Here is a 72,089-nt window from a genome sequence, read left to right on the forward strand (position 1 = left end):
GCATTTTGTGTATTAAAGGGACTAAGACTTTAAAATGTTTCAGTTCAGTTCAGTTCAGTCGCTCAGTCGTGACCGACTCTTTGAGACCCCATGAATCACAGCATGTCAGGCCTCCCTGTCCATCACCAACTCCCGGAGTTCACTCAAACTCATGTCTATCGAGTCGGTGATGCCATCCAGCCATCTCATTCTCTGTTGTCCCCTTCTCCTTCCCCCCAGCAATCCCTCCCAGCATCAGAGTCTCTTCCAGTGAGTCAACTCGTTGCATGAGGTGGCCAAAGTACTGGAGTTTCAGCTTTAGCATCAGTCCTTCCAATGAACACCCAGGATTGATCTCCTTTAGGATGGACTGGTTGGATCTCCTTGCAGTCCAAGGGACTCTCAAGAGTCTTCTCCAGCATCACAGTTCAGAAGCACCAATTCTTCGGCCCGATAACTTGCTTTCAGACCCAAGAGCAGGCCCTGGGCTAAGTTGTTCTTTCCATTCCATTTCCCTCTTCCCTTGATTTTTAATGCCACATGCTTGTCATTCAAGACAACGTACTCTTTTTAAAGCCGTCATAGACGACTAGGCAAGCTGAGGAACTATGAGAGAAGGCAAGGGAATTAATTTCAGTTTATGGATCAGCCAAACTGCCCCACAATTTTTGTGACTTGGTGCCATGGCAAAGTTAGGAATGTGAAGTCACAAGGCCATGATTCCCATATCAATTTGAGTAATCTTTAGCAAGTCATTCACCTTCGTAGTACCTCAGCTTCCTCATCTCTAAAATGAAAGTGAGAGTAGCACCCATCCCAGCTGTATGTTGAGACAGTTAATATTGAAAGCGTTTGCTCTTGGAGCACAGTAAGTGCTCAATAAACTGTAGCCGATGTGAAGTCTACATGGTGATTACATATAGACCCATTTAGGGAGAGAAACTGTGGGTTCAGCTGTCAACACTATCACTTCCCATCTGTCAGCACAGTGGAGTGGGAACCATCTTCCATATTAATGTAGGCACCTGGATATCTAAAGACAAAGCCAGAAACTTCCCCAGAAAATAGTATCAGAACACAATAATATATGAAAGAAAAAAAAAAGGTGCTATTAGTTCAGTTCAGTCGCTCAGTCGTGTCCGACTCTTTGCGACCCCATGGACTGTAATCCACCAGGCTCCTTCGTCCATGGGATTCTCCAGGCAAGAATACTGGAGTGGGTTGCCATTTCCGTCTCCAGGGGATCTCCCCAACCCAGGGATCGAATCCATGTCTCCCGCAATGCAGGCAGACGCTTTAACCTCTGAGCCACCAGGGAAGACCCTCCAACTTACAAGATGGCCAAAATTATTTTGAGCTACAAAATTATTAAACAGTGGTTTGAGTAACAGAGAATTCAAATGAAACTGCCATAATAAATTAATTTTAAAACTTCCAGATTAACTATCCTCAAGTAAGGTCTTTTCTACAATCTCTCTACACACTCCCTCTACAAGTCTAATCTAAGTTTTCCTTTTATATCTTTCAGCATCAATATATTTATGATGCTTATGCTGTTTACACTGATGATTTGGTGATACTCTTATTTTTATTTCTTCTTTCCTGTGTTAAATAAGCCATGAGGGCAAGAATATTTATTCTGCTCACCACTATTTTCCTCATTCCTATTACCAAAGGCAGTTTTGAAAAAAATATCTTCAGTTTCACTAGTTATTTTACACTCAATGTACAATCTTTTATTAAGCCCATCCATTTAAAATTTCATGTTAAATGTTGCAGTTTTCTTTTCCAGATTTCCAATTTTTTTAAATGTATATTCCACTTTTCCTATTATTTGGATCATATTTTTCTGTAAATCCTTGAGCATATGTGTAAAAAACATTTTAGAGCTCTCATTTTCACTGTCATCTCCAGACCTATTTCTACCGATTCATTAGTTCTACAGGTTATGATTCTTATTTCTCTTCTTCCCATTCTTAATTGCAAATTTTTCTTCTTGGAAATTTTTTTGTTGGGTGGTAGATAGCATTAATAAAGTGATATTGATGTTCTGAATATGCTTTGTTTGTTTTCCTTTAGAGTGTAGAGTTTTATTTTCCTGACAGACAAGTGCTTTTCAGCAGAAAGGAGCAATTATAGGGTTCATCTGATGTGTTCCTGTGTTGTCAGGAATCACAGTCCTGTGCTGCCCATTGTCCAATATCTACAAACAGATTTTTTCCTATATTTTCTCTGTTTCTCTAATAAATTATGGTGAGAGGGCAAATCCTGTACCAGTTACTCCACCATGATTGGAAGCAAAATTCCTAAATACATGATTGAGTTATGATCTGGCTAAATAAAACCAATCCAGTAGTCTTGAAAATATTATTTCAAAACTATTTTTCATCTGTGTAGCCATAAGAAGTAAAAATTCCGTTGGTTCTTTCTTGTGAGTTTTTATCCAGCTCTTTGGCAACTGGGACATAATGGTTACGGACATCTCTTTGAAGTCAGAGTACTTTGGAGAACACACTGCAAAGTTATGTGACAAAGGGCATGGACATGGCAAGTGTGAAGAATAAAACCATTATGGCCATCAGTCCACCATAGCAGAGCTCGGCTCATTGAAGGAAGAAGAGGGCACATTGTGAACTGGTAAAAATCGAATAAAATTCTGCCAGTGAGAAAAAAGAAATACAAGTGAGACATTTAGTTGTTACAGAAAAATAAACAAAATTAATTTCTTGGACATTTTGATATGAATATTATGAAAGATATACCTGTTCCTATTGGATGGGTATAACTATGTCTATAAAGTCAGTAAAGAGCATGGGCTGTAAGATCAGACTGCCTGGTTTCAAATTCAAGATCAGCAACTTACTGCTTGTGTAGCATGGAGAACTTAGAATATTTAATCTTTTAAACTACAGTCTTATTACCTACAAGGGATAATAAGGTCGTTATCTGAATGGACAATGGTGAGAAGTAACTTCAAGAAAGTTTATAAAATGTTGATCTCCATGTACATGACATTATAGGCCAGGATTCAGCAAACTTTTTGTATAAAGGAGCGGAGAGTATCTATTTAGACTTTGACAGCCATATGGTCTCTGTTGCAACTATTTAAGTCTATTGCTGTAATGTGAAAATACTCATGGATAAAATATAAGTGAATGGGCATGACTGTTTTCCAATAAAGCTTTATTTACAAAAATAGGTAGTGGTCCATATTTGGCCTATGGCCCATCATTTGCCAACCACTGCAAATTATAATAAGTGGATCTATCATCTTAAACTTGATTTTAAATCCTTGGCGGTCAGGAGCCACATCCTTATTTTGTTGTATTTTTATATCTCCTAGCCAGTGCCTGACATAGCATAGATGCTTATTCAATGATTTTTTTTAATATAATTATTTATTGAACTCCTACCAAGCACCAAAGCATCAGTAAAATGCCTGCTCATATTCTGAGCTTTTCTATCCAAGGAAGCAAGATGGAAATTCTACCTGAATAGTTAGAAAAGATGGAGTCCATTCTAATATAAACAATCCCATGAACAAGCTTTATTTTCTTCCAGCATTTAGATCACTTACATTTCCTTTGCACCTTGCAGAAGTAGTTAACCTATTCCCAGTGCCACCAGGCCATGTTTTAAATCCTCATTATCTGGCCCCATTCTCTAGACAGGACGTTGCAAGTTTCCTTATGTGATCATTTCACTTTGAACCTAATGGAAGGGTGGGTTCAGTTTCTGATCCTCCAAGGGCTTGAGCCAAGACACTTTGTGTAACTCTGCTGTGTTGGTGATGAGGGAAGCAATGTATAATGTTTGATGAGGAGGATATCCTGTCCCCACCCTGGCCCCATCCCCGCCTTCACACGCAGCTCTGTTCGCCTCAACAAATACACCCTGCTGAGGTTTACGTCCTGAGGTTCATCCTTTATCTCAGGGTTCTATTAACTTCACCGCAATATTTTAGAGAGCATAGTAGAAAGTCATTTTCATCTCTAACCCTTTTTACAGATAAAATAAGGCAATTATAGCATTATAAAATGTTCATTTTTTACTCACATTAAGAGACACAGGGAGTCATTGTAAAACACCAAATTAATTCCATTGTATCCTTGCCAATAAAGCAAAGATATTTAGACTCATAAATTTGTCGTGCACATTCCTTTGGGGAAAAAAAACTAAATAGCTACATCACGAACACTGAAAGCCCTATCCCAGCATCTCTAAGTGTGTTTGTGTATGTGCTTGTGCATGAAAGAGAGAAACTATTACCTAAACACACTTAAAAACCACTACATCTTAACTCGGGCAGGGTTGGCACCACTTAACTGGCTGTGGTCATGTGGTTAAAATGACTACTTAGCCGTGTTTAAAATCAGAGCTTCCTATGTTGGCTGCGCATGCAGATTCCACCTAAAGAGAGAAAAACAATGACCTGATAGCTGAGACAAGACGTTAGGGATGGGTGTTGATGAAAAGGTTTCCTTGTATTATTTTCATTAGGTTTCCTGCTTGCCTCATCAATGCTTCATAGACTTGGGTGCCAAAAAGTAGAGATTACTTTTATGGAGCATCTTGTGAAATTATTTCCTGTAAAATTTGATGATCTTCACCTTAGTGATATAACAGAGCATGGTCTTTTCTGCAATTAGAAACAAATGAGCCGGGATGTGCGTAATCACAAAATGCCCTGGGGACACTCAGTTGAGGCACGCTTAGATAAACTCATGTCCAGCTGTGGTCATTGTCTTCCAAGTTCAAGCATGAAGCCACCCACCACTGTGATGATAGTCCTGCTATCAGTGTTCCAAAAGAGAGTCATCTTTGCTCCACTAGGTTAATAGGATGTATCTCTACTTTTTATTGGTAGCCCCTGTCAACAAGTTCTGTGTGTTTCTCCTTTGGCCTCATCCTGACACCCAAGCAGCCCCATTTTACTCTATCTTGAAGTTTCTCAACGACAGCATTTTTGACATTTTGAGCTGGATAACTCTTTGTTAAAGAACCCTTTGTTAAGGAAAACTGCCGCTATTGCTAAGTCGCTTCAGTCATGTCCGACTCTGTGTGATCCCATAGACAGCAGCCCACCAGGCTCGCCTGTCCCTGGGATTCTCCAGGCAAGAACACTGGAGTGGGTTGCCATTTCTTTCTCCAATGCATGCATGCATGCTAAGTCGCTTCAGTTGTGTCCAACTCTGTGTGACCCCATAGACAGCAGCCCACCAGGCTCCTCTGTCCACAGGATTCTCTAGGCAAGAATACTGGAGAGGGTTGCCATTTCCTTTCCCAAAAGAAAGCTGAGTGCTGAAGAATTGATACTTTTGAACCATGGTGTTGGAGAAGACTCTTGAGAGTCCCTTGGACTGCAAGGAGATCAAACCAGTTGATCCTAAAGGAAATCATCCCTGAATATTCATTAGAAGGACTGATGCTGAAGCTGAAACTCTAATACTTTGGCTACCTGATGGCAAAGAACTGACTGATTGGAAAAGATGCTGATGCTGGGCAAGATTGAAGGCAGGAGGAGAAGGGGATTGCAGAGGATAAGATGGTTGGATGGCATCACCAACTCAATGGACATGAGTTTGAGTAGGCTCTGGGAGCTGGTGATGGACAGGGAGGCCTGGCATGCTGCAGTCCTTGGGGTCGCAAAAAGTCAGACACGACTGAGTGACTGAACTGAGCTGAACTCCTTGTTGGGAGTAGCGGTAGTTATCCAGTGCTTCGTAGAATATTTAGCAGCATCCCTGGCTTCCAACCAGTAACTGCCAGTAGCTCATCTCCACTCCCATCCCAAGTTGTGACAATCAGAAATATCTCCAAGTATTACCAAAGTTCCCCTGGGCATGCCAGGCACAAAATTATCCCCGTTTGAGAAGTTATTGCTATATACGGAGTTGATTTTTCTACCAGTGGTTTCTATAACCATGTCAATTCTGACAGTTTATCCTTTATTTTATCCGTAAATAAGCATTTATCTCAATAAACCTCTTAAAGATAAGGAATGGAGATCCAAAATGATGAATTCAGTTAGCCAAGATGACATAGCTCACCGATGATAAAGCCAAAGCTGGACCTCATTCCATCACAATGCTGCTTCTCACACCCCCTGTTCCTGTGGGCTCCATCACACAAGGCAGCCGGTAAAGAGACATGGCATCTTCTCTGTGCTACACCAAAAGTCAGTTAGGTAGCTAAGTCAATTGGTTACCCATTCATTCACTAATTCTAGCTAGCTCTGACTATACAGTTAAAACTGTATTGGTTTCTTAGTTTTGCTATTATTGGTCTTTTTTGTTTTTTGAAGTGAAAGTGAAAATCCCTCAGTCATGTCCAGCTCTTTGTGACACTATGAACTATACAGTCCATGGAATTCTCCAGGCCAGAATACTGGAGTGTATTCCCTTTTCCAGGGAATCTTCCCAACCCAGGGATCGAACCCAGGTCTCCAACATTTCAGGAAGATTCTTCACCAGCTGTTTTATCTTCTTCTATATTTTTCACTTATCTGTCCAACTTCTTCACCTTGTCTTTCATTTACTGGGACACAAGAAGTAAAATAATTTTAAATCCCCTGTGTATCTCTTTCTGCTGCTGCTGCTGCTGCTGCTAAGTCACTTCAGTCGTGTCCAACCCCTAGCAACCCCATGGACTGCAGCCCACCAGTCTCCTCCATCCATGGGATTTTCCAGGCAAGAGTACTGGAGTGGCTTGCCATTGCCTTCTCCAGTATCTCTTTCTACTGCCATTTAAATCTGCTTTTGCACATATGAGACAGTGAGATGAGATGAGACGACAGTAGGGCTTCATCTACCCAGCACATCAGCGCTCATGTGGGGTCAAAAGAAGCAGAATGTGACAAAATCAACCCATTAATCTTAGAATTAATCAACTATTATTTATTTAACATGGTTTCAAATCATTCCAAACTTCAAACCTGATCACGCTGTTGTTGGAAATCCTTAAGACTACTTCTCTCTAGCTTCAAACTGGTTTCCAGGATAAAATTGAACCTCAGGAGGTTGGCATGAACTTCTTTTCATCATATGATTTCTTCTTATTTCTCCAACATTAGCAATAACTTCCCTTGCCCTCACCATTCCTAGGCTATTACCTCCTAGCAAAATACATCTTAGATTGCTACTCTGAGATATAACCCTTCAACCACCTCCCATCAACCTGACCTTAGACATAAGATCTGAGTTTAAATACTTCTGTTGCAACTGTATAATTAATGGCTTCTCACAAATGGGAAGCTCTTTGAAGACATGAGCTACCCACCCTATGAGGGAGGCCGCAACCCTCATCCCCCACTACCACTTTCATATATTTGTGAATTAATTTAATTACTAAGTGAATGTGTAAATAAATGAAGTAACAAATGTGCAGCTACTTGAAGCAGAAACCAAGTAAAGGATTTAGTCTTGAGACTAGTTAGAAATAGACATACAGTTCTTTCTGATAAGGAGAAGTCTCTGGGGAGGAAAACAAACAGTTGTAGGAAGAATCTAACTCATGAATGTAGCCCAGTTCTTAAGACCATAGTAAGTAATATGTTAGTAGCCAGTAACTCAGTGGATGTGTATGAATTAATCCCCAAAAGTAAGGTACCATTCAGGTTAAAATAGAAACTATAAATGGTATCAGTATCATCCCTGGGTTGGGAAGATCCCCAGGAGGAGCACATAGCAACCCACTCCAGTATATATAAAATAAGTCATTAATGTTCTGCAAGAAACTAGAAACAATGACACTAACTCTACCTTTATTTAAATTATGTTAGCATTTTCGGTTTCTATGTTCAACTGTTTATTGGTATCTAGGTAGTTATTTCGGAGAAGGCAATGTCAACCCACTCCAGTATTTTTGTCTGGAGAATCCCAGGGATGGAGGAGACTGGTGGGCTGCCATCTATGGGGTCGCACAGAGTCGGACACGACTGAAGCGACTTAACAGCAGCAGCAGCAGGTAGTTATTTAATTAGCTGCTTGTTTAATGAAGTCATTTATTACTGCCCAGATAGCAATAATCAAGGGTATAATGCAAATAAAGTATGAAAAGGATTAAAACAAATTCATCAGCCAAATATGAGCTCCTCCTGTACAATGGAGAGATTTGTTATTTCAGGTCTGGTATTGAGGTTAGACTGATTGACTTTTTGGCTCTGAATCAACAATCTATTATCTCATTTTGAGATAAAATCTGGTGAGTGAGAGCCATATCATTTGTTTTGCAGGCCTAATCAAGGAGAGGTGTACTCATTTACCTACCATGGCACCTGGCAAAACAAGTTACTGCAGCAAGATGCAACACACTGTAGTTTTTACTCATTAAACTTTATACTAATTTTCTGCGCTGTTCCAGGTTTTAAGGAGAACTAGAGTTTTGGATTGTTTATGTTATTTAGACAGATAGTGGTTTCTTTTACATTATGACTTACCCGAACAAACCGCAGTGTTTTGGAAAACACCTATGAATTGCAGGAGAAAAAGAATTATTCTCTTCTTTGTTTTTTCCCAAAATAATTTTTAAAAAGAGAAATACAGATAACAATAATTAAAATATTACAGTTTTAGAAAACTCAAACATATGACCAAAATATGGACATTTAAATAATGTACTTAAGTAACAAGTTATTTCTGCTTCTTTGGCTCCCCCTTCCTACGAGATGAAGTCTGCATCCTATCCATGGCTTATCTGCCTGAGTTTCTTGTTACCAACTCTTCTCAATATGTTCACCCCCAAGGCACGCAAAACAGTCTGAACTCTCCAAATCATGTCGCGTTACTTCCACGATGGGACTGGCTCCCCTGCTCCCACTCAAAATCTGAGTTAATTTCATTAAGAAGATGTTTTTCCTAAAGAAGAGAAGAGTCAACGTGGAGGTGCAAGGAATTAGGAAGTAGAAAGGCATGTGATGGAAGGATTAGGATGCACCTAGGTTGCAATCCAAAAAGGAAAACTTCAAAGAATTTAATTTGATTTTAACATATTTTATTTCATGTGGTCTTAACTAATCAGAAGCATTTGATACCTAGAAATATGGTGTTATATAAACCAAATTATATAGTATAAGTGAAGGCTCTAAACACTCCAAGTGATTTTTTTTCACATATAAAACTTTAGTCTTTTTATAGTTGGAAATATAGGTGGGTCATTAAACGTTCACATCATAATATCACCAAATCAGTTGGCACAGTGAAGTATAAATAATATCACTCATAGAAGATGACTGAGTTGTCTCTGTAGTAATTTTCAGTAAACTATTAGACTAAGGTATTAGAAAGACAAGTGATTGAGCTGACAGTTTTCTGTCACAGGCTTTTATCTTCAAGTCATGGATTTGGAAATGAAGCATACGCACAAATTCCGTCAGGAAAATGATGTAACAGATTGATAACTTCACATGACATATTTTTATAACTATAGTCATGCACTGAACTTAGTTCCTGAAAAAACACAATAACTCACCATTTTATAGCTCTCTAGCCCACTAAAATTACTTTCAAAATTCAAGTAGCTGAATTTCACTCAATATGTATAGCATATTACTACACCATCTTATTGTTCTATTCAGATATCTTTTTGTATGACAACTTAGGTATTGAGAATGAACAAGTCTTCTTTTGTCCTTAAAAACTCGAACAAAATTGGAAACTCGGAAACATCATTGACATTTTTATTTTATTTAAGATAATTTCTTTCACAGTCACTTAAGCTCTCATTTATACTTACAAGCTAAGGAAGCTGCTCCCAAGTAAATCCTGCAAAGCTCTGATACAGAAGTATTTCAGTTCAGTTCAACTAGAATTTCCTGATTCCACGGCTGGAGACTCCAGAAAATTGCAGGAGGATTATGAGCATGGCTCCTACTCTCAAAGGTTAATCTAAATGAAAAGACATAGCATATACATGCATGGTTCATTCATACAATTTATGTGTTGAGTACCCTGTGTGGTGCTGGAACGTAAACTAATGTAATGATATGCTTGAATTCCTGTTCAATGGACAGGAGTTTATTTAAATCTTGGGGAAATCTTAATAGAAAAAGATTAGAATTAAGAGCATTGAAACTATAAAGCATAAAGTAAAATGTTCTACTGTGAAGAGATATTCCACGACCAAGGTAAGAGAAACCCAAATAAGACGGTAGATATTGGGAGGGGGCATTAGAGGGCAGACACACTGAAATCATAATCACAAAAGACTAGTTGATCTGATCATATGGACCACAGCCCTGTCTAACTCAATGAAACTAAGTCATGCTGTGTGGGGCCACCCAACACGGATGGGTCATGGTGGAGGGGTCTGACAGAATGTGGTCCACTGGAGAAGGGAATGGCAAACCACTTCAGTATACTTGCCTTGAGAACCCCATGAACAGGATCAAAAGGCAAAATGATAGGATACTGAATGAGGAATTCCCCAGGTCGGTAGGTGCCCAGAATGCTACTAGAGATAAGTGGAAAAATAACTCCAGAAAGAATGAAGGGGTGGGGCCAAAGCGAAACAAATACCCAGTTGTGGATGTGACTGGTGATAGAAGCTAGATCCAATGCTGTGAAGAGCAATATTGCATAGGAACCTGGAATGTTAGGTCCATGAATCAAGGCAAATTGGAAGTGGTCAAACAGGAGATGACAAGAGTGAACGTCGACATTCTAGGAATCAGTGAACTAAAATGGACTGGAATGGGTGAATTTAACTCGGATGACCATTATATCTACTATTGTGGGCAGGAATCCCTTAGAAGAAATGGAGTGGCCATCATGGTCAACAAAAGAGTCCGAAATGCAGTACTTGGATGCAATCTTAAAATGACAGAATGATTTCTGTTCGTTTCCAAGGCAAACCACTCAATAGTACAGTAATCCAAGTCTATGCCCCAACCAGTATTGGTGAAGAAGCCAAAGTTGAACGGTTCTATGAAGACCTACAAGACCTTTTAGAACTAACACCCAAAAAAGATGTCCTTTTCATTATAGGGGACTGGAATGCAAAAGTAGGAGGTCAAGAAACACCTGGAGTAACAGGCAAATTTGGCCGTGGAGCACAGAATGAAGCAGGGCAAAGGCTAATAGAGTTTTGTCAAGAGAACGCACTGGTCATAGCAAACACCCTCTTCCAACAACACAAGAGAAGACTCTACACATGGACATCACCAGATGGTCAACACCGAAATCAGATTGATTATATTCTTTGCAGCCAAAGATGGAGAAGCTGTATACCGTTAGCAAAAACAAGACCAGGAGCTGACTGTGGCTCAGATCATGAACTCCTTATTGCCAAATTCAGACTTAAATTGAAGAAAGTAGGGAAAACCACTAGACCATTCAGATATGACCTAAATCAAATCCCTTATGATTATACAGTGGAAGTGAGAAATAGATTTAAGGGACTAGATCTCATAGATAGAGTGCCTGATGAGCTCTGGATGGAGGTTCGTGACATTGTACAGGAGACAGGGACCAAGACCATCCCCATGGAAAAGAAATGCAACAAAGCGAAATGGCTGTCTGAGGAGGCCTTACAAATAGCTGTGAAAAGAAGAGAAGTGAAAAGCAAAGGAGAAAAGGAAAGATATAAGCATCTGAATGCAGAGTTCTAAAGAATAGCAAGGAGAGATAATAAAGCCTTCCTCAGCGATCAATGCAAAGAAATAGAGGAAAACAACAGAATGGGAAAAACAAGAGATCTTTTCAAGAAAATTAGAGATATCAAGGGACCATTTCATGCAAAGATGGGCTCGATAAAGTATAGAAATGCTTTGGACCTAACAGAAGGAGAAGATATTAAGAAGAGGTGGCAAGAATACACAGAAGAACTGTACAAAAAAGATCTTCACGACCAAGATAATCACAATGGCGTGATCACTCACCTGGAACCAGACATCTTGGAATGTGAAGTCAAGTGGACCTTAGAGAGCATCACTACGAACAAAGCTAGTGGAGGTGATGGAATTCCAATTGAGCTATTTCAAATCCTGAAAGATGATGCTGTGAAAATGCTGCACTCAATATGCCAAGAAATTTGGAAAACTCAGCAGTGGCCACAGGACTGGAAAAGGTCAGTCTTCATTCCAATCCCAAAGAAAGGCAATGCTAAAGAATGCTCAAACTACAGCACAATTACACTCATCTCACACGCTAGTAAAGTCATGCTCAAAATTCTCCAAGCCAGGCTTCAGCAATATGTGAACCGTGAACTTCCAGATGTTCAAGCAGGTTTTAGAAAAGGCAGAGGCACCAGAGATCAAATTGCCAACATCCGCTGGATCATGGAGAAAGCAAGAGAGTTCCAGAAAAACATCTATTTCTGCTTCATTGACTATGCCAAAGCCTTTGACTGTGTGGATCACAATAAACTGTGGAACATTCTGAAAGAGATGGGAATACCAGACCCACCTGACATGCCTCTTGAGAAACCTGTATGCAGGTCAGGAAGCAACAGTTAGAACCGGACATGGAACAACAGACTGGTTCCAAATAGGAAAAGGAGTACGTCAAGGTTGTATATTGTCACCCTGTTTATTTAACTTATACGGAGAGTACATCATGAGGAACACTGGGCTGGAAGAAGCACGAGGTGGAATCAAGACTGCCGGGAGAAATATCAATAACCTCAGATATGCAGATGACACCACCCTTATGGCAGGAAGTGAAGAGGAACTCAAAGGCCTCTTGATGAAAGTGAAAGAGGAGAGTGAAAAGTTTGGTTTGAAGCTCAACATTCAGAAAACAAAGATCATGGCATCTGGTCCCATCACTTCATGGCAAATAGATGGGGAAACAGTGGAAACAGTGTCAGACTTTATTTTTTTGGGCTCCAAAATCACTGCAGATGCTGATTGCAGCCATGAAATTAAAAGACGCTTACTCCTTGGAAGGAAAGTTATGACCAAGCTAGATAGCATATTAAAAAGCAGACACATTACTTTGCCAACCAAGGTCCGTCTAGTCAAGGCTATGGTTTTTCCCGTGGTCGTGTATGGATGTGAGAGTTGGACTGTGAAGAAAGCTGATCGCCGAAGAATTGATGCTTTTGAACTGTGGTGCTGAGAAGACTCTTGAGAGTCCCTTGGACTTCAAGGAGATCCAACCAGTCCATCTTAAAGGAGATCAATCCTGGGTGTTCATTGGAAGGACTGATGCTAAAGCTGAAACTCCAATACGCATGAGTCGACCTCATGCAACGTGTTGACTCACTGGAAAAGAGTCTGATGCTGGGAGGGATTGGGGGTGGGAGGAGAAGGGGACGACAGAGAATGAGATGGCTGGATGGCATCACCGACTCGATGGATGTGAGTTTGAGTGAGCTCCGGGAGTTGGTGATGGACAGGGAGGCCTGGCGTGCTGTGATTCATGGGGTCGCAAAGAGTCGGACACGACTGAGCGACTGAACTGAACTGAACTGAACTGATTCAAAATTGTAAGAGATTAGATATTAAAATCAAAACAAAGTCAAGGAAATGGTACAGTGGCTCAAAAATTCAAGAACATGCCACTAAAATGAATTTGCAGATAGGAGTAAAATTATGGGCACCACAAAATCATATGTTACTGATCTTGAGATGGGCCAATCTGCAAAAAAGGATAAGAGTGTAAAGATTTGGTGGAAAAAAGATGATTGTAAAAAAGAAAACTATCTTGTAACCTCCTCTCATAAAACACATTCAAAGTATGAGGCTTCTCTAAAAGAATCCCAGTGTTTCAACTGAGTAAGAATATTCTGCTTCAGCAACATGGTTTAAATAATTATGATGAGATTATGTCCTATGAATGATCTTTCAGGAAAAAAGGTAAAAGAAAACCCAGAGGTTCTAATCATTTTCAGAATTGAAAAGGTGGCATGTAAGGGGAAAGGAATATATGGCCAAATTCAGAATTATTAAATTAGAGAGTTTAATATTTCCAAATTGGACCCATGTAGAAGAAGAAGCACATACTCTTCTAGTGGATGTATCAGATCTAATATATATTCTTCTATATATCTATAATATCTATTACATTCTAATATAATTATATAATGTATATAGTTTAGGATTTACCTGAAGTAGTAATTTTTTTATTGAGGGATAATTGCTTTACAGAATTCTGTTGTTTTCTGTCAAACCTCACTATGAATCAGCCATAGGTATACATCGTCCCCTTCCTTTTGAACCTCCTTCCCTTCTCCCTCTCCATCCCACCCCTCTAGGGTGACACAGAGCCCCTGTTTGAGTTTCCTGAGACATACAGCAAGTTCCCGTTGGCTGTCTATTTCACACATGGTAACGTAGGTCTCCATGTTACTCTCTCCATACATCTCACCCTCTCCTCCCCTCTCCCCATGTCCATGACTCTGTTCTCTAGGTCTGTTTCTCCATTGCTGCCCTGTAAGTAAATTCCTCAGTACCATTCTTCTAGATTCCATATATATGTGTTAGAATACAGTGTTTATCTTTCTGACTCACTTCACTCTGTATAATAGGTTCTAGGTTCATCCACCTCATTAGAACTGACGCAAATGTGTTCCTTTTATGGCTGAGTAATATTCCATTGTATATATACACCACAACTTCTTTATCCATTCATCTGTGAATGGACATCTAGGTTGCTTCCATGTTTTACTTATTATAAATAGTGCTGCAGTGAACAACGGGATACATGTGTCTCTTTCACTTTTGGTTTCCTCAGGGTATATACCTAGGAGTGGGACTGCTGGGTCATATGGTGGTTTAATTTCTAGTTTTTTAAGGAATCTCCATACTGTCTTCCATAGTGGCTGTATCAGTTTACATTGCCACCAACAATGCAAGAGTGTTCCCTTTTGTCCACATCATTTCCAGCATTTATTTTTTGTAGACTTTTTGATGAGGGCCATTCTACTGGTGTGAGGTGACATCTCTTTGTAGTTTTCATTTGCATTTCTCTAATAATGAGCAATGCTGAGCATCTTTTCATGTGTTTGTTAGCCATCTGTATGTCTTATTTGGAGAAATGTCTGCTTAGGTCTTTTTCCCACTTTTTGATTGGGCTGTTTGTTTTTCTGGTATTGAGTTGCATGAGCTGCTTTCATATTTTGGAAATTAATCCTTTGTCAGTTGTTTCATTTGCTATTATTTTCTCCCATTCTGAGGGTTGCCTTTTCACCTTGCTTATAGTTTCTGTTGATGTGCAAAACCTTTTGAGTTTAATCAGGTCCCATTTGTTTACTTTTCTTTTTATTTCTATTACTCTAGGAGGTGGGTCATAGAGGATCTTGCTTTATTTCATCGAGTATTCCGCCTATGTATTCCTCTAAGAGTTTCATACTTTCTGGTCTTACATTTAGGTCTTTAATCCATTTTGAGTTTATCTTTGTGTATTACTTGAAGATGTAATTTTAAGGACTGAATGGTTTATATATATATTCAATCCTTAATATTATTATAGTAACATACATTAATATATTTATTTGTTTTGATTAATTTATTCACACTATATATACTATATGAGTGTGTATATAATATCATTTATATATATATATATTTAATTCTTAAAGCAAATCTCTGAGTTCAGTACTATGATTATCTCCGGTGCAGAGAAGAAAATAGGCCTACCAATGATAAGGAAGTGCCTAGACCACAGAGTCAGTAGGGATCAGCTGGGATTCTAATATAGTTGGCCTTCCATATCTGTGGGGTTTCCATCTATGGAGGATTCAACCAACCTCAGATGGAGAATAATTTTAGAAAATATTCCAGAAAGTTCTAAAAAGCAAAACCTGAATTTTCCAAGAGCAGATGACATAACATTCACCTAGTAGTAGCAACTAGTTACTATTTACAACTAGTACTACAACAACTAGTACTATTTACCTAGTAATAACAGGGTAGGAGATGTGTTGGTTCCGTGCAAATATTATCCCATTTTATACAAAGAACTTGAGCTGGAACTTTGGTACCCAGAGGGGCCATGGAATCAGTCCCCAGTAGGTTCTGGAGGACAACTGTACCGGCAATCTGACTCTAGAGTATGTGCTTTTAAAAAGTATATTCTCTCTCCCTACAAAGCAAATTGTCTCTGGAAAAAACTTATTGTTTTCACTAGCACAGGCTCACTTATATTCCTGATTGTCCCTATAACTGAAAAGTGTGTCCCACTGGCCTTTCACCACTACTCAGTACCTAAGCATTTTTCAGATTTCAGGTCAAGCATTCCCTAAACTTATTGCCTAAGTCTGTTCTCTCTGTTATAGCTCATATCACTGTGTATGAGCTCACGTAGCCAATTTTCCTCCAAACATGACAGCTCATAGTAAATAATGTGATAATTCGCTTAAAGTCTGTCTCCACCAGAAATTTTCCTCATCCTTTAGTGTAGCACCTACCACCGCATCTGGAACATAGTAGGGATTCAAAAATATTTGTTGAATAAATGAATAGAGAAAGGAAGGAGGAGAGAAAGAATCACCCATTCTTTGAAAGCTGAGTAACTTCGGCATGAAGCCATCTCCAGCCTCCCCAGGTGGAAGTGGTCACGCCTTCCCTGGCGAGCTCACCTCCCTTGTTTCTGTGCGTTTTTATTCGGGTCTGCTTTCTATTACCTTTATTTCATGCATTCCCCCTTCCTTACTGTCACATAAACCTCTGGAAATCGTGAGTGTGACCTATTTTCCTTTCCATTTTCTTCAGTGTATTGAACAGAAAAGTAACTGGGGGAATGGAGTTTTTGACTGAACTGAATTAGAGAAGATGAAGGTAGCTTTCATGCATAATTTATCCTTTCTGGGGCTCCAAATTTGAAAAAAAAAAAGCATGCTGGAAGGCCTAGAAAGAATTGCATGCTTTGTTACAGCTAATTCAGAAATATAAAGTTCCATACGTACCTTGCCTACACATGCTGTTCTCCCATTGCAAAATTCCCATTTAGCAGGACAAATCTCTAAGGGAAAAAAAACACTCAAATACACCAACCAAACACATTGTCTTTTGTCTTTAAAATATAAACCACATGCTTTTTACATTTTCACAGACTCTGGACTCCATCAGCAATACAGTGAACTTAGAGTACCCCCAGTTTTGGAATTTCAAATGCTGTGTTGGCTATATACATGTGTTGACCCATCCTAGGAATTCTGTTTTCCCAGGGGTAGAGATGGACACTCACGATTAGTCCACACCCCTTTGTGGGCCAAAGCATCTGGGAGATAGATAACCGCTAAGCTAGGTCTGCTGCCTGGGTCAGGGAACAAATCACCGTCCACCATGCTCTGTGAAGGCAGAAACCAACCTGGTCCACTGGGTCTCATTAGCACCATGTCCTTCCTGGTTGGGCCAACCCACCCACTGAATTCCATCAGCTGTCTGCAGGAAGTGCCATATTAGAAAGTAAGCTCAACAAATTCCCAAAGAGAGAGTGAAAAATTAGGATATTTTTCAGTTCAGTTCAGTCATTCAGTTGTGTCCAACTCTTTGTGACCCCATGGACTCTAACTTAAAATCAGAATTTGAAATAATGGAATTAAGATAGCAAATGCTACACTACGTGCAGTCAGGAGTAGCATTTTCAAAAGACAGCTTCTTTACCTTATTACTATCTAATTTCACAAAGGTCAGAAATAAGACACTTTACCATTGAATACTAGCTGTCCAAGGAGCCAAGGACAAAAAGGTGCTGGGTCCACAGCTTGCATTACATCCTTAGAATCTTCTGGCAATGATGCATTGCCCTTCAAGGACCGTGACTGAGAATATTCCATCCTGTTCTCTCTATTAGGGCCTGTGCTCCCTTACTTTTATTTCCATCTCAAGGTCTAACGGACAAAAGTCTACTGGACAAGGGGACAGTTAACCTCTAAATAATATCATCCCCCACTACTCAAATATGACTCCCCTTTCTCCCAGAAGTCCCCATGAACTCCCTGCCTTGCCTGCTCTTTGTGGAGGCTAAGAGGTTTCATTTTCAAATGCTAAAAACAGAACATTCTAATCCTGCTTCTACTCCAAAAAATAAATAAGTGTCCACTCCGTGGCATCTTAAAAAAAAAAAAAATAGAGTTAAAGACCCTCCAAAGCTCTGACGGGTATTACGTGTGAGTTGATTGATGGATTAGATAAGCTAGCACTGGCATTTTAGAAAAACATACCAGCCTTTCCAATCACTTCAGTTAACACACTGAGAAATGATGTTTCCACAGCTAGCTACGGAACATAGCCTAAATTCCACACAAGACAGATGCTCACCCCATACCCTGTCCTCAGCCTTGGACTATGATATTCTTTAATAGACTCTGAAGGAAGCAAAGAGTGGGCTCAGTCTATCAGCAGACAATGAACACATCACTGCTGCCCATGTGAAAAGGTCTCAGGAAATGGGACACAGAAGAGAAAGGCCAAGTGACACATGCAGAGCACAAGGTCATTTGTACCAGAGCTACAACTAAACTCTGAGCCTGTGAATTCTTGCTGTCTCCATAGGGTGCTGAGTTAAAGAGCCCCTCCTGATAGATTTAGAGATAGACATCTGGCACTCAATAACTGTGATCACATTTCTAAAGCCCAGAATAGACTGCAACCCAGAACAGCAAGCCACTCAGGTAAGCAGCAAGTCTTACACAATGAAGTTTTTAAAAGGCAGTGCCTTTCTGCTTAACTCGACCCAGGCTATGCAAAGTCCTTTCATCCCAAATCTTAGAGTCTAGAGTCTGATGTCCTGCAGATAATTGTTCTCCTTTGATGCACAATAGATGACTCCCGACTCAGGTTTATCTACAGATAGCAATGGATGTGCTTCTTCCTGCTTTGCACCTTGAATTGTGAGTCCTCCCCAGCAATCTAATAGACCTGTAGGGTGAAGAAATCGCATCATGTTATTATAATAAATAAGAAGTAGTGTTACCTCAGGTTTCTTTCCAACTAAATATGAGAACCTTGCTTTTCAACATGAATAATATCCTAAAGCCCAAATTGTGTGGAGTTGCTTCATTTCCTGGTCCTCAGAGCGCTGATAAAGATTGCTGACTGTACTATGGTGTGATTTATCTATGTTTGATGCCGTAAACAAAATTTTCACTAGGAAAAAGAAAAATTGTGCATAATGGCCCTATCACTCATATTACAAGTGCTTAATTTATAATAAATATTCTATGAGCAATTCCAGGTAATATTGGCTAAAAAACAAAGTAAAAAACTTAAAGGGTGTTTTGTCCTTCCCACTTTGGCAATATTAGCACAACTTGTTGAAAGTGACTATTTCAGTAATGTTATTCATGTAACACAACTATATGTGTTATTATTTCTAACTCAACTAACCAGTGAATTTGCTTGTGTTTCCCATTATTTTTCTCTAGGTCATAGTTTACATATTAAGCTACAATTCATTACGTTAGCTTTTTCATCACATTACTCTTTGGAGGGTTGACTCTATCTTTGCTTGTCTACATAATTTCTCTCTTCCTATCTTACATTGCAATGTAACCCTATGTATAACAATAAACATATTTGACAAATTTCACTATAGCCAACCAGGCAAAAATATATCTGTATACATGAATATGCCAATAACTGGTGTCTGTCTGTGATCCATTCTGGGAAGAAAAAAAATCATTTAAAGGAAATTGTTAGGTATTATCATTTTCACATAAAAGTCACCTAACTGAAAAATTGCTTCTCTATTATAAGAGTTTCTTAAGCCTAACCCTTATGGCAGAAAGTGAAGAGGAACTAAAAAGCTTCTTGATGAAAGTGAAAGAGGAGAGTGAAAAAGTTGGCTTAAAGTTCAACATTCATAAAACTAAGATCATGGCATCTGGTCCCATCACTTCATGGGAAATAGATTGGGAAACAGCAGAAACAGTGTCAGACTTTATTTTTTTTTTTTTTTGGCTCCAAAATCACTGCGGATGCTGATTGCAGCCATGAAATTAAAAGACGCTTACTCCTTGGAAGGAAAGTTATGACCAACCTAGATAGCATATTAAAAAGCAGAGACATTACTTTGCCAACCAAGGTCCGTCTAGTCAAGGCTATGGTTTTTCCCGTGGTCATGTATGGATGTGAGAGTTGGACTGTGAAGAAAGCTGATCACCAAAGAATTGATGCTTTTGAACTGTGGTGTTGGAGAAGACTCTTGAGAGTCCCCTGGACAGCAAGGAGATCCAACCAGTCCATCCTAAAGGAGATCAATCCTGGGTGTTCATTGAAAGGCCTGATGCTAAAGCTGAAACTCCAATACTTTGGCCACCTCGTGCAAAGAGTTGACTCACTGGAAAAGACCTTGATGCTGGGAGGGATTGGGGGCAGGAGGAGAAGGAGACGACAGAGGATGAGATGGCTTGAGGATGAGATGGCTGGATGGCATCACCAACTCAGTGGGCATGAGTTTGGGTAAACTCTGGAAGTTGGTAATGGACAGGGAGGCCTGGCGTGCTGTGATTCATGGGATCGCAAAGAGTCAGACACAACTGAGCGACTGAACTGAACTGAACCCTATTAGTTCAATTCGTTACAAGAAAATGTCCTATTATAAAACACTGAGCATATGAACATGCTTTATCTTTTGAGTCTTAAGAAAGACAAAAGTAATCAAACTGCTTTGAATTTTAAAAAAGAAAACTCTGTGAATTCAGATAGTGAATATAATTAGTCACAAATTTTAACTCTGCAGTAGGGCATGAAGATGAGACTTGAAATGGACTTTATAAACACTCCATGGACACATTGCTGAGAACTTTTCAAGCTTCTCTGATTGCATTGCCATTTCAAATAAATCTTCCCTTAATGCTGATCAGAGATCTTTTTTAAAAAAAAAAAAAGAGACAATTTTTCATAACGTCATATCATCCTTCCTTTTAAAACAAAATAATCTGCTATTATAATTTCTTCTTAGGCAATGTGAGTAGAGATAACACTGAATTTTTTTTTTCCAAAGAAATGAGATTTCCTCTTATTGTGAAGATGAAACACTCCCTCTTATTCACAGTGAGCTGAGGGGGAAATCGGTCATTTGTTCCTTGGTTTTAGGTGTGCCTTCTAAATCAGATGGCATTCTCAGACACTTGGGGTACATGACAAGGACTTTCCCTAAACAGTAGCTAAATACTAAAATAGTGTAGACCAGAATCTAGATTTGCTCCTATTAAGTGGAAAGTTGGGTGATAAAGAGAAAATAGCTCCCGAAAGCTCAAAACCAATATCAGCTGATAAAATTAATCCTAAAGAACCAAAGTGAAGTTGAGTATTTTCAGCTAGGTGACATTGTCATTGAACTGGGATTTTGGTTTTAAAATAAGATAGAGAAAATGAATTTAAAAATGAAAAAATAAATAAGATAGAAGATATATTTGCAGAAGGGAATTCATTTCTACACCACAAATAAGCATTCTAATGGCAATGGAGACGTATATCAATTTTAAAGAATCAGTTCAGTTCAGTTCAGTCGCTCAGTCGTGTCCGACTCTCCGTGACCCCATGTCCTAAATATAATAATCTAATTTTCTGAAACTTGTTTTAAGGTGTACTACTGATTCTGGAAATTGTTTCATATGCTCTTGAGGAGAATATGTATTTTGCTATTGTTTGGTGTATTGTTCTACATATGGATGTATATTAAGTCTGAGCAACTTCTCTGCATGCATGCATGCCTGTTCATGCTTAGTTGCGCCAGTCATGTCCAACTCTTTGCAAACCCATGGACTGTAGCCGCCCAGGTTTCTCTGTCCATGATATTTTCCTGGCAAGAAATACTGGAGATGGTTAATATTGCCTTCGCCAGGGGAATCTTCCCAACCCAGGAGTTGAACCCACATCTCTTGTGTCTCCTCTTGAGTCTCCTGCATTGGCAGGCAGATTCTTTACCACTTGGGCAACCTGGGAAGCCCCATATACACTATTGGTACTATGTATAAAATAGATAACTAGTGAGAACCTACCGTAAAGCTCAGAGAACTCCACATGATGCTCTGCGGTGACTTAAATGGGAAGGAAATCCAAAAAAGAGGGGACACATGTATATGTATACATAAACAGCTGATTCACTTTGCTGTACAGCAGAAACTACCACAACATTGTAAGGCAACTATGCTCCAGTAGAAATTAAATTTTTTTAATTTGAAATATTATGAATGGGCAAGTATTTGCTTATATCGATACTCCTGAACTCATGGTGTATACTACACATTGACTCAGTGCCCATTTAAATACACTCTGGTATCATTCTTGAATTACCAAGGTCAGACAGCTAAAAGCTGTGTTTTCTATGCTTTTATTGCAGCCAGAGTTCTGTATGCGACCTTGCTTCTGCCAAAAAGACATACTACAGGAGACTTGGAGCTAAGCGGTAGTGAGACTGGCTTGTGGCAGTGAAGGTGTGGTTCTTCTGGGGAAGCTGAGGCAGGCAGCAGAGCGTCAGATCCCAAGAGACTTGGGCACTGAATACAGGTACCACCAGGGTGCTACTCCCCACAGCACCGCTGCCGTGCGGCTGGTCATTTCTCCTGCTGATCTATTTATTCCCGATGAGGCAGGCTCCAAGCCCAGGCATCTGACTTCCTTTCAGATAATACGTTCTACAAACCCTCGCCTGCTTAAATTAGCTAGATGAGAATCTATTATCCACCACAGAGAATCACAAATGACCTAGCCATAAACCCAAAACTTCAACAAGCCTCATAATTAATGGAGGAATATTAGAATTAGCTTATTTTTAAATCAGACAGATACTAAGCAAGATCAAAAATATGCAGTGTTGAATGGAAAAAGTAAAAAAATTTACGGAGTAATGTAAACACAGAGAACGTGACTTCATGGGTATAGAAACGAAAGGAGAGAGAGATGAGGCGGAGAGAAAGGATTTTCAGTCACTTCTGCAGCGACATTTCAGACCCTCTCAGCTTCATCGGCTGGGTTTGGGCACTTCGCTCTCCGTGCGCTGTTGCTGCTCTGCAGAGTCGTCACACGGGACTGGCCAGCCGCCCACGCGCACAGCTGCTGTCCCGTCCACTAGACACACCGGCTGCTGCCCGGGAGCTGCCCCACTGACACAGAGCTGTACAAAGTAGCTGCAGCATTAAGTGAGGGCTGATCACCACTCTCTTTGACCAATAGGAAGCTTGAGCCAGGGGCTCAGTTCTCTCCTCTCTTCCCCCCAAGGACAGTTCAGAGAAACAACCGTTTATACGGCTTCTTGGAAGATATATTCTACAAAAACAGTTCAGTTCAGTTCAGTCGCTCAGTCGTGTCCGACTCTCCGCGACCCCATGAATCACAGCACGCCAGGCCTCCCTGTCCATCACCAACTCCCGGAGCTCACTCAAACTCATGTCCACAGAGTCGGTGATGCCATCCAGCCATCTCATTCTCTGTCATCCCCTTCTTCTCCCGCCCCCAACCTTTCCCAGCATCAGAGTCTTTTCCAGTGAGTCAACTCGTCGCATGAGGTGGCCAAAGTATTGCAGTTTCAGCTTCAGCATCAGTCCTTCCAATGAACACCCAGGATTGATCTCCTTTAGAATAGACTGATTGGATCTCCTTGCAGTCCAAGGGACTCTCAAGAGTCTTCTCCAACACCACAGTTCAAAAGCATCAATTCTTCGGCGATCAGCCTTCTTCACAGTCCAACTCTCACATCCATACATGACCACGGGAAAAACCATTGCCTTGACTAGACGGACCTTGGTTGGCAAAGTAATGTCTCTGCTTTTTAATATGCTGTCAAGGCTGGTCATAACTTTCCTTCCAAGGAGTAAGCGTCTTTTAACTTCATGGCTGCAATCAGCATCTGCAGTGATTTTGGAGCCCAAAAAAATAAAGTCTGACACTGTTTCCACTGTTTTTCCATCTATTTCCCATGAAGTGATAGGACCAGATGCCATGAGCTTTGTTTTCTGAATGTTGAGCTTCAAGCCAACCTTTTCACTCTCCTCTTTCACTTTCATCAAGAGGCTTTTGAGTTCCTCTTCACTTTCTGCCATAAGGGTAGTGTCATCTGCATATCTGAGATTATTGATATTTCTCCCAGCAATTTTGATTCCAGCTTGTGCTTCTTCCAGCCCAGCGTTCCTCATGATGTACTCTGCATATAAGTTAAATAAGCAAGGTGACAATATACAGCCTTGACACACTCCTTTTCCTATTTGGAACCAGTATTCTACAAAAGCAGGCAGCCATATTTCCTTAATGCCTCCTATCCACTCTTCCTCCCACCCTGCCCTGTTCTCCTTTATCCCCAGCTCTGTCCCCTGAGATTGCATCTCCTAATAATACGTTACCAACACCTTTTCCTCGGGCTCTGCTTTCTGGAGAACCAGATAGGCAGACAAGCAAGGGAAACTTGTCTGATTTAGTGCTCATACATATACAGACTCAAGAAACATGATTAACTTAAATCTCATTCTGAGGTTCAAGAAAGATAAAGGAAATGGGGGAAAGGGTGCACAGAAAAGGCATTAAGGAATGAAATAGAATATAGCTAAAAAATACTGGAAAAACAAAGGCTTGATCTTTAAAAAGATGAATAAGGTAATATTTATAAGAAAAAAAAAAGAAAAAAGATTTAAATAGTAATGGAATAAACAACAATATGGCTGGATGGCATCACCGACTCGATGGACGTGAGTTTGAGTGAACTCCGGGTCAGTGATGCCATCTAGCCATCTCATTCCCTGTCGTCCCCTTCTCCTCCCACCCTCAATCCCTCCCAGCATCAGAGTCATTTCCAGTGAGTCAACTCTTCGCATGAAGTGGCCAAAGTATTGGAGTTTCAGCTTTAGCATCAGGCCTTCCAATGAACACCCAGGATTGATCTCCTTTAGAATGGACTGGTTGGATCTCCTTGCAGTCCAAGGGACTCTCAAGAGTCTTCTCCAACACCACAGTTCAAAAGCATCAATTCTTCAGCGATCAGCTTTCTTCACAGTCCAACTCTCACATCCATACTTGACCACGGGACAAACCATAGCCTTGACTAGACGGACCTTTGTTGGCAAAGTAATGTCTCTGCTTTTTAATATGCTGTCAAGGCTGGTCATAACTTTCCTTCCAAGGAGTAAGCGTCTTTTAATTTCATGGCTGCAATCAGCATCCGCAGTGATTTTGGAGCCCCCAAAAATAAAGTCTGACACTGTTTCCACTGTTTCCCCATCTATTTCCCATGAAGTGATGGGACCAGATGCCGTGAGCTTTGTGTTCTGAATGTTGAGCTTCAAGCCAATTTTTTCACTCTCCTCTTTTACTTTCATCAAGAGGCTTTTTAGTTCCTCTTCACTTTCTGCCATAAGGGTGGTGTCATCTGCATATCTGAGGTTATTGATATTTCTCCCGGCAATCTTGATTCCAGCTTGTGTGTCTTCCAGCCCAGCGTTCCTCATGATGTACTCTGCATATAAGTTAAACAAGCAGGGTGGCAATATACAACCTTGACGTACTCCAATTGGAAAGTTCAGATAAGGTGAATGTATAGCTTATAGAACAGAGAATATAGAAGGGAAAAGTTTCATATCTCAATATATAAAGTGAACATAACTTTGTAACCCACCCAGTTACAGACAGTACACACACAAAATATTATATACCAGTGTATCTTATATGTATGGAATCAAAATCCTAAATAAGTCCTGAGTTATGTAACTCACATAATATTCTGCTGCTGCTGCTGCTGCTAAGTCGCTTCAGTCGTGTCCGACTCTGTGTGACCCCATAGATGGCAGCCACCAGGCTCCCCCGTCCCTGGGATTCTCCAGGCAAGAACACTGGAATGGGTTGCCATTTCCTTCTCCAATGCGTGAAAGTGAAAAGTGAAAGTGAAGTCATTCAGTCGTGGCCAACTCTTTGCGACCCCATGGATTGCAGCCCACCAGGCTCCTCCATCCATGGAATTTTCCAGGCAAGAGGACTGGAATGGGGTGCCTTTGCCTTCTCCAACATAATATTCTAGGTGAAATATATCCATCTTGAGTTTATTACTGGAGAACAAAGATGATTTAGTAGCAGAAATCTTACCAATGTGATTCACCACATTGTTTATGTGAGAACAACTGTTACCATCCAAATAGTTGAAGGAAAATCATAAGAATTTTAATTCAATACCCACTTATGATGAAATTCTATTATAAATAGAAATAAATGAAAATTTTCTTTACTTGATATAGACTTCCTGGGCTTCCCAGGTGGCACAGAGGTAAAGAATCCACCTGCCAATGCAGAAGATATGGGTTCGATCTCTGGGTCAAGAAGATCCCTGGGAGAAGGAAATGGCAACCCACTCTAGTATTCTGGTCTGTAAAAATCCATGAACAGAGGAGCCTGATGGGCTGTAGCCCATGTTGTTGCAGTGTCTAATATGACTGAGCCACTGAGCACATACACACAGCTGCAAAACAAATTACAAGATATCACCATATTTAATGGAAACATCTAAATTATTTTCCATTAAAGTCAAGATCAAGTCAGAAATACCAGTTATCCCTGTGCTGTTGCTGAAGACATTGTTGGATATCTCTAAAAATGCTTGAGGACCAGGAAAAGATAGAAATGTGGTTTGATTTAGATAAAAAAGATCAAAATGCCCTCATTTCAAGATGACATGGTCATTACCAGGAAAATCCTGTGAAACTCGACTGGTGGTAAAGTGCCCAGGTGAAAACCCAGGTCTCGCTCCAGCTCCAGCCAAAGCCGTTAACTGCTTTGCTCCCTGGTTTCCTCCCATCCACATCTCAACATTTCCTGCCCAAAATGCAGGAAATCACTTCAGCTTCCTGAATTGAATATACTCCCCTCAAAGCCTGCCAGCTCACCCCTAGCATCTGTCACTGTGAACCTCACAGCTTAGAGAAGCAGACCTGAGCCTGGAAAGAAAGGTTACAGAGATGCTCAGTATTTCTTGGGAATTACCCCAGGCTGTTGCCTGGGGGAAGGGAGAAGACAGAAAGAGAGAAACAAATACACAAATACACATTGAAGGGACCACGTGGTTTTTAATTTATTCATTTTCAATTGAAGGAATGCTGCTCCACAATACTGCGTTGGCTTCCACCATACATCAACTCAAACCAGCCTTTTGAAAATGTATTTTGTCAAGAAAAAGTAGTTGTTAATATAAGTTTGGAGAAATGCAAACTTACATTAAGCTTCCATGGAGGGGGTGTTAATTCAAACATCTAAGCATTTTTCAATGGATCAAATAATCCAAAGTACAAAAGAATGGACACCTTTCTCTATCTTATGTGGATTGAAAAAAAAGAGAATCTGATTTCAGTTGAGCACACAACAGTTGGCTTTATATGGACTTGAAGGACTGGAAAGAATGTGAAAACAATCTAGACGAAGAAGACTGATCTGGAATCCACCAGATGATGAGATGGTGGATGAACAAGAAAGGTAGTGTGTAGGTGTCCACTGACCAGAGCAGGTGGCGCACATAGATTCACAAGCCAAGGAGAATGAAAAATCCCAGAAATGGAAAGAGGAATCCTGACATCTTCAGGGTGTAAGGAAAGAAAGAGAACAGCATTGTAGTAATTCATAACTGAGGGAATTCCTGAGTTAAGAGCTCTAGAGATAGTGTTTCTGTTCAAAATAGTTAATTTTGAACTATTTTTTTCTTAAATGGTTCTGCTCTAGGCTTATGTGTAGTTTTATATTGGGTAGTCTTACATCATCTGAGGCAGTAACTATAAAGATGAGCATTTTTCATTTTTCCATGAAGAACTTGTAGAAGAGGCAGTGGATACAGCCATTGCAATTAATAAAAACATTTTACTTAAGTGTTTTCATAGTATAGATGCTGACATATTATGACACCTTTAACATAGAGTAAACAGATAAAAACTTCATTTCCCCTTTTTTGGTGAGGAGGAGAATTAATTTGAGACTTTAGTACCTAAAATCAAATAGCTGGAACAGAATTTTTAATCAAAGGAAACCTTAAACTCTTAACTGCTGCACTTTTATAATGTCTTGAGATTGTTCCACTAAAGATTATTTTTATTTTTTCTTGCCGTACTTCAGTGACTACTTGTCCATGAGCTAAAACCAGGAAACGTCCTAAACTAGAGAGCTTTGATGTCTATAAGCTGGGTATCAAGCAATACAAACATGTCATAAGTTTTTATACTTCTTTGCTTGAAAAGTGGATAGAAAGGAGATACAATAAACATTACAAGGCAGGGAGCAATTGGAAGGATAGGAAAGGAGATTAAGCAAGAAACAGGGATGACACAATGGACACAACATAAAATAAACTCCAAGAAGATTAAAGAAAATGGCCAAAGGATATGAATAGGAAAGTCCTAGTCCCATCACTTCATGGCAAACAGATGGGGAAACGATGGAAACAGTGAGAGACTCTATTTTCCTGAGCTCCCAAATCACTGCAGATGGTGAATGCAGCCATGAAATCAAAAGATGCTTGCTCCTTGGAAGAAAAGCTATGACCAACATAGACAGCATATTAAAAAGCAGACATCACTTTGCCAACAAAGGTTCGTGGAGTCAAAGCTATGGTTTTTCCAGTAGTCATGTATGGATGTGAGAATTGGACTATAAAGAAAGCTGAGCACCAAAAAATTGATGCTTTTGAACTGTGGTGTTGGAAAAGACTCTTGAGCGTCCCTGAGGCTGCAAGGAGATCCAATCAGTCCATCCTGAAGGAAACCAGTCCTGAATATTCATTGGAAGGACTGATGTTGAAGCTGAATCTCCAATACTATGGCCACCTGATGGCGAAGAACTGACTCATTGAAAAAGACCCTGATGCGGGAAAGATTGAAAGCAGGAGGAAAAGGGGATGACAAAGAACAAGATGGTTGTGGGTGTCATGGACTTGATGGACATAACTTTGATCAAGCTCCAGGAATTAGTGATGGACAGGGAGGCCTGGCGTGCTGCAGTCCATGCAGTCACAAAGAGTCAGACACGACTGAGCGACTGAACTGAACTGAGAAAAGGAAACCCAAATGGCCAATGCTCACTAGTTTTTGGAGAAATTCAAAGTAAGACCCATAGATCCAAAGTAAGATTAATACTTTATTTTTCACTCATCAAATTAGTAAAATTTAAATTCAGAAAATAGTAAACCCCTGCAAAGAAAGGGAAACAGTAATAACAGGCAGTTGGTGAAGGGTGAATTGGTACAGCTACTCTGGGAGGTCCATTTGGATATCCTGAATGTCAGTTTTCAATTTGCAACCATTAAAGTTGAAAATACACTCGAGAACAGAGAAATCATATTTCTAGTATAAACTCTAATGAAACAACATATATGCTCAAGGAAACATGTAGAAAGATGCCCAATGCAGCATTATTTTCATGGGAAATACTGGGGGGAAAAATAGTCATCAATGGGAAAATGGATAAAAACAGACATATACGTGTTGGACAAAAACAGACACAATGTTAATTTACATAGCTACAAAAATTAATAAATTAATCTTTAGAAACCAATATAATTAAATCTCTCTAGAATAAAGTATTGGGTTAAATAAAAAGACAAGATGCAGAATGAAATATAAAATGTAATACCTTTGATTTAAATTTTTTAAATCTACAAAGAATAATTCTTTTATATAGATACAAATCATTAACTATTAAAATATAAATGTGAAGCATATTAATTTTTGACTAGTTATCTCTGGTGAAGGAGAGCTGAAAACATAATCGGAGAAAGTGCAAAGAAGGTTTCATCTAGTGAGTGAGGCAGTATTTTTTAAAAGGTAAATTTAAAAGAAACAAGATAAAGGATTAATAATAAAGTACAGGTGGTAAATATATGTATGTTTATTATATAATCTCATTTTCTGTGTATTAAAAAAGTTTTCATACTAAAAAAAATGTCACATTGAATTCCTAGTATTCCTATTGTGCTTTAATCTTAATGGAAAAAAGCAGGCTGTTGAGAGCAGCCCATGATCTCAGTAACCTACACGAGCAATGGTAAACTGGGAGCCCTCGGTCAGATGAGGTCCTTGGCCCTGTTTTGCTTGGTTATGCCTTAATATTGGCCCTCACAGTGTTTTTAAAAAATATGAAGGATATGCAACATTTTAAAATTCAGTTCAGTCACTCAGTCGTGTCTGACTCCTTGAGACCCCATGGATTGCAGCATGCCAGGCTTCCCTGTCAGTCACCAACCCCAAGAACTTAATCAAACTCAGGTCCATCGAGTCAGTGATGCCATCCAACCATCTCATTCTCTGTCATCCCCTTCTCCTCCTGCCTTCAATCTTTCCCAACATCAGGGTCTTTTCCAATGAGACAGTTCTTCGCCTGAGGTGGCCAAAGTATTCGGGTTTCAGCTTCAACATCAGTATTTCCAATAAATATTTAGGACTGATTTCCTTTAGGATGGACTGCTTGGATCTCCTTGCTGTCCACAGAAATCTCAAGAGTCTTCTCCAATACCACAGTTCAAAAGCATCAATTCTTTGGCACTCAACTTTCTTTATGATCTAATTCTCATACATTACCACTGGAAAAACCATAGCTTTGACTAGACCAACCTTTGTTGGCAAAGTAATGTCTCTGCTTTTTAATATGCTGTCTATGTTGGTCATAGCTTTTCTTCCAAGGAGCAAGCTTCTTTTGATTTTATGGCGGCACTCACCATCTGCAGTGATTTTGGATCCCCCAAAGTAGTCTCTCAGTGTGTCCATTGCTTCCCCATCTATTTGCCATGAAGTGATGGGACCAGATACCATGATCTTAGTTTTGTGAATGTTGAACTTTAAGCCAACTTTCTGGCTCTCCTCTTTCACTTTCATCAAGAGGCTCCTTAGTTCTTCTTTGCTTTCTGCCATAGAATGGTGTCATCTTCATATCTGAGGTTATTGATATTTCTCCTGCCAATTTTGATTCCAGCTTGTGCTTCATCCAGCCTGGCATTTCACCTAATATACTGTGTATATAAGTTAAATAAGGTTGACAATAAACAACCTTGACGTATTCCTTTCCCTATTTGGAACCAGTCTGTTCCATGTCCAGTTCTAGCTGTTGATTCTTGATCTGCATACAGATTTCTCAGGAGGCAGGTCAGTTCATCTAGTATTCCCATCTCTTTAAGAATTTTCCACAGTTTGTTGTGATCCACATGCAGTCAAAGGCTTTGGCATAATCAATAAACCAGTAAATGTTTTTCTGGAACCCTCTTGCTTTTTTGATGATCCAACGAATCTTGGCAATGTGATCTCTGGTTCCTCTACTTTTTCTAAATCCAGCTTGAACATCTGGAAGTGCCTAATTTTAAAATTAAGAGATTAAAAAGTCTGACTTTTGCCTTTTTTTGTTTCTTTTTTTGGTGAGATCAGGCAATGTGAGCCATAATCCAATAGGGCAAGATGGATGGAGTTGGGTGAATGCTGGCTCCTTTCCGGTCCACAGCAGTCCAGGAACTGGCCTCAGCCCTGTCCCCTCTGAAACCGCATCTGAGTCCCACTGGTCACCTACCACCACACTTGCCCTTTTCTCCTGTATCAAGGAAAAAAAGCCAAATATTTCACCTGGCCATCTTTATCACCTGTCTCCTCCTCATAGTCGTCTGGGTTCAGTTCAGTTCAGTTCAGTCGCTCAGTCATGTCCGACTCTTTGCGACCCCATGAATCACAGCACACCAGGCCTCCCTGTCCATCACCAACTCCCAGAGTTCACTCGAACTCATGTCCATCAAGTCGGTGATGCCATCCAGCCATCTCATTCTCTGTAGTCCCCTTCTCCTCCCACCCCCAATCCCTCCCAGCATCAGACTCTTCCAGTGAGTCAACTCGTCGCATGAGGTGGCCAAAGTATTGGAGCTTCAGCTTTAGCATCAGTCCTTCCAATGAACACCCAGGATCGATCTCCTTTAGAATGGACTGACTGGATCTCCTTGCAGTCCAAGGGACTCTCAAGAGTCTTCTCCAGCACCACAGTTCAAAAGCATCAATTCTTCGGCGATCAGCTTTCTTCACAGTCCAACTCTCACATCCATACATGACCACGGGAAAAACCATAGCCTTGACTAGATGGACCGTGGTTGGCAAAGTAATGTCTCTGCTTTTTAATATGCTGTCTAGGTTGGTCATAACTTTCCTTCCAAGGAGTAAGCGTCTTTTAATTTCATGGCTGCAATCAGCATCTGCAGTGATTTTGGAGCCCAAAAAAATAAATTCTGACACTGTTTCCCCATCTGTTTGCCATGAAGTGATGGGACCAGATGCCATGATCCTCGTTTTCTGAATGTTGAGCTTCAAGCCAATTTTTTCACTCTCCTCTTTCACTTTCATCAAGAGGCCTTTGAGTTCCTCTTCACTCCCTGCCATAAGGGTGGTCTCATCTGAATACCTGAGGTTATTGATATTTCTCCCAGCAATCTTGATTCCAGCTTGTGTTTCTTCCAGCCCAGCGTTCCTCATGATGTACTCTGCATATAAGTTAAATAAGCAGGGTGACAATATACAACCTTGACGTACCCCTTTTCCTATTTGGAACCAGTCTGTTGTTCCATGTCCGGTTCTAACTGTTGCTTCCTGACCTGCATACAGGTTTCTCAAGAGGCAGGTCAGGTGGTCTGGGATTCCCATGTCTTTCAGAATGTTCCACAGTTTATTGTGATCCACACAGTCAAAGGCTTAGGTGTCAAGGTTAGTAACGCTTATTAAAAAAAAAAAAAATCGTTGAACAAGGATTGGAGAGAAGTAAAACAAATTATTTTTCACTGCTGTCTCTGTGTTATTGGATAGCATTTTCAAGGATTTCAAAGAAGTGTGAAAGCAGTCAAACCCAAAGATTCCTTAATATTCCTACTTCAGGTCCCAGCGCAGTGCAGAATCACTCTTCTAGGATTATTTTCTGTTCCAGATTTTCTTCACTTTCATGCCACAGGTTCTGTGGTTTCTAGTTTAATATACTTGGTCAGAATCACCTATTTAGCAAACATATTCACAAAACAATTCACCGAGGCACAAAAATTATGGGCCTGGACCACAAAAATTATCTAAAAGCCAAGAGAATAATGTTCCTGGAGTGTTCAGAAGATGGTAATGATTTAGAGTGACATTCTGGCACCAGACTCCCTGGTTTCACATTCTGGCTCTAAAGCTTCTTCTTAACTGCACAGTCTTAGAGAGCTGTGCTTTGAATTTCTCATTTGAAAATAGTACTAATCTCCCTGTCCATCACCAACTCCCGGAGTTCACTCAAACTCATGTCCACAGAGTCGGTGATGCCATCCAGCCATCTCATTCTCTGTTGTTCCCTTCTCCTCCCGCCCCCAACCTTTCCCAGCATCAGAGTCTTCCAGTGAGTCAACTCGTCGCATGAGGTGGCCAAAGTATTGCAGTTTCAGCTTTAGCATCAGTCCTTCCAATGAACACCCAGGTCTGATCTCCTTTAGAATGGACTGGTTGAGGCCTGGAGTGCTGTGATTCATGGGGTCTCGAAGAGTCGGACACGACTGAGCAACTGAACTGAACTGAACTGAACTGAACTAATCTCATAAGGCTACTGAGAAAGAATGCTATAACAACAAAACTAACAAATATTTAATTGAATGTCTGTAAAAATAATAAACTAAAATTTTTTCTCTTAAATGTAAATGTTATTAGATTTAAAAAACATTTGATAAAAACAATTTGAGAGTTAGTTTTCTCCACTTATAAGTTCTAAGTATATGATAATTTCTAATAAGCCACCATAAATTTTCTCAAAATTATTAACTGGTTAAATTATTTGGTGGTGGGACTTCCCTGGTGGTCCAGTGGCTAAGATTGTGAGCTCCCAATGCAAGGGGCCTGGGTTCGATCCCTGGTAGGAAACTAGATCCCATATGCTACAACTAAGACCAAGCACAACCAAGCAAATAAATATTTGAAAAACAAATTATCTGGTGGTTATTAAAAGCTTTGGTTCTGTTCCATCACTCAGTCATGTCTGACTCTATGCGACCCTGTGGACTGTAGCCTACCAGGCTTCTCCATCCATGGGATTCTCCAGGCAAGAATACTGGAGTGGGTTACCGTTTCCTTCTCCAAGGGATCTTCCCGACCCAGGGATCGAACCCGGGTCTCCCACATTGGAGGCAGACGCTTTAACCTCTGAGCCACCAGGGAAGCCTATTAAAAGATTACCACCAAATAATTACATAAACAAATTTTAAAACTACTCCTGAAGCAAAATATTATTTATTTTATTTTATTGGAGGCTAATTACTTTACAATAATATATTGGTTGGTTTTGCCATACATTGACATGAATCCGTCCCGGGTGTACATGTGTTCCCCTTCTTGAACCCCCTCCCACCCCCCTCCTCCCCATATCCTCCCTCCAGGTCATCCCCGTGCACCAGCCCGGAGCATCCTATATCATGCGTCGAACATGGACTAGTGATTCGTTTCACATATGATAATATACATGCTTCAATGCCATTCTCCCAAATCATCCCACCTTCACCCTCTCCCACAGAGTCCCAAAGACTGTTCTATACACCTATGTCTCTTTTGCTGTCTCGTATACCATCTTTCTAAATCCCATATATCTGCTATCCAAAAGTCTACATGCAATAAATGCTGGAGAGGGTGTGGAGAAAAGGGAACCCTTTTACACTGTTGGTGGGAATGCAAACTAGTACAGCCACTATGGAGAACAGTGTGGAGATTCCTCAAAAAACTGGAAATAGAACTGCCATATGATCCAGCAATCGCACTCCTGGGCATACACACCGAAGAAACCAGAATTGAAAGAAACACATGTACTCCAATGTTCATCGCAGCACTGTTTATAATAGCGAGGACATGGAAGCAACCTAGATGTCCATCTGCAGACGAATGGATAAGAAAGCTTTGGTACATATACACAATGGAGTATTTTTCAGCCATCAAAAAGAGTGCATTTGAATCAGTTCTAATGAGGTGGATGAAATTGGAGCCTATTATACAGAGTGAATTAAGCCAGAAAGAAAAACATCAATACAGTATACTAAAATAGTATTTTTAATGTGAGATGTGGGAATATTTTAACATAGCTTATAGGATGAGGATTACAGATTCTAAAATTAAGCATGACCAGAGTTTACATCCTGAAATATGAAGTCAGACATCCTGGAATGCAAAGTCAAGTGGGCCTTAGGAAGCATCACTATGAACAAAGCTAGTGGAGGGGACGGAATTCCAGTTGAGCTCTTTCAAATCCTAAAGATGATGCTGTGAAAGTGCTGCACTCAATATGCCAGCAAAATTGGAAAACTCAGCAGTGGCCACAGAACTGGAAAAAAGTCAGTTGTCATTCCAATCCCAAAGAAAGGCAATGCCAAAGAATGTTTAAACTACCACACAATTGCACTCATCTCACACGCTAGCAAAGTAACACTCAAAATTCTCCAAGCCAGGCTTCGACAGTACATGAACCGTGAACTTCCAGGTGTTCAAGCTGGATTTATAAAATGCAGAGGAACCAGAGATCAAATTGGCAACATTCGTTGGATCATCAAAAAGCAAGAGAGTTCCAGAAAAACTTTCACTTCTGCTTTATTGACTACACTAAGGTCTTTGACAGTGTGGATCACAACAAACTGTGGAAAATTCTGAAAGAGATGGGAATACCATACCACCTGACCTGCCTCCTGAGAAACCTGTATGGAGGTCAGGAAGCAACAGTTAGAACTGGACATGGAACAATAGACTGGTTCCAAATAGGAAAAGAAGTACAAGGCTGTATATTATCACCCTGCTCATTTAACTCAAATAGAGAGTACATCATGTGAAATCACAAGCTGGAATCAAAATTGCTGGGAGAAATATCAATATCCTCAGATATGCAGATGACACCACCCTTATGGCAGAAAGCAAAGAAGAATTAAAGAGCCTCTTGATGAAAGTGAAAGAGGAGAGTGAAAAAGTTGACTTAAAACTCAACCTTCAGAAAAGGAAGATGATGGCATCCGCCCCATCACTTCATGGCAAACAGATGGAGAAACAGTGGAAACAGTGAGCGACTAGTTTTTTGGCTCCAAAATTGCTGCAGATGGTGCCTGCAGCCGTGAAATCAAAAAACGCTTGCTCCCTGGAAGAAAAGCTATGACCAACCTAGACAGCATATTAAAAAGCAGAGACATTACTTTGCCGACAAAGGTCCATGGAGTCAAAGCTATGGTTTTTCCAGGAGTCATGTATGGATGTGAGAGCTGGACTATAAATAAAGCTGAGCGCCAAAGAATTGATGCTTTTGAACTGTGGTGTTGGAGAAGACTCTTGAGAGTCCCTTGGACTGCAAGGAGATTCAACCCATCAATCCTAAAAAAAATCAGTCCTGAATATTCATTGGAAGGACTGATGCTGAGGCTGAAACTCCAATACTTTGGCCACCTGATGTGAAGAACTGACTCACTGGAAAAGACCCTGATGTTGGGAAAGACTGAAGGCGGGAGGAGAAGGGGATGACAGAGGATGAGATGGTTGGATGGTATCATGGACTTGGTGGACACGAGTTTGAGCAAGCTCTGAGAGTTGGTGATGAACAGGAAAGCCTGGCATGCTGCAGTCCATGAGGTCGCAAAGAGTTGGGCACAACTGAGCGACCAAACTGAGGGTTTTCAAATATCTTAAATGGTTCAGGAACTGATTTGTTAGAAAACAATACAACAATCCATGTGAAAATGGTGATCTTTTGGCTGAAGATGAAGATAACTTACAAAATCCTTCATGCATTTATTGAACTGTTCATGTCTAGTATACATGCATAACAGTGTCTGAAGTGTTAAGCCCACCCGCTTAAGGAACCAACTTTACCAATTAAAGTGCTCGTGTCCAGTTGCTGTTTTGCTTTCAGTATTACATACTATTCATTTCCAAAGTACTTTGGTCAACACCTTTTCCCCATCCCTGCAGTAAGGCTGTTCCACACATATATTCATACAAAATACAGATTATTTTGTCACATTCTGCATTTCATTCTGAGAGTTCCCAGCTTCCAAAATGATTGTGCAAAATTTGCATTCATCAAGGTTTGTTCTCTGTGGTAAAGTTCTGTAAATTTTGCCAAAAGTGTATAGTTACATACTCAGAGTGGAAGTGTTACACAGAATTTTTACCATCCTAAAGACAAACCCTGTACCTTACCTGTTCAAGCTCATTCACTTCTCCATGAACCTCTGGCAGCCCTGATCTTTTGATTATGTCCATTTTACAGAACGCCGTGTAGTTAGAATCATACACTGAATAGACTGGTTTCTTTCAGATAGTAATATGCGTTTAAGCTATTCATGTCTTTTTTGACTTAATAGCTCTTTTTTATTGCAGAATAATATTCCATTGCATGGGTATACCACAATTTGTTTATTCATTCTTCTTTGAAGAGATGTCTCAGTTTCCAGATTTTGCCAGGTAAGAATTAAGCTGCTATAAGCATTTGCATGCAGATTTTCAGCTCAGTCAGGAACATGCTTATTGGACCTTATAAGACCACATTTACCTTGTATGAAACAACCAGACTGTCTCCCAGACTGTTACCACTCTGTCTTCCCGCCAGCATTGAATAGTTGCTGTTGTTGCTCCACAATCTGATCAGTGATTGGTATTGTCAGGTTTTGGGATTTTAGCTATACTAAATAGGTATGTATTAGCATCTCACTGTCATTTTAATTTGTAATTCTCTAGTGAGAAATGATTTTAGCATCTTTTCATGTGTTTAATTTTCATCCATCTGTTTTCTTTGGTAAGATGTCTTTTCAGATCATTTGCCCATTTTTTGATTGGGTTGTTTGTTTTCTTATTGTTCAGTTTTAAGAGTTCTTTGTAGGTTTTGGAGGCAAGTTATCAGATATGTGTTTTGCAAATATTTCCCCCCAGTCTCTGGCTTGTCTTTTTATTCTCTTAACAGTTTTTTTCACAGAGAAAAGGGGTTTTGTATTTTAGCAGAGTCCAACATATTCACTTTTTTCTTTCAAGGATCATGCTTGAAAGAACATCCTCAGATGCTTGGCCATGCTTTTATGTCTTCTTACAGAAGTTTTATTGTCTGGTATTTTTTTATTTAGTTCTATGATGTATTTTCAGTTAATTTTTGTGAAACCTCTCTGGTCTCTATCTAGGTTCATTTTCTTTTTGGGCAAGCAATTTTTTGTTGTTGTTATAAGTTCTGTCCTTCACTGACTTCCATTGACTTCATTGTCTTCATCGACTTCACTGACCTTTATTGCCTTTGCTCCTTTGTCAAAGATCCAGTTGATTGTACTTCATCAATCAATGTTCAGGTCCCCAAGCTAAGGAGTAACAAGAAAACATAAAATACATTACTTTTGCTTTCATTTTAATATCTTTAAATAATGAAGGTAAACTCCAAATTAAAAGGCAGTATCTTCTATATATGTTCAGTTTGTGAAAAGTTATCCTGCCCCAACAGTGCAGCAAATAATTTTGACAGTGCAATTTGGTTTTACATAAATTCATCCTAATACCAGGCAAGATAATATGGTTTTCAAAGATGGAACTGAAGAGTTGACTTATCTGGTTCTAAAAAGGCAAAGAAGACACTCAATGATTTTTTGTTTTTGTCTATTTTTTTTAACTTTTCTAAAAAACAGAGACTTAGTTTCGTCTATTCATAGAGGAGAGTAAGCTAACAATTACAAATCTGATGTTTTAGGCATCTCTCATGCTATCTGCTACATGAATACAATTAGCAATAAAACAGCAAGATAAAAGATTACTTTTTAATTTTGTACCACTGTGAAAATCATTGTACTTATTTTCAAGGCTGATTGGATGGCACTGCTGAGAGAAGGTGAAAAAAGAAAGAGCTTACGTGTGAGCATTAAATTAATATAACTTTATTAAAAAGAACATTATGGTGGCAGTATCAAATCCCCAACTGTTCTCTGTCATCTCTGGCAGATGAAAAGGAGGAGAAGCCCCACTGTTTGCGGGGAGAAGGTCCTGTGGCTAGTCCATCACTATTTCGCTTTAGCTCCGTATTTCACATTACCACCCCACTTCCTAACAGTAGTCTCTGAAAGATGAAAGTGGACTCTCGCTGAGAATTTCACACAAATGGATTAATTTGTGTCGCCATTTTTGGCACGTCGCCATGGATACGGCCATCTGACAGCCTCAGTGCAGCTGTGAGTTGATTGAGGGTCCATTCACAGTTCAAGGCTTTACAAAACCCATAACAAGAAAGAACGCTCATTAGTGGACAAAGACCCTACTTACACATGTGGGTGATGCCTCAAAGAGTGAATGCTACCTCTCAGTAAATTTGATCTTCAGAGCAGTATCACCAATGAAAGTAAGAATTACACCATGAAAGAGCATATTTAAAAATGTATAGTTAGACTATATACACATATTTATATATACACACACACATATATACATATAAATGTATAGTATATACTATATATATACTAGACATATATATATATATTTGATACCTTGCTTTACTTTCTTTTCATTTAAATCTAGGTAACTAACAGTGAAATGGAAAGACAAACCAAGGAGTGTGTGTGTTGTATATCCTATTTAAAAAAAAAAAAAAAAGAAAATCAAAGGACAAAAGCCATCTCTTGTTATAAATTTACAGACCGGTATTAGATTAATAAAGGAATAGCCTCTGTCACTATGAAATGGAAAATCTGCTTTCTGCACGTGTAGCACATTGTAAAGTATAATATTGACATTTTAGATGGTCACACACCCCCGTGTACACACACATAGCTTTATTTCTCTGTGATTAAACTCAGCTCATAAGACTTCAGTGCTGCTTGGCAGTGAAACACCTTCTCCTCGAGGTGTACGTCACACACTCCAGGGTGTATACGCATCAGGTCAGGAAGCGCCCTCCTCGCAGCTCTTATTCCGGGGTGACGTCTGGGTGGCTGGGGCGGCGTGTCCATTGCCCTGTAACAAGGCGGGAGATGGTCCTGTCTCGCCGTGCCCTCTCAGACCTCACAAGGCCTGTGCCTCTGGTGTTGAGCCCTGACCCCTGGCCTGCAGCCTATTCTACTGGCGTTGACATCCACACACAGCCTCCAGTCATCAGGTCCCTGTTCCAACGTGCCCCTCAGCCTCGACACCAGCCCCCTGTCTGTCTGTCTGTCTGTCTGTTCAGCCACTTCTGCAGACTTTGGGGGTGGGGGTGGGAATGCTTGCCTGCTTTTCCCAGGCTACAGGGAGATGCCTGAGACTATGAGGCTGACCTTGGACCTCACTGCACAGACATCCCAAGTACCTGAGACATAGAGAAAGAAGCCTTTCAGCTAATGGGACACAGAGAAACTTTGTCAAACTCCACTGAATCACGAGCAGCTGTCACTCTCACGTTATGTGTCATCAGAAGAGTAAACTACATGCGAAGTTGCTCTTGACACTTTGATGTTCTTTAGCCATGAGTCTCCCTTTATTTCTATCAAAAGGCCAGAAATAACAACTCCTTCAGGACTTCCATGGCCCCAGATCCCTGCTGTTTTCCTTGGACTCAGAATCAAAAGACATCATTTGGCACATAACACATGTATAATATAAGCTAATCCATCAACATGACAGCCTAAATGAACCTGAGATCCTACTGTCCTCTCCTTCACTGACAGATTCTAAAGGATTTACTATTCCATGTCCTCTCTTTTTCTGTTAAATTGGGCAGAAACACCAAATTAGAACAAATGTTTTGGAATTGGTTACTTAGAAATATTTCATGTGACTTAAAATTTTAGCACCAAATGAATCAGAGCACTGATCAACTGTGGAATGTGACAGTACTTGCCCACATTGTGCAGGTGCATCTTAAATTGAAATGTTCTTTGTTAAAAAAAACAAAGTCTGGTGACGCTATCCTAAAGCAGTGGAAATGGTTAAAAATAATGTGCTTCATCTATAGGAATAAGTTGTGTAAGTAAAATATGGAACTGGATGAGATATAAAAGACTTATATACTATGTCTTTCTTTCTATGTCATTGTTTATCCAAGTTCATTTACAGAATTTGAAGGCTCAGAAAGACATCAGGGATGAAGGGGGAAGCAGCTGGGGGCAATCTAATCCATGTGATGAAAAGGAAAGGCAATTAATGAGAAGAACTCAGGAGAGAAAAACTCATACAGCAAGATAAAAAGTATACTGTACATTTCCAAAAGAGAGTGAGTAGTAGGCAGTATAGAGAAATTAATTTTCAATTTTCTTGTTCATATCTGTTGTAAAGGCTGTTTTCTACCTCTTCTTAGATAATGATAATATCAGATATTTTCTTTTTCTTAAAGTTGTGTCCAGAATCCAGTGGTAGTTAAATTTGAGATGATACTTTGATGAGAAAATAATAGAAGAGCCTTTTTATTCCGTTTTCTGTGAAGACTCAAGCCAAAATCTTTTGAAAATGAAATGTAGCCAGATAAAGGTCAAAAGTCCCAGCCCTTAAAAATATTAAATAATACTAAATAAAGGAAAGAATGAATAGCTGCCCATCTGGAAAAAAGTTGTTTCATTTATAACAACCATTGTTATAAATGGAGAGACAGCTAACATAGTGTTTTGGGGGACTGATTTTTCAAATATGTGCAATTAGAGAACAGAAATGAATGGGGAAATTGCTCCAAAAAGAGAAGTAAGCAGTGTTTCATCTCAGAAAATCCATAGTTGAAAATCTCAGTGTGTATCTTTTTAAAAGTCTTCAGTTCAGTTCAGTTCAGTCGCTCAGTCGTGTCCGACTCTTTGTGACCCCATGAATCACAGCACGCAAGGCCTCATTTTTTTTTTTATGTATGAAACCTCTTGGGTGTCAAAAGGATTTCAAGCAAAATAAACATCAAGAAACATAAAGCTCTGAAAAGAAAATTACAAATTAAATATAGAGACACATTGATCTGGATTATTATAAGAATAACTTATAGTAGGCAAATAACTATTAATTTTCTGAGTGTTTTCACTCTTAGTACAGAAGCATTTTAGTTATTTTAAAGATTTCTATCTATTTGATCTGGACAGTGAAAGTCATGACACTTCTGTTTTCTAAGATCTTGCATGTCATTAATCAAAATAAGACATATTGGTGTCTGTCTGTTACATCAGTATTGACTCCTTTAGGAATGAATATAACTATATTATTGACTGAAATGATCGTTTTAGAGATGATTATAAGAAAAATCTCAACACTGGTTGATGGTGACACATTCAGCAGTAAAGCTTAAATATTTGTGTCAATAAGCCAATAAAATATAAACAAATTATACAACTTGATTACGACCTATATTTATGAAAATCTTTTAAGTTAAAACTTAAAAATAGAGACTTAAAAACATTTTGCAGATAATGAAGCCTTGTGGGGAGGAAGCCTGTTTACAAGCCTAGAAAAAGAAATGGTGAAGAGGAGGAATTTCGAGCCTGTGGTTCCAGCATTCCTGCCACAGCCGAGCCAGGCCTGGGCAGTGACCGTGTGAGCTGTCAGCAGGAGCTGTTCTCAGTGGGCCTCGCTGCCCTTCACTTTAAAAAACAGAAAGCAACAAAGTTTGTCACGAGTGCCAAATCTATATTTCAGAATACAATAATACACGCATCATACATTTGAGTAGAAAATTTGACCTTGATTTTTACATGTCATTATCCACAAAGGGTCGGACACGACACAGCAAGTAAGCAACAACAACAAAACGTAACTAGTGTGAACCCATATGTCAGAGTTTGTGTTCCCTGATTCTACTCTCTGCCCACCGTTTACGCCCAGTGAGCTATCAGGCCTGATAACTTTCAATTTCACAGTTCATTTTTTTTCTGCCAATCTCATTTTACTTCTTGTTGATATATTTTTAGAAAACAACAGCAACTATATTTAGTCCAGATAGAGTGACAGGAACTGACTTGTCCAGAGTAGAGAGCAGTGCCCAGCAGTTTCCTGCATGCTTCATGTGCTTTATCTCATCGAAACCTCAGTGCACACCCGTACCAGGCACTTAGTGTCATTTTACAAATAAGCGAGTTGACGCACAAAGAGGTTAAGAAATTTGCCCAGAGTCTCAAAGCTAATAAACGGCAGAGCGGAGACTTGAATCGAGTTCTGATTATCCTCAACACTTTTAGATAAAATTCTTCAAATTTCTTGAATCCTTGTTGTACACCTTATATTATTACACTTTTTTGATGAGGAAGTTTCCATAAGTTTGCATTAAGCTAAACTAAACGTGATATGTTTAGGCTTAACTAAATCTGATGCTGGGAGGGATTGGGGTGGGAGAAGAAGGGGACGACCGAGAATGAGATGGCTGGATGGCATCACCGACTCTGTGGACATGAGTTTGAGTGAACTCCGGGAGTTGGTGATGAACAGGAAGGCCTGGCGTGCTGTGATTCATGGGGTCGCAAAGAGTCGGACACGACTGAGCGACTGAACTGAACTGAACTGAAATAGGAAGGTTTTGTTTTGATTGATTAAGATCAAAAGGCAGCAAAGGAAATTTTTTTAGAGAGGCTGTCAAGTATCTGGGAGCTGAAATTTAAAGACGTACAACAGCACAACACGGGCTGAGAGTGAATCGGATGTCAGCAAAGGACGTGCTACCTCTAGAGCACACGGTTCTTCAGCCCTCATCCTTCGTGAAGGGGGCTTGGCGGGAGGAACGATTCCATGATCTCATGGCCACGGCTTATTTCAGTTTTCCACCCTCGTGAAATCCTGACCCCATCACGTCATGCCAGCTCTGGCATCTTCTCCAATCCATTGACCCAAAGAAGGAACACAAGTTTTTTCCCTTTACTTCTCCAAGCAATCAATATTGAAGATTATTATGTGTGATAGAATCCAAGCTGAGTCTTTGAGAGGATCAGAGAGGGTTAGCAGAGTACACAAACACATGAAATTATAGAATGTGGTGCATCATCTGGTTACTATGATAACAGGTCAGACCTAACTACACAGTAAGGAACTCTCTGAGAAGTAACCTTTCAGCTATTACACAGAACATCTAAAGATAGATGGCAATGGCAAGCCACTCCAGTACTCTTGCCTAGAAAATCCCATGGATGGAGGAGCCTGGTAGGCTGCAGTCCGTGGGGTCGCTGAGGGTCAGACACGACTGAGCGACTTCACTTTCACTTTTCACTTTCACTCATTGGAGAAGGAAACGGCAACCCACTCCAGTGTTCTTGACTGGAGAATCCCAGGGACAGGGGAGCCTGGTGGGCTTCCGTCTATGGGGTCACACAGAGTCGGACACGACTGAAGTGACTTAGCAGCAGCAGCAGCAGCATACATCTAAAAAGACTGAAAATCTCCAAACCATAGTGGTGAGAGTGGTAAAAGATCTTAGCAGTGTTTTCTTCTTTATATATATTCTTACAAATTTATATGATAAATAAAACTTTTACATGTGAACATATAAAAATTAATCAGTGCATAAATATAGATACAGATGAAACAATTTCCCATAGCCCACATTCACAAACATACTCAGAGTATTCGAATAGTGAAACAGATACAAACTTTATTTAAGCAATTTATATAATATTTTATTTGTATATAAATTTTATTAAAAATACAGAATACTACTGCTTATCTGATTTTTTTTTTTTAAATTCCATAGAATTTCATAATTTTTTAAAAATCCTTGGTTCAGGTTGGTGCTAGAAGAAATTAGATTGGTCTCTGTTAATTTGTTTGTTCACTTTATTTTTTTTTTTTTAATTTTTATAACTGTTTTGAATTCATTTCTTTGAAATTATAGGAAGATATGGACATTGGAACAAACCTTTTACAAATTAGAATAGATTCCAGATTAGTATTTATTTCTAACAACTTTGACCAATGTTATAAGCCCATTTATGTATTTTTTCCTTCAAAATATGGAGAATCAAACATATTACCATGTAAGTAAGAAGATGATTTTTAATTGCGTAGTTTAATACCTACACAAACTGCTCTATTTTAAGGATTTTCACTGAGTAACCTTAAAATCAATTTAACTCTCATCAGATATTTTTTATAATTCGCTTAAAATAATTAAACATTCTACATCTGAAAAATATTCCTCTTATAAATATTGTGTTTTAATGCCTTTCAAATGGTGTAGTCAAATGATCATTTTAAAAGATGATGAATTATTTAGAATTTCACATGTTATACTAATACCTCTGCAAATATAATCTCCTATTAAATATCCCATGAAGCTTCCAAATAAATTCAGTGGGTAAAATCCTAGACACAATAGAGTTCAAATAAATTTTAGCATTAGAGATGCATGGACCCTCATAAATTCTACTTTAAGGGATTGTTCTTCAGAGCAATAATTGGCAAGTGGTTTGAAGCAATCAATTAGAAGTTTCCATGAGTAAGTAGGAGCCAAAGTGTTGTGGTCTTGGCTCAAGGATACCCCTGTGGAATGACCATTCAAATCCATCACCAGCAGAGTCCACTTGTGTACTTCATCAAGGGCTCATCAACATGCAAGAGCTCTCATTCCAACTTGTAAAGCTTATAAAGTCATGGTGGCTCTTCCAGACGATGTCCAAGACAGAGAGAGAGAAGCCAGAATAAGCAACACAAGCCTGTTGCCCCGCCAGTGACCTTTATCTTGAGCTTGAGTTACTTCCTGATGTAGATGTTGGAGACGGTTCATTTTGTATGTGACTTCAATCCAAACCAGCTCCCTAAAATGAGGTGAAAATGAAACTTTTGATCCTTTGGGCCCAAAGGAGGGGTAAGATATGATGAGTGCAACTGCTAAATGAGGTTCACTGGTACTTTTGGCAGGATTTTCCTTTTCTCCTTGTGTATAACGTGGGCTCTCCTTCTGAGAGTCAAAGTAGAGGAAAAGTCAATGTGGCATTTACATCCAAATTCAAATACCTTCAACTCACATGTGCTGAACAAGGATCATCTATTTCAAGAGACAAGAGAGCTCTTTAATGAGACTTGCTGCCAGCAGTTTTCCTGTAAGGTCTGGAGCAATGTGTGTCTAGAATCTTTGTCCTAAATGGGATAAGGGAAGGAGCTGGTGACATGAGCTCATGAGAACAGAACATTCTTGGAATGTTATTAAACTTATTAATGTCTTAGTTTGACTCTATGATGTAGAATTCAGCTAGCTTATCTCAGATGGTTTCCAATTCAACAGAGAGTTGAATGGTCCCAAGCTATAGCTTATACCTCATCTACCTCCAGCTTCCCAGGAAACCCAGAAATTCAGCACAGGGCCCTCTTCAACCACAAATCTTCATACAGGGTATACACAAAAACAACCACTGCATAGGTATTTGATTAGTAAATTGGGGCCCAAGGTGGTTTTGTTCTATTTTTTATTTCTCAAAGATTTGATGGAAAAAGAATGGAAATAAGAAGAATAACTCTAGGGGTATTATTCATTTCAATCATCAAAATAGACAACGGAGACAAAAGGAAAATTGTAAATATATCTCAATCTCATTTTTCCAAAAAGGAAGGGCTTATCAGAGTTGATTTATGGAGTGTCAGATTTAAAGAAGTTATATTCTGGGAGAATTTGCAGTTTCTCTTTCCATTGCACATCAATAGAAAAATGCCTTTAGAGGATACTGAAGGAAGAAAAAGACTTTACAATATGGAAAATGAGACTTTGTAAGCCTGAGAGAAGGTTTAGGCTTAGAAAGTGGGTGCTTTCAAAAGAGAGTCAGTGCATATGTTTTAGTCGAGGTGGGAGATAGACAAGATGTGGACAGGAGTGGTCATATTGTACAGAGAGCTTAAGGAAAATGTAGAAAAAGTGAGAGGCCCCTTAATAACCAATGTATTAGGAAGCAATAGTATAATGTTTGGAGGGATTTGAACAATCAATATATTCTCTTAAAGACACCTGAGGAATAGAACTAGGCTCATGTTTATCGATCACTTTCTATATGCAAGTTTCTCTGCTAGCAATATCATGAGGTTTATTTAATCATATATAGTATATATTAAATGCCATATACTTATTATAAATCCATCCTGTAAGGTATGGATTTCTCTCTCTCACCTTGACATATAAATTTGCACCCCTATTCTAAATGGAGAGAGACTGATATTCAAAGTCAATATCTTGCTATTGAAGACCAGGTTGACAACAATGGCAGTAGTGGCCAGTTATGCAAATGTGGATCAAGGGAAGTAGAAACAATAGAGTTTGAGTGAAACTTGGGAATTTAGCTTCATCTCAGATCACACGTACTGCTTCTCCCAGGAGCTCTCACATACTCTCCCTGAGCTCAACACAATCACTACACTTCCTGGCCCATGTCTTGATGTCTTTTAATATGTCTGTTGACCACTCTTGACATTAAACTCCCTAGAGGCAATGAAGAGTTAGAATATATATATATATTGTATATTTATATATATAATATATATATATTTGATACCTTGCTTTACTTTCTTTTAATTTAAATCTAGGCAACTAATAGTGAAATGCAAATACAAACCAAAGAGTGTGTATGTGTGTTTGAAAGACTGGCTGTAACTTTCTCTGCAGAGAGTATCCATTACACATGAAATGATTCAAGCTTCTTAGAATCCCACCCTGGCCCTGCATGAACCTGTTTCTCCAGCCTCATCCCCTGTTCCTGTCCCTCTATTACCTTTATTCCAAACCTGTGGTCTTCTGTCTATTCTGGAACAAGCCAAGTATATTCCTACATGGTGTCTTTGCAGGGCTGGTTCCATTTTAATATTCAAGTTGTCACTTCCTCCAAGAGGCTTTCAACAGTGATCATCTATGAAATGCCTCCCCCACCCCCAAGCACTGTTACACTCATTCCATGCATATTGACCTCTGAATTAATTTATTTGTTTGATGATTAACTTGCTTTTCTTTCATCTTAACACTGGAATCTCAAGCCACATGGAAGTAGCTTTTCATTTCACTTTTGAATCTCCAAAGCCTGATGCATAACAGTGCTTAATATATATTTATGCATAAGTAAATGAATTGATCACCCATCTCGCCATCTTGCTGGGTAGCATTATCAGTTAGAATGGATATACCTGAAAATAATAGCTAATAATTGTTAACTTATTATTACTGTATTAGCATATTCTGGGCACTGTACTAAGTGCTTTATGTGGATTAATACATTTAATTTTCAGAGAAACCTAAGTGAAAGTCACTCAGTTGTTTCTGACTCTTTGCAACCCCATGAACTATACAGTCCATGGAATTCTCCAGGCCATAATATTGGAGTGGCTAGCTGTTCCCTTCTCCAGGGGATCTTCCCAACCCAGGGAGTGAACCCAGGTCTCCCCCATTGCAGGTGGATTCTTTACCAGCTGAGCCACCAGGGAAGCCCTAACATGGTCGCAATTTTGTACATGAAAAACTAAGACCCTTAGAGTATATAGTTTTTAGCATAGAACATGGTACAATGTAGGTACAAGAGAATAAGTTACTCAAAATGAATGACAGCATCAGGTTTTCTAACTTATCACCTGGCCTATGATATAGTTCCTAAAACTCATTGCCTGATATAGTTCCTAAAACTCATTTCAACCCACCCACTGTGGCAGAAATCTGTGCTTTACCTTCAGGATTTTGCAACCACTGTGTAGTTTAAGGCATCACCTGCAGCATTATGTGTGTTAACCCCTTTGTTCTCACAGAGCCCTCTCCAAATTGTGTTAAAGCTCATAGCAAATTCACAGTGAAAATGTGTGTTTACTTGTCTGTCTCTCTGATGAAATGGAGTCTTCCAGAGCAGGGACCCTATTTTCTCACCTAGTTATCATCCGTGACTGTCATAGCCCGAACACAGGGCAGATTCTCAGAAAGTGTTCATTGGACACCACTGCTCATAAACTGAAAAAGAAATTAATTGCTTGTTCCTCCAAACACAAGAATCAAATTTTCACCAGTAAAATGTGTTTTTAAATAATCCCAAAATGACTAGTATGATAAAAATAGTATTTTTGGCTTTTCTCATGGAATAATCAGATTAATCAGTTGTATATTTCATATTTACTCATGTCAAAGATAGGCATCTTGCAAAATATATATTAGCCATCGAAATGAACATGAACGTGAATTTTTTGGGCCACATTATTAAAAGTGTCACTATGAGGTTTTGGATTCCCTTCATATATAAGTCGCAGTTCATTAAGTCACTCCCCTCATACACAGTTCATTCTATTGATAGATAAGAAAACCTCTAGCCGTTCAGCATTGGGATCTGGTTAAGCAGATCATCTACAACAGTGGATGTTTCTCTAAGGCTTATCTGATTAATCCAAACCTCTGGAGTCTACTATACTGGGCTAGAAATTTTAGAAGGAGAGGTATTCTCATAATATTTTTCAACACAATTTGTTTCTGGCTTTAGCCAAAAATAACGTAAAAGAGATCTGTCGACACATTAAATTTCAAAATTAGATTTAAAAAAAAAAAAAAGACGTGGATGAAAAATAAAGTCTTTGAAATTTAAAAAAGTTCCAGTCTGGGTTGCAGTTCAAACAATAATAAAGCCACAACACAAGGGTAAGTGCATCAGACAGTAATCCTTTATTTTAACAGGTTATGGTGTGGTCCCCTCTCAGGTAGGAACTGAGTCCATCCAGTCTTTCTCTGCCTCTGGCAAATTCATCTCAGCGAAAAGGTCTAGGAGATGATGAAAAGATAAGAGTTCTGAGGAGGGCAGCCTATAATAAGAAACACAATAATAGGAAGTAGGTGGGAGACACACAGCATTAAAATGGGCCTTAAGTGTGAACTCGAGGGGGTGGGGAAGAAAAGTGAAAACAAATCGCTGGTCGAGGCTGAGGAGCTCAGCAACTCTTCTGGCCTGCGGAGGAAAGCTTTGCCTGCATATTTGGAGAATGTTGATTTTTCCCTGTCAGGCAACTTTAATTGAATCCACCCTCCTAGGAGTGACCAAAACAAAGGAACCATCTGCCCTTGAACAACGTATCTAGTTTGCACACCTACAGATAATTTAACATTTCCCAAAGCCTTTAAAATGGTTTTGGCAATGTGGGAATTATTTTGCTTTTAGTGTGCAAAGCAAAAGCACAATTTAATTATCTTAATTTGGTATATTAAACACTTGTTTGAAGTGGACTAGAATTCCAGGAAGCTTGTAAAACTAAGCTCCAGTGGCATTACCTAGGGACATAATTCCATGCAAACTGGAGCAAAAATAAAATCACAATACACAGAGACTGTGTAAGAAGGTGGAGGCGGGTGGGTGGGAGCGGAAAGCTTACCAATCTAGAGTCAGTCTCTTTAAAAAGGCATTTGGTAAGTTTACAGTATTTGTCCATAGATGCTATAGTGTATAAAACTAAATGGAGAAAACCTTTTCAGTTTCCTTTTTTTATTTTTAAAACTGAATTAGTATCATAGCCACCTCATGCGACGAGTTGACTCACTGGAAAAGACTCTGATGCTGGGAAAGGTTGGGGGCGGGAGGAGAAGGGAACGACCAAGAATGAGATGGCTGGATGGCATCACCGACTCTATGGACATGAGTCTGAGTGAACTCCGGGAGTTGGTGATGGACAGGGAGGCCTGGCGTGCTGTGATTCATGGGGTCGCGGAGAGTCGGACAAGACTGAGCGACTGAACTGAACTGAACTGTCTGACCGACCATGATCATTCCCCTCATTCATTGGGCTTGTTCTATGTTTTGTTTCCTTAAAGAATAAACAGCAAATTCTAGTCAGCATTTTCTGAAAAAGATGCTTGAAGTGCTTTGCTTGAATGGAGCCCAAAATCATGTGAGTGGAGCAAAATGCATAATATTTCAAGGCACGAAGAGAGAGAGAAATAGCATGAATCTTGCTGGTGGTGGTGTTTTTAATTTTTCCTATGACTGAGCAACTGAACTGAACTGAATCCCCCGTATTCTTGTGACACTTGTAAGGTTCTGTTTACCCCTGAACTTTAAATAAAACCATCTTTCCCCATAGTTCCTAAAAGGATCTCAAGCAAAACGAAGTACAGGTATATAATGTGCATGTGTACAACCCAGCAGCCCACTTGTGAAATGTCGTGCTCATTACCAACAGTGGAGTTAGCAGGAATTTGAAACCCACTTAGAAATGTTAGGAATTATCTCAGGAGGAATAAGAGCCTTATTTGGACTGAAGCCACCTGGAAAAATATGAAAAGAAAGACTCCAAGGCTAGACTGTTATTTGTGCATCTTCATACATGGACCACAGCACAGCTGGGTAGAGATGCCTCGTTCTCTTCTGGAGCAGGCCCTGAGCAGAGGTGATGGAGACCAGTCTCCCACCAGCCGCTCGCCCCTCCTCCCCAGGGGCAGCACAGAAGGTTAAAGAACCGCTTATGGTTGAACAGTTCCTTCCTATTCACACCACACTGCACACAAAGTTATGAGCCCCACAGCAAGGCTGTGCCATTTTCTTTTTTATGTTCTTCCAAATCTCAGGAGTGTTGGAACCAGGAATGAAAGAGAACTACTACAGGGAAGACAGGAAGGGCTTTCAGGGGGCTGCTGCTGCTCAGAGTATCTTTCAAAATGGAAACCATCATAACAGCCCGGGCGTGGCGGTGGCCTTGGAGCCCTGGATGCCATCTGGCACTCCAGACCCGTGGAAACTGGATGTGTCTCTGTGGGGAGTGGAATCTGGGCCACACATGGGGGCAGGTCAGGCAAGAGGACACAGGCAGTCTGTCCCAGCCACACCAGGAGGGGAGACACCCACCACTTTCTGATTCTAACCACAGGTGGGGATTCCCAGATACAGAAGTATATCATCACAGCTTTCTGGTGTAGACAGAGGTTTAGGCTGACCTGGCAAATCCCTGGCAATTTTTGGACTTTCCCGCTGGATCTGAAGCGTCTCTGAGAAGGCTTCCCTGAGGTCCGTGGCGGGTAGCCAGCACAACTGACAGAAGTGCTTTCCTCTCTGAATTTCTGGATTCATGGTTCTCCCCTTGGGATGCTCTGGTAACCAAAGTCCAGCAAGGACCCTGTACCAAAGGTATGATGCAGTGTGAAGACAAGATGTTAAACAAATAATGCCCAGATAAATCTTGCATGACAATTGCGATAAGGCTGTGAGGAAGTGCAGGATATTGAGAAAGCAGAGCTTATATATTCTATATCACTGACTCATCACTCAGCATTTAACACTAACTGCTTTCTATGGGGAATGAGTTTTCCTGCTCTGGACAGGTCCCTAACCTTTCTGGGTGGACTGTTAATTCATGATTATCAACAGGGACTTGACCTGGGAGAGTATTACTTTGCAGAGATCTTGGATTAGAGCCATACAGGGGAACGTGACAGTTTACTTTGAACTGAATCGTGTTAAAAAAAACGCAGCTCTGGAACAAAGAGGATGGAGGAGACGTGATTAGAGCCCAGCTCATTGGAGCCACTGCATTGTAGCTTGGGGCAGGGCTGCAGAGGAAGGGAAGTTCCTCTGGAGGCAGGAGTATCTACACCCCTCTCAGTTCCCATCTGAAATGTGTGGGAAAGGAAAGCTGGAAGAATGATTTTAAAATCCTGCCCTTTCTATACCTCTAAAGGAGGAGACCCTTAGCCATGGTTTAGCAGAGAGCTTTCACAGACACACAGCAGTGGAACCAAGAAGTAGGTAGAAAGTTACATACATTTTCTGGGGAAAAAAATAAGCGAGGAGAATTGAGTCCGGGTGAGGGAATGCTGGGGGTACAGGGAAAGGAGACCTAAGAAAACTCCGCCAACTCCTTGTGCTAAACACCAGGCGTTCAGTGATGAGGAGAATCGGGAAAACAGGATGTGCTCAGCTCTGCAGGATAATGTGGAGGACGACAGAAGCGGGGGATTTGCCCACAAAGCCTCCTTTCTCTTCTCGGGACACAGCACCGGGGTCCACCCCTGCTCCAGAGCGGGCAAGTGCCAGCTCGGCTACCCTCCTTCACCGAAACTCCTCTGACTTTCCAGGGTTCAGGCCAGGCACGTGGACCAGGCCCTGAGCCAGCTTCCCGCTAGAGAGGGTGCTCCTCCTCTCCGGTAGCATAAAGGGGACTCCCTCCGCTCAGGCCCCCGGTCAGTGGATACGGAGACTTCACGCAGACCAGCCACATCGCTGCTGAGCTCTGCCCTTCATCAAAAACTCAACCACCACAAGGATTTCCCATCATTCTGGCTGCATGGCTCTCCAGAAATAGAATGCCTGTGAAGCTGGCTTTCAGACTGCACTGTTAGAAAGATGGAGTCTCTTTTAAACCACAGAGAGCGTGAAGTTGCCGAGTTCGGTGCTGTCGGGGCAGAACTCCAGGCTCCCTGCAGGTCCAGCCCTGCGGGGACCGTTGTTCCACTTTCCAGCTTGGCTCGTAACTACTGAGACCTTCGCTGCACACTTAATGTGCGGCGCTTCTCTCCTGCAGTTACTCACGATTGAAACAGCGCCAGAAGGCAGGTGTGGGAAATGAAATATTATTGGGATAGAAGGTGATGATCGCCATTAGATCTCAAGCTAAATTTTCTAGCTAGGACTTAAATCATTTAGATTTCATATAATTTTAGAGACTATCTTCTCTTCTTAAGAGAAAAACACCTTGTCCATTATTGGGTGAATTCAAACAGAAGGAGCCAGAGGAAATTATCTTTGACTGGCAGCAAAGATAAGTGGGTTTATATTTTAGCTGTCAAATGTAACTATTCCTTATAAATCCTGAATGGCAACTACTTTTCTTCTGCTCCTCCTTTTCTGGCCTTATATATATATATATACACACCCAGGTAAGAAATTAAAATATATTTCAGCTCTGGTTTACCTTACCCAAGTACCAAACAGTATGTACAAGGTCTCCTCGAAGGGGAACCATTACTTGTTAAAATTGGAGCACATGGTTTAGAATTCCTTTGATAGTCTTAAAAAAAAAAAAAAAAGGTAGATCATGGGCCATTAATGACCTCTGTAGTGAAATAAAAATGAACCTCAGCACTGAAAGCAAAAACTGGAGAGGCAAAATATCATTAAAATAAAATCAGTCACTATGGAGAATAGTATGGAGATTTCTTAAGATGCTAGGAATAAATCTACCATTTTGACCCAGCAATCCCACAACTGGGCATATATGCTGAGGAAAACTATAATTCAAAAAGACACATGTACCCCAGTGTTCATTGCAGCACTGTTTACAACAGCCAGGACATGGAAGCAATCTAAATGTCCATCAACAAGTGAATGGATAAAGAAGATGTGGCCCACATACGCAATGGAATATTATTCAACCATCAAAAGGAGTGAAACTGAGTCAGTTGAAGTGATGTGGATGAACCTAGAGTCTGTCATACAGAGTGAAGTAAGTCAGAAAAAGAAAAACAAATATTGTACATTGACACATATATATGGAATCCAGAAAAATGGTACCTATGAACCTATTTGTAAGACAAGAATAGAAACACAGATGTAGAGGTCAGACTTGTGGACACAGCAGGGGGATGGACGGGGTAGAGGCAAATTGAGAAAGTTACATTAACATATACACATTACCACGTATAAAATAGATAGTGGGAATCTGCTGTATAGCACAGGGAGCTCAGTTCAGTGATCTGTGATGACCTAGAGGCGTGGGATGGCAGGGGAGTGGGAGTGAGACCCAAGAGAAAGGGGATGTACGTATACTGATGCCTGGTTCATGTTGTTGCACAGCAGCAACTAATACAGCATTGTAAAGCAATTATCCTCCAGTAAAAAAATAAAATAAAAATGTGACTTTTTGCCTCTTTCTCTTTAAAGTAGGGTACCATCTAGAAAGGAAATGTCAGTTGCAATAGGATGATTCACTACACCAAGAACTTGACTGCAACAATCTGGGTGCATTTGTGGTGGCAACTGCAGTGGCTAATGAATGTGCACCCTCTGTTTGTGGAACCAGAGATTATCAGAAGGATAAGGGAGCTCTCCATGATCGTCAGACTGTGCTCCAGTAAAACTAGAATTCAGAGAAGAATGTTCTGGGCCACTGCCGGGCTTGGGGGATGACAGGGAGGTCATCCAAGAAGACAAGATCCTTGCTCCTCAGCTCTGTATCTACCTCATCATCTCTACTTCAATTTATCTGTCATGCTCCAGCCACTTGAACAGCACCCAACACATAGTTGGTACTCAATAAGTATTTGTCAAATGACAGAATGAATAGATATTTGTAGAAACTGAAATTCTGCTTAAGATTACATAGTTAAAGGACCACATTTAAAAGGAAAGAAGGAAGAAAAGATTGAGTTCAGTACCCCAAACATCTAGCCTGGGGGGTGAAATATCTATCCCAAGTGACAACACATTACTGTTTGAATCTACTCCCAACCATCTGATCTTCCTTATAACACACTTGCATCTTCTTTTCACAGATTTATAGCTCATGGAACTATGGTGCTGTCACCCTTGTTCTGCTTGCAAAGCTCCAGATTTGCCTCTGTCTAAATCTTCTAAACCCTGACTCAAGAACTTTGTAATGGAATTACAGTCAGTGATGTGTTAAGTTAGTAAGCAAAGAAAGCATCTAAATACTGTTTTATATATAATGGCTGGTTGAAGACCACAATCCATCAATCTTTCTCTTTAAACAGAAAGAGAAAAATCAGAACCACGGTTTGTCTGCCTTTCTCTTGTTTCTTTAATCTCTTGGTCCTCTTCCTTATGAAAGCGAAGGGCTAAATCCCTAAAACAGAGCCCATTTGGGATGTTTCCACAGTGGCTAATACAAGAAACACCAGAAAGATCATGAGGGAGCTGGGTCATGAGAGAGTTCTAGCCCAGGTTACATACTCCAGAGAGTGAAATGTGTCAGATAACATTCAGAAGAAAGATAACATTAAATTATGGGGGGTTACTCAAATAAATCCCTTCCCAGTAATCTCTTACTAATACTTGGATTTCAGTTAAAAACTACTTACTGTGAATCTATCATCTTTCATATAATCTTTCTTTAGCTATATTCTTATCTTGATTAGTAATTAGATATTATTTATTGATCTGAAAATGGTTACCATTACCCAACACAATATTAGTCATTAACTTGCTTAATTGCTAATAATGTGATTGGTAACCCATATGGAACATGGATTTGGTCATACCTCAAGCCAGCACAATGTCAGTTGGACTTCCCTGGTGGCTCAGACGGTAAAGCATCTGTCTACGATGTGGGAGACCCAGGTTCGAGCCCTGGGTTGGGAAGATCCCCTGGAAAAGGAAATGGCAATCTATTCCAGTACTATGGCCTGGAATATCCCATAGACAGAGGAGTCTGGTAGGCTACAGTCCATGGAGTCGCAAAGAGTTGGACACGACTGAGCGAATTCACTTTCACTTTTCAAGCCAGCACAATGCCAATTCAATTATTAGCATACAATTGACTTGAATGACCCTTGTAGAGTCTGGAAGTATTAAGGAAAAGTTGTCATCACTTTCTTAAAACTAGGAATTAAGCATGTTTTTTTAGATACTAGAAGCTTTAAATGCATCCTTATTTCCTCACAATAAGGTATAATTGTTAAAATTTTATTAATGCAAGAAATATTCAATTTAAATGGGTATTTCTAAATATTCTTAATAAAATAGACTAGTTTGCAGTTTAAAGTACATGAAAATAATGTAAAATAAAAGTAATAGTAAATATAAATGATAACCTGAAGGAAGAAAGCATTGGTACTTTCAGTTCAGTTCAGTTCAGTCGCTCAGTCGTGTCCGACTCTCCGCGACCCCATGAATCACAGCACGCCAGGCCTCGTGGGAAAAACAAGTGTTTATCCAGAGATACACTTTTCTAGTATCCTCACCAAATTACTCTTGTTCATGGATTGTGTATCTTGGCTAAACAACTTCTAAGAAAAGAAAACTCCACTTTACCTCTGGATCCAATTTTCCAGTATAATGTGTTAGTTCAAAGTACACCAACATTGACTTCATCCAGTGCCAAGAAGTTAAAATTATGCTATTAAGGTTACAGCAGAAACATTTGAAATTGCTTGGTAGATGGTTCACTTGCTTCCCTTTTTCGCTCAGCAGGAATCAGTGCTGCCTTTTGCATGCTGTTCTCTGAGTTTTATTAAATATCAACAGAAGTACAACAACAGTCTCACTGCCATTAGCTAGAATAACAGCAGCCCAGAAACCTAGACCATTGTTTCTATGCGAGATCTTCAAGTCATATTGATGCTGAGCAGACTGCATGGAAAACAAGAGTCCCATCCATCTCACTGAAAATCAGCATACTTTACCTCTCCAAGACCACCCCCACCACACATGCTGCACTTGGTTTCCACAGGGTTACATGTGTGGAAGGAATTTAAATCCATCTACAAAGAGAAGTTTGATTAACTTAGCATTTGTCAAACATCTTCCTGATGTTACAGGTTGTAACAGTGACCTCAGCAGTATCCAACCCTCCAGCAGCCTCACCATGTGTGGATAAAGTGAACCTGTAGGATAGGATGCAAATTTAATAGTAAATGGGCAATTCCAATGAAAGAAAAAAGTGATCTGGTTCTGGTTCTGAGGAAAGGGAGGGGTAAGTGGAGCATTCCATGGGAAAGTAACAGGATAAGAGAAGGTCAAGGTTAAGAGAGAGCTGAGAACTGGAAGTGGTTTGAAAGACTCTAGATAGAATAGTGTGTTGTGTGGCAGGGGGAGGCAGGGGAAAGGCAGGAGGAGAGGTGAGGATGGAAATACTGAGGTAGAATCAGGGAGCCAGAATAGTGATGGCCTTGGAAGTTACATCTGGAGGGTGCTGGCTCTGTCTTTAGGACAATGAGATGAGTGAGTGGATTTGAGTAGGAAAAGGTAGCCACATCTACATTTAGAAAGATAATTCTAGAGTCTGTGTAAGGAATGATTTCTCTTGTTGAGAGACCATTAGAAAACAGCAGGAAGAGAGAGAACGGCTCAGCCAGAGAAAAGAGGTGACGGAAGATGATACTAAGGATGAGCCAGTTTAAGATAAAGATGGATGGAACTGACAGCTGTTCAGATTATCTGGACATCAGGGCAACAAGGAAGGAAGATTCAAGGATGGAGCTTCATAGTATTTCCTGAGCTACCAAGCGGATGGTGGTGCCATCCAGGGAGATGGTGAATACTTGAAAAAGAACAAATTCCTGCAGCAGAAAGTTAGTCAAATGATCAAAAAAGCAGTACAAAGTGAGACATTAGAAGTACCTCTGGAAAAATATATAGGATTTAGAGAAATTGCCAAGTCTTTATTATTGTTAGAGAAGGACACATTAATAATTAATTATTATGGTAATTATAGCCAATTTCATAAGAACAAAGTTTTCCCACAATAAATATTATTTCCCTGATCCCCACTTTTTGCTTGTTTCTCAAATTCTCAATAATAATTAATCATTTGGTCGTAATGATCACTTCATCATTCTATCAGACCTTCAGATCCTCCAATCTGCAACACAATTATAATTACCTGTTCAGATATGAAGAAAAACATCATACATTTTGGCATCTGAAGTACTTTTAAAGGATTGCTACTGCTACTGCTGCTAAGTCGCTTCAGTCGTGTCCGACTCTGTGCGACCCCATAGACGGCAGTCGACCAGGCTCCGCCGTCCCTGGGATTCTCCAGGCAAGAACACTGGAGCGGGTTGCCATTTCCTTCTCCAACCCAATTTAAAGGATTAAATTCATGTAATTTAAATGGACTAATCAACAAATTTCTTGCCTTATGTCTTAATAGCCTATGGAATGTTCTTGCCTTGGAAGTTAACACCAGACTACAGGTTACAGAGGCAGAGCATCTATTGAGTGAGGTTTCAGGAAGAAACCAAGTCCTGAGAACTTCAGGCATTCCTGGCATTGCATATAAGCACGGAGCTAGGTTCTGGAGGGAAAGCGAGGTGTGAGAAATGGTCCCTAAAATCGTCAGAGTCCACTGCCTCTCTCTGGATCAGGAGATGAGATAGATAGATAGACAGACAGACAGGTAGACTTCCCTGGTGGCTCAGTGGTGAAGAATCCGCCTGTCAATATAAGAAATGTGGTTCAATCCTTGGGTTGAGAAGATCCCCTGGAGAAGGAACTGGCAACCCATTCTAGTATTCTTGCTTGGAAAATCCCATGGAGAGAGAAGCCTGGTGGGCTACAGTCCACGGGTTCGTAAAAGAGTCAGACATGACTTAGTGACTAAACAACAATTTAGTCTGTCAACAGACAGACAATGTAAGTTGGAGTTTTTTTGGTTGTCTAAAATTGCATAGTGATATGGAACAAAAATGTTGCTGAATTACAGAGGAATGAACTCTCTCTTTATTAGAGAATTTTTCACCCTGTCACCCAAAGTAAGAAATTTTAAAATATATATAAAGAATATAGTCAACTGAAATGATACACATATACATACTGCTTGGTATGTATCAAAGAGCTGTCTCCAGGGAGTAAGATAGAGAAGAAGTATAATCCCAATGCCCATTACAGATTCAATTCAGCTGATAATACACGATACCCAGCAACAGCTTGTGATTGAAAACATAGTCCAAATGTAGGAGAGGGTATGTGCTTAGGAGTAAATCCCCATTGAGTTTCAAATCCTCAGTGAATCTTTCCTCCCCTTACCCCAATATCATGGCCCCTGTTGGTGACATTCAGATTTATTGCTAATTGTGGTTACTGTACTTATTTTTCAACTTTCTTAATTTCCACCCGACTCTATTGCTAGAACATAAGACCAATAAAAGGAACCAGGTCTGTCTCGTTTACCTATATCCCTGAAACCTGGCACAGAGTATAATACTTGGTGACATATATCTTTGTCAAAAAATATTACTCACATAGGATTTTGATATTAAAATAAAGATTTGACATTCTTTCACATAGAATCATGATTATTCCATATTAATCACTATGCTTTCAACTTCTTATAAATTAATTATAAGGCAATTTCATCTTCAACAAAGTAACAAATCTATCATTCCTAAGGTTTTTCTTCAGTCTTCCTGAACTCTAGGATCTTCAATGACATAAAATGCATTTTATTTGTCTTATTTCAAACCTTGATACAACATCTAATACATAATAGAGATGTAATAAATATTTATTTTAAAAAGGAGAAAAAAAGGAAAGATAGCTAGGGAAGCATTTAGTTGTTCTTCATTTAATAGGGGCATTTTCTTAGAGAAAAAGTACTTTTCATTTCAATGGTCTATTGATTATTTAAAAATTAGTCATCAAAAGCAACATTTAATAGTGATTGGTCATTCTTAAATATTTATTATTCATACATTTATTATATGTTTTATATATATTTCTATATAATGAGTGGTCCTTATACCTAAGCTTTTGCTTGTGCTGGGTTTTTAACTATCAACATGTGTTTGGAAAATGAGTATGTTTAGGGATTATGAAAAAGACTGCTGATCTGTCTCATAGTCAAATAAAAGGGTACATTATGGAAAAGAGGAGTACATCAAGCCTGTATATTGTCACCCTGCTTATTTAACTTAGATGCAGAGTACATCATGAGAAACACTGGACTGGAGGAGCACAAGCTGGAATCAAGATTGCTGGGAGAAATATCAATAACCTCAAATATGCAGATGACACCACCTTTATGGTAGAAAGTGAGGAAGAACTAAAATGCTTCCTGATGAAAGTGAAATAGAAGAGTGAAAAAGTTGGCTTAAAGCTCAACATTTAGAAAACTAAGATCATGGCATTCTGTCCCATCACTTCATGTGAAATAGATGGGGAAACAGTGGAAACAGGGGCTGACTTTATTTTTCTGGGCTCCAAAATCACTGCAGATGGTGATTCCAGCCATGAAATTCAAAGACGCTTACTCCTTGAAAGGAAAGTTATGGACAACCTAGACAGCATATTAAAAAGCAGAGTCATTACTTTGTCAACAAAGGTCCGTCTAGTCAAAGCTATGGTTTTCCCAGTAGTCACGTATGGATGTGAGAGTTGGACTATAAAGTAAGCTGAGCACCAAAGAATTGATAATTTTGAACTGTGGTGTTGGAGAAGACTCTTGAGGGTCCCTTGGAAGGTCCAATCAGTCCATCCTAAAGGAGATCAGTCCTGGGTGTTCATTGGAAGGACTGATGTTAAAGCTGAAACTCCAATACTTTGCCCATCTACTACAAAGAGCTGACTCATTTGAAAAGACCCTGATGCTGGGAAAGATTGAGGGCAGGAGGAGAAGGGGATGACAGAGGATGAGATGGTTGGATGGCAAGACCAACTCAATGGACATGGGTTTGGGTAGACTCTGGCAGTTGATGATGGACAGGGAGGCCTCGTGTGCTGCAGTTCATGGGGTCGCGAAGAGTCGGACACAACTGAGCGACTGAACTGAACTGAGTAGAAAAGAGTGTTCAGCTTTCTCTTCTTTTATTCTGAAATAAATGACACTTCTTGGTATCTAAATGCCTTCCACATTATTTCCAGGGCCAACTTTAGCTACTTTTTTTCTTTTTTTACAATGTTTATCCTCAATCCTTTATCACCTTTTGTCACTAAGCTATTTAAAATCACGTTAGATGCTAAGAGTAATCTGGCACCCTTATTCCAAAGCCTACAGTGTCTCATTTATCTTGAAAGTGAGATATTGAATAAGAATAGCAGTCTTAAGTATTGTCAGGTTGGTAGATTGGTACCTCAGTGTCTATACCTTGTGTCAACTCAGACTGAACATGTTGAACTTAACATATGTAGTGGGAGGGAATTCTAGAGAAACAGCGATTTTCTTAACTGAAACCCTTAGAACACCAACACACAGGAACAATTATAAAATAATTATCCTAGACACATCTGTGGCATAATAAATGTCAATAAACCCACTTTTATGATGCTTTAAATGAAGGCTCTCAAAGGTATTTACAAAATCTACAATAAAATTCATTTTACAAAGCATATAATTTTAAAATGGAAAGTTGCATAGACTTCATATTTTTTAAAAGACAAATAACCCGATTTTATTTTTTTTATTTATTTTTGTGTGGCCAAGGCTCACTGCATGTGAGATCTTAGTTCTCCACCAGGGATCAAACCCACACCCCTGCAGGGGAAGCACAGAGTTGCAACCACCGGACTGCCGGTGAAGTCCCAGACTTCTTATTATAATGAATTCATGTGGGTCCTATTTCTTTTAACTTTAAAAAGGTTTGAAAAGTTGCCTCATCAGAGTATTCAAAAGACAATGAAATAAGAGTTCAAAGAGTGGGCTAAGAAGGGAGAATAATCTGATCAAAACTCTGCCCTGGACGTACCTTCTCCTAATGTACTGATAGGAATCCATGAAAATAACCTCATGAAAATATCCTCAGAAAGAAACCAAAGACAAGAGTAAGATAATGTATTGTTCTAAATTTAACCATACAGCATATGATTAGCTGATACATTACCAAGAACTACCAGATTTCAAAATGTTATTTTGAAAACTGGGGTTGTTAATATTATCTTTGTCACTCTTGCATGTACCTAGCACACAGTGGATTCTCAAAAAAAATGTTTATGAACGAATGAAAGTATGAAAGTATGAGTTAGTTAACAAAGAAGCCTACCCTATCACCTCTAGGAGATGAGAGTAAATAAAAGGAATGATTACAAAAACAGTGTCTGGGAACCGAATATGGTTACTCAAGCGTATATCTGACTAAAGAAGGAATGGATCCTATTACTTGTCATGTCAAGTATTCCAACAGACTGATGAAAAACCCCATGATTCCAGCAAGGGCAAACAGAAGGTAGTCCTGAAAGACTCTGGATTAAAGTATCATTATTTCACAGAGACAAACAAACAAATCGTGGTTCAGAAGGCTACTGATGGATAAAATGGATTATTGTAAAGATATTGAGTAAGCAGAAAGGATTTATTTCAAAAAGTGATAATAATGGACTTTGTGATACTCCATGGTGGCTTCTACTGAAACAGTCATTTCATTCTATGGGGGCTGGAGTTGGGACTCTGAATTAATTATGGTAATTTTGAAGTATCTGTGCAAGAGGAGGACTGTGTGTATGAATAATTAAGTGTCTCTTAGTAACACTGTCTAAGGAATAAATCAGTTTAAAATTGAAAAAAAAAAATGAATTCATGTGGGTGAAGAGCTTTGTAAATTTGTAAACCAAAGTGTATGTTTATTTTTAGCATTCTTCTTTGAATTTAAAGATAAATTTAAGTATGTACATCTTTATGTATCTGCAGCAGAAAGTTAGTTTATAGTGTAATCTCAAGCAGTATTCTAGAAGCCAACTACCTAAAGACAATATAGTCTAACTGTAATGAATAGAAGTTCATTACAATTTTTCCTTTGGAGAAATATGTGAATCAACCAATATATTAATGATCGGTTATTTTTACCTAAGAATATATTTCTCTGGCAACTGTATTCGTATCAGTCTAGTGTATGGTAGCTTAAATTAAGTGAAATTGATTCAGTTGGCATAAGTTGGACTATGATAAGAATGTGCTGATGACATGAACATTTGTCTCCTGGGTAAAGGAGGAGACTTCTTCCTATATAATGATTTGGGCTCAATGTTAACAGAAAAGAGTAAGTCACATGCTAACCCACGTGAGATATGATATGTCAGAAAATACTAGACCATTTGACAAAGAGCAAACAGAAACGTGGAAATGAAACTATTTCCTCAAAGCCAGACCTACGGGAAGCGAACTTCCAAGCTGCTTGCCTCTGCGTGCTTTTTCTTAGCGGTACCCCAGAGAAGAGGGGTCCTTCTGAGAAGCAGGGGAGGGGAAGCCTGGTGGATTTTACCTAGTGCTTTCTGCTAGGGTGGTGCGTGTCAACTTTGGGGTCATGTGGGATCTTGTCATTGTACAGATTCAAATTCACTGGGTCTTAGGTGAAGCCCTAGATTCTGCATTTTGAGAAATCTTTCAAATGATGCAGATGACCCTTGTCTGTGAAACTTACTTTAATGGCTAGTTGAAAGGAAGAGGAAATTCTCTTTCTCTTTTACATGTTTTCTTATTTCCTCAACTCACTTAACCTCAGAGCAGCAGGTCAGTAAAGACATACCTTCAGAACAGTGTGAATACAGAACACTTTTGAAAGGAGGAATTCAGTTGACTTCAGAGAATGAATATTTAGTTTAAAAAAAAATAAAGTAGATTCATTCAGACTAAAATAAAGGGATAGCCAGCCTTTCCAGTGAAATTGTCTGCCTAGAGGATTAACCATCACATCTTTGAGGACAAACAAGACTGTACACCAGGTTTAGACTCAATCTTCTTAAGTTTCTACAGAGTCCATTTGGGAGGAATATTGCAAAGAAACTTGGAACCCGAACTTCCCTCCTCCACTCCCTTCCTTAAGTGTCTAATGTTTGCATTATGTACAAAAAGGAATTTTTCTACTTTATGATCTGCCAAGATTAAAAATTTGCTCAAGCCAGAAACATGCTAAGATGAAACACAGTTATAACTGAACAAATCCTACCCCAAAACTGCTTCCAAGTAGGAATGAATATCAGAATTGTTTAATTTGCATATTTTCCATTGGATGGCCTTTTCAGATTCTTGCTACTTAAAATACAAAGGCAATATTCATTGGACTACACTATTTTTAAAACGTGTCCTTACAATCAATTGTCAAATCCTCTTCAAGCTTGTATAGAGGCATTGGGCTCCTAGAATCTAAATAGCTATATAGTAAAACTGAAAGCATTAAACTAGATAATTTAACTTTGGACTAATGAAATGTGTATCTTCCCTCAAAAAAGTTAAAAATATGATGTTCTATTAACAATTATGTGGACATATCTTTATTTAACTAACTATAGCAAAAATAACTTGTTTGTAGTATAAAAAGAAATTATAGACTTGAACTGTGCATGAATTTTATTTAAAAGATTTCTGTTACTCCATTTTCCTGTTAAGTCTGTAATTTTAAAAGGGAGAAAGTTAGAGAAATGCCCCTATACATTGATCTATCCAATTTACATGACCAGTATTCAAAATTCAGAAGAATAGCAGGAAATCGTTAATAGATTGAGCATTTGGTGTCTAGGAAACCAGACACATTTGGTAATCACTCCTATATACCCTAATGTCTGAGAAAACCTTAGAAAGTGTTTACTTTTGCAGTTAAGTAATTAGAAATCTATTATTTGGACATTTTGGAAATGGGAAATTAAGAATCTCTTTCTTTGTAAGTGGTTTTAAAAGGCAAAGAGTTGATTGCTGTTGATTAAAGAATCCATAATGAAAAGTAGTTTTTCCCTTCTTCCAAAAAGTTGCATTTTTCTCAGAGATAACTGCAGGCAACAAAAGCCAAAAACAAAAACAAAAAAAATGCCACTTTGGAAGCCTTTCACTGGAGTCATGAAACTAATACATTTACAGCCAACAGCTTTAAAAGTCACATGCAATCCCATAAAAACAACACCAATTTCATTAACTTTGACATAAACGTCAAACTTGATAAGCCCAAGTTCAAAAGATATATAGCAAAGATATGCATCTATTCAGTCATCTCCCCCATTTATTTGAAGTTTTGCTTCCCAACATTTCAGTTACCTGCAGTCATCTGAGGTCCAAAAATATTAAATGGAAAATTCCAGAAGTAAACAATGAATAAGTTTTCAATGGCACGTCTGTTCTGAGTCACATGATAAAAGTTCTCTCCATCCAGCTCTGACCTGCCTGGGATCCCAACCATCGACATTGTCTGCTCCTAACATCCAACCATCCGCTTCATCAGGGCTGACAACCCAGGATCGCTGGAAGCAGATAATTCTCCTGACATGTCATCGAAGGTCAATACGAGCCCAAGGTTACATCACAGCGCCTCCGTCATTCACCTCACTCGTCTCCCATTATCACAAGCAGGAGACCAGTGAGTATAGAACAGTTAGACGTTTTGAGAGAGGTGACATTCACATAAGTTTCATTATAGTATTTGCTATAACTGTTGTAATTTACTATTAGTTACTACTAACCTCTTACTGTGCCTAATTTATAAATTAGACTTTACTGTAGATGTGTGTGGGTCGGAAAACATACAGTATATAAAGGGCTTAGTGCTATCTGTGGTCAGGCATCCACAGGGCTGGAGGGTGTCTTGGTATGTTTCCCCTGTGGGAAAGGAGGGACCACTATATGTCCCAAAGTATACAAGATATATATCAATACAAAAGATCAGAAAGTGTGTACTTTCTTATTTATTTTATTTAATTTATTTATTTATTTTTGACTGTGCTGGGTCTTCGTTGCTGTGCAGGCTTTTCTCTAATTGTGGCAAGCAGGGACTACTCTCTAGTGGCTGTGTACAGGTTTCTCACTGCAGTAGCCTCTCTTGTGGAGAAGCTACTGGAACATGGGCTCTCGGGTGCGAAGGCTTCAGTAGCTATGGCTCCCGGGCTCTAGAGCACAGGCTTAATAGTTGTAGCACTCAGGCTTAGTTGCTCTGTGGTGTTTGCGATCTTCCCAGACCAGGGGTAAAATCTGTGTCTTCTGCACTGGCAGGCAGATTCTTTACCAATGAGCCACAAAGAAGCCCTGTACTTTCTGATATGAGATATGCTTAAAATTTTGGAGTAAAAATTACCATAGTGTCTATTTTAAGATTTCCTGTTCAGGCATAATTGTTTACAGAGAAAATTTAAAGTGAGTATGATATATTGTCTTGATGATCAGTCACTATATAACACACCATTGCAAATTAAGTGGCTTAAAGCAACAATTGTTTTATTTGCATAGAATTGTGTAGGTCAGATATTTGGCCTAGCTCAACTAGGAGGATTTCCTCCCCTCCCCCACCTGGTTTTATTGTGATATACGACTGAGCGACTGAACTGAATTGGCATACACATTCTTGCTTGCAAAACTCCTGAACTTCAGATAAAAACAATAGAACTTTGTGGCATCAGCAACAAGGGAAAAAAAAAAACAGAACTTAAGGGCCTCCCATCATACCATACACAAAAATCACCTCTAATACGAATCAGATTCCTAAATGTAAGAGCTTAAAAAAATTTTTTTTAATAATTAAAAATGAAAAGAAGAAAAAGGCAAACCACATACTGGGGAAAAAAAATTTTTTAATCACATATTTGATAAAGGACATATCAAAATATATAAAAAGCCCTAAAAGCTCAATAAGAAAGCAAATTAAAAATGAGGAAAAAATTTGAACAGACCCTAAAAAAAAGAAAGAGAAAATAAGAGATCAGATATGTGGTTACCAGAAATGGGTGGTGGAGGCAAGGGGAATTGAGTGAAAGCAAAGATTCTGCAAACTGAAAGTTATAAGATAAATAAATGACAGGGATGTAATGTACAACATGATAAATGTAATTAACACTTCTGTTCATTATATATGAAAATTGTTAAAAGAAAGTAAATCAGAGTTCTCATCACAAAATTTTTTTCTATTTCTTTAATATATGGGATGATGAATGTTCACTAAACTTATTATGGTCATCATTTCATGATATATGTAAGTCAAATCATTATGCCCTACACCTTAAACTTATACAGTGCTATATATCAGCTATATTGCAATAATACTGAAAGAGAAAAACTATAAAATTTCCAGAATAAAACACAGAAGACAATCTCCATGTCCTTTGGTTGAGCAAAGAATTCTTAGACATAATGCCAAAAGCACAATCCATTATTTTAAAAACTTGATAAATTGAAATTCATCAAAAAATTTACAAGACAAAATAGTCAAAAGACACTATCAAGAAAGGCAAGTCAGACTAGGAGAAAATATTTGCAAATCCTATATCTGGCAAAGGAGTAGAATGTGAAATATGTAAAAATACAACTCAATAATAAGACAAAAAACAAATATGAGCAAAAGATTTGAATGGATATTTTATCAAACAACATATATAAATGGCCAAGCACATGAAACACATAATAGCCAAAAAAACTGGAAATACTCCAAAATTATAATTACCTGATGAATGGATAAACAAAATGTGGTATACAACAGAAAACCATCTAAACCATTCTGGTTTCAAGGAAGTATAAAAGATCTTTAGAAGAAAATATGAGTTTCAAGAGATGGAAGAGGACATAAGTCATCACTAATGGTGGAAAGGGGAGTTTAAGAAAGAAACAAAGCAGAGTATCATGTTTTGCTGTTGTGTCAGGGTTGCTTTCAGAGTCTGGGTTTATGAAGATTTAGGTAGGATCCACACCAGGCTCTGTGAATCAGGAGTGGCTATGGACGCCGCCAGTCACTCACAATCACCATAAGGAGCTGGAGGGGACTCGACATAGGACAGCCCACGGGATGCTGTTGGGAGAGTCCTGGACAAGCTTGGAGGGAAATGAGGGAAGTGCCTAGAAGTGGTAGAGTGGGAACTGAGCCAGAGTGAGAGGTCACTAGGTTACCGTGGAAAACCTATCATACCCTACAGGTGGAAGTGGACTTGGAGTGGAGTATCAAAGAGGGGGCAGGGCTAATCATTCTCTCTGATAGTTAATACTGTGAAGGATGAAAAACTGTATTATTCCCATTTTACAGTCAATAAAATGCGTCAGCAGAAGGTGATAGGTCATGAAACTGGAAGACAGAGGCTATGCCTTCTGGTATTTGGTTTGGTTTAATTGGACTGTGACATATTGCCTCACTTTTAGTAGACAGTTATTTTTTTAATGGTTTGTTATTTTAATCTTACGATTACTTCTAAACATAAATACTGAATGTTTACCCTCTTACCCATAATGATCCAATCTATGGTGCTGCTATCTGATTCTCCAACCTAAATTAAATGGAATTTGAGAAATTCTGTGTCATGTGAGATTAAAGAGTCACTTTATTCAGCTTCACCAACTTAGAAGAGGAACACCTTAAAAATAAAAGCATATTTTTCTAATTACTAGTTTTCCCAAATCTGAATTCTAAAAAACTTTCTTAACTTAGACAATTCTCCCTCCTGGTTCTGAATTTCAATTAAATTGTGCCAATGTCTATACTATAAACAACCTATTAAAGTGCCATCATTGAAAAAGCTGACATATTTCAGAAGAATTAGAAGTTCATTTTTATCACTACTTAAATATTTAATTCAATATCCAAAACCCTGGAAGGATTGTTTAAGGAAGATACTATAACTTGAAACCTGGAGTTTGCTTTGAATATTGTTTATCTACTGAGAAGGAATTTTCATTAAGCTCTAAGGATACCTAAATCAGCAAATACTTAGCAGCTATGGTAACTGTGGTAATCCCATCTGGCTCCTTTAATTGCCATTACTAGCAGACCAGTGCTGCTACTCACTGTCTTTCCCCAAAATTGCACTCTGTAGCAAAAATAGCACAGGATCCCTTGCAAAGACCTTTTAAAATTCCCACAGGAAGTGGTTATGAGCATAAGTGTTCATTAAATTTGGTTGTCAACTTGCTTGTCATTTATCCATGGAGCTTATTTTCACTGTCTTAGGTTTTCAGGCTCACAGAAAAATGACTAATGACTATTCATGTGGCCCCGGGGGAAATTTCTTCTGGATGAAATAGCCAGCAATCTCCAATGTCATAACTCAACAGTATAACCTTCACCAGGAGGGGAAAGACACCATCAAGTCTTCAAATCGGGAAGAATCAGCTCTTGAAACCCAGAATCAATTCTTGAAATCCAAAATGGCTGAACAGCTTAATCTAAATCTTTATTTTTGAGTGTAAATTTCAATATAAGCCAATCACTTCAAAGTTTTTGGAAAATCACTTTGCCTCATTTAAAGAATTATTTTGAAGAGGAAAAACGTTTAAGGTCTTGTAGGGTCAGTCTTTTTTAGCATATTTACAGGTCTCCCATGAAAATACCTTTAACTACATCCTCTTCAACCTTGCCAATAATCACAGTACTTTTAAACTGCAAGAAAATTCTTATAAACATTTACATATTCAAGAAAATATCCGGTGTTATTTCTATCCAAATATCCAATAAGCAAATTGTTTGCTGTCTAGTCCATAAATCCTCTGCATATTTGATTTAATGTTTTTTTAAATAAAAAACAAAGCTGTATGTGTATACAAGCCAGTCATGACAAGCTCTTTCAATTGCTAAACCAATAGAGATAATGTCAAAACAAGGCTTTGCTTATTCTTAAATATCATGGTGTATTCCTCTGATAAATAATACTAGAATAAAGGAACTTCAGGTCTGAAAATTATTAATCAAAACTATTGGTTGCTTAATGTTAGATTCAAAAGTAACATTAAATAAAATATAAAATAAAGTGAGGGCTATATCAGGACAAAGAAGCAAACAAACTATAACATGGAATGCAGTTAAGGCAGCCTTGCTGCTGCTGCTGCTAAGTCACTTCAGTCGTGTCCGACTCTGTGCGACCCCATAGACGGAAGCCCACCAGGCTCCCCCATCCCTGGGATTCTCCAGGCAAGAACAAATGGAGTAGGTTGCCATTTCCTTCTCCAGTGTATGAAAGCCAAAAGTGAAAGTGAAGTCGCTCAGTCGTGTCCGACCCTTAGCGACCCCACGGACTGCAGCCTACCAGGCTCCTCCATCCATGGGATTTTCTAGGCAAGAGTACTGGAGTGCGTTGCCATTGCCTTCTCCGGTAAATTTAATTTCTTTTTCACCAACTTATCCAACAGTATTATGGCCACAATGGTGGCCCTCATGGACTGAAAATAGCTGGTATACTGTACTATTAATGGGAAATTTAGCCAGGTAAACACATTCTTTGGCTGGATGGCATCACCGACTCTGTGGACATGAGTTTGAGTGTACTCCGGGAGTTGGTGATGGACAGGGAGGCCTGGCGTGCTGTGATTCATGGGGTCGCGGAGAGTCGGACACAACTGAGCGACTGAACTGAACTGAACTGAACTGAAACACATTCTTTGGTTGCACTTAATACTTTCACAGACAGCAAACATTTTTTAATTACAGGCACTGATGGGGAGTTTCACGGGCTGAATCCCTTCTGTGTTGCTTTATGAATGTTGTCTGGTGTGGCCTTTCAAGCACTAACATGGCATGGCAGGCTCACAAGTATTAGACCTGGCTCCTTGGGGGCATTGCCTGGCAAGTTTTAATTTCTAACTCATGAAACTCTCAAAAGCTTCAAGGATTAATTATATATCAGTCCCCTAAAAATAACAATTACATTCAATTCTAATGGAACTCAGAGAGCAAATACCATGTATGTTAGGGTGATGTATTTCCTTATTTCAGTCCATTGTTTAAGAAAGCTAATAATGTATATTTTCATAGACATAACTTTGTCTGGATCACCCCAATGTTATAACCCAGGCACTGACAAAAAGTTGAGAGTAACTGATTTACGGCAAACTCTTCTTCACAAAAACCAAATGACATAATTACCTTCCAATAATGGTAGTAATTTCAATGAACTACATCAATTGCATTATATTACTTGATATCTTCCTTCCAAAATATCATTTGCATAGAAATTTTTTCAAAAAGGAATTTGAGTGTTTAAGAGATAATCCTAAGGTCACACATACACAGTGAGCAATAACAAACTCTCCTCTAGAGCCCAGATTATCAGACCATGTCAAGTTCTCAGGAAATTTCTGGCACAGCAAATATTAATATATATATTAAAATTCTTAATGTTATTTTTTGATTAGCATTACGAAGATTACAATCTTTTAATTCTCATTTGAATAGTCTAGTTTAAGTGATAAATTTTGTCTCAAGTCATAACATATTTTTCTTTGTCTTTTAATAAATTCCTGTTTACCAATGGCAAATGGATCATTTTCCCATTTCATTTTGTTACACTTCATGCTGTAAAATCAATGACATATTCTCTAGTATGTGTTTTGTCTTGTAGAAGTCAAAGACTGGTGAAATGAAAACAGGCTACCCTTGTTATAATCCACCTGCAAGTTTCCTTACCTAGTCACATTACTAGGCTTTTATAAAGAGTTAAATGATGAATACTAAATAGGAAAAGGTGTACGTCAAGGTTGTATATTGTCACCTTGCTTATATAACTTATATGCAGAGTACATCATGAGGAACGCTGGGCTGGAAGAAGCACAAGCTGGAATCAAGATTGCTGGGAGAAATATCAATAACCTCAGATATGCAGATGACACTACCCTTATGGCAGAAAGTGAAGAGGAACTCAAAAGCCTCTTGATGAAAGTGAAAGAGGAGAGTGAAAAGGTTGGCTTGAAGCTCAACATTCCGGAAACAAAGATCATGGCATCTGGTCCCATCACTTCATGGGAAATAGATGGAAAAACAGTGGAAACAGTGTCAGACTTTATTTTTTTGGGCTCCAAAATCACTGCAGATGCTAATTGCAGCCATGAAATTAAAAGACGCTTACTCCTTG

This window comes from Moschus berezovskii, chromosome 26 (assembly GCF_049115385.1).
Source record: "Moschus berezovskii isolate FMDL1 chromosome 26, NW_MosBer_1.0, whole genome shotgun sequence".
Lineage (NCBI taxonomy): Eukaryota > Metazoa > Chordata > Mammalia > Artiodactyla > Moschidae > Moschus > Moschus berezovskii.